This window comes from Cygnus olor, chromosome 1, assembly GCF_009769625.2.
Source record: "Cygnus olor isolate bCygOlo1 chromosome 1, bCygOlo1.pri.v2, whole genome shotgun sequence".
NCBI lineage: Eukaryota > Metazoa > Chordata > Aves > Anseriformes > Anatidae > Cygnus > Cygnus olor.
This window is the reverse complement of record NC_049169.1, coordinates 110,041,092-110,102,039: the sequence shown is the minus strand read 5'-3', so window position 1 is coordinate 110,102,039 and position 60,948 is coordinate 110,041,092. Positions and strand designations below refer to the sequence as shown.

General features: G+C 40.2%; 1 protein-coding gene and 1 long non-coding RNA gene across 2 annotated transcripts; one reads left to right on the top strand and one right to left on the bottom strand.

Annotated features, from left to right (window-relative positions):
* Positions 1 to 15,139: 15,139 nt before the first annotated feature.
* On the bottom strand, positions 15,140 to 20,890 carry LOC121079393. Its single transcript, XR_005825007.1, has 2 exons — positions 20,687 to 20,890; positions 15,140 to 15,374 (listed from the first exon to the last, which is right to left on the bottom strand). It is a non-coding gene; the product is annotated as an uncharacterized LOC121079393 (long non-coding RNA).
* A 33,082-nt stretch (positions 20,891 to 53,972) lies between these two features.
* LOC121079343 (heat shock transcription factor, Y-linked-like) lies at positions 53,973 to 56,613 on the top strand. The gene is made up of 2 exons (XM_040576462.1): positions 53,973 to 55,350; positions 55,818 to 56,613. Exons 1-2 carry the CDS (start codon positions 54,694 to 54,696, stop codon positions 56,493 to 56,495), a joined length of 1,335 nt encoding a protein of 444 aa, XP_040432396.1. The 5' UTR covers positions 53,973 to 54,693; the 3' UTR covers positions 56,496 to 56,613.
* Positions 56,614 to 60,948: the final 4,335 nt, after the last annotated feature.

Genomic DNA, 60,948 nt, shown 5'->3' with positions numbered 1-60,948 from the left:
CAAATGATTGCACAACCTAATTGTTTTTAATCAAGCAAGATCAGTTGAAGTTTTAGAAATTTTATATATATTATATATACACACACACACATACATTCTTTTCAAACAGTTTCAGTTGGTCGCTTGGGTGTCTCAAGGCAAAGATTTCTAAATTGTATGAATATATCCAATTATTGTTAGGATTGCATGTGTTTTTATGTATGAGCAATGGTGTGAGGGATTTGGCTCAGAACAAGTAAATAAATGTCAGTATCACACACGTACTTCATGCAATACTAGTGTTGACATAGACCCTATGGTCTCAGTACATAACGGAGGCAAGTTTGCAGGATTTCGTCACTTTGCCTGGGAGAACAAGTAATTGGATAATAGTTTTCCACACATTTATTCCAGGTCTTACCCTCAGATAAATCTTTCCATAGAATTTAAGCACTGGCTCAGTCCTTTTCCTTAAGCACTACCCAATATTCTGGTACAGTCTGGCTCTACCACTTCCATCAGTTCCACCATTCCCTGACTCTCCTGAGAGTTCAAGTATTCAATAAATTCTTACCCCACTGCATTTGCTCACTTTCTCAAGTCCTGTATCTCCAGCATCTGGCTTGTCCCACATACCAGGAAGTTCTGGCAACTCTGATGGTGAAGAATAATTCACTTTTAAATAGAGAAGAAAAAGTAACTTCTACTATGTTTAGTTCTTCTGTGTATCCATTAGGAGTGATCAGTGTGAAATAACTCACTGTTTCACAGGGTCAGCTGTAACAACTGCTTTAAAATCTGTGTCTGCAGTCTTCAAGAGTAAGAGCTGTGTTTTGGTGGTTAACAATAATGGAGGAAAACTCAACCATTTTTTGGTTGTTTTAATACCATATCTGGTTGCTGAGAGCATATTTATATCCAAGCATTGCTTCAGCTCTACAAAATAGCCACAGCTTTCCAAGCAATTTATATCTCTAGGTAAAAGGAAGCAGGCAATTGTGAAAAGAGCTTGTGACTGAACAGTTGTTGAAGCTTTCTGGTTCTGGTAGTTGGGACATGGTTCCTGACACTCAGAGAATGACGTTTGTGGAGGAGAAACAGCTAAGTAACACATCTTAAGTTAGCCAGAACATTTAAAAAATGTTAACATTTTCTTTAGACTTTAATGGAAGAATTTCAGTTCACTCCTACAAGATCTAAAACAACTTACAGCTGTTACTTTCTGGAGGAAAATGCCTCCGGTATTCCAATTCCTACTACGCACAGGAAATACTCGTATGTTTTCATTCACATCTTAGTTCCAGTACACCAAAACTACCATTATTATTTGTCTCTCCCCGTTTTTTTTTTTTTTTTTTCCTTTTTTTTTTTTTTTTTTTTTTGTGAGGGGGGATTTTAATAGTTCATGATGCTTCCCTGTGTGAAGAAAGTACAGTGACATTTTATTAAGTTTCAGTCTGCCAGAAGGTTTTAGTGTTAACTTGATACACGTGAAATTCAGGCTAAAATGAATCCTTCTAATTTTGTACCAGAAAGAAAATGCTGTGAACTGCAATTTTATGGGCTTAGCAGGTAATCAGAGCACCCTGAGTATTAGGCCTAGGACGTACTAGTTGGGGTGACTACGTTTGTATTCACCTGTGTAGCTAAATGCAGCCTCATTTTCAGGGGGTGTTCAGGCACCTGTAATGAGGTAGACCTGCAAGGGGTCAGGGAAGTGTGAAAGCCTGAACATTTTATGGTGACTGCAGATGCTTATGAAAAATTTGGCAGCGACATTTCATTTTTGGCCTGAGGTGTTTATTTGATTACAATTAATTAGAAACATAGTTTTGTTAAAAAAAATATTTACACAAGTTTTTAAGTAATACCAGTACCTACTTGCAGAATAGAGCTAGCTTTCTGGTCTACTTGTGGCCTTTCCCATTAAATGTATTTTAAAAGGAAGAGTAATCTACTTACCAAGTTTTAACAATCTTGAATAAAATCTCTTAAATTTCTTGTAATATGAGCAAGTGCTAGTGAGACTACATTAACTGCATGATCCTATATTGGCTTGTTATCTTGTTCCATTGTAAATTAAGGCATTTGAATGCAGTAGATGTGGAAATAGGCCACCAAAAGGAGTCACACAATTAGAGGCACAGATATGTCAAAGCAGTTCAGAAAAAAAAAATGAGTAAGGAAATCAGCAGTAGGTAAATTTTGTTGTATGCAGTGAAATCCCACACCCTGAACTGGTGGCCACTGCCAGCTGGAAGAGTGTTGTACTAGTGACTTGCATCATATATGCTGCGGTGATGAATTTGGCCTGGAAATATGTGGTAGACCGTCAGCCTCTTGCCCAAGCTCTCTGTGCCTCTACTACTGGCTATTTTCCCGCTTGCTTACCTTGCTTTCTTTTCTGTTTCTTAGTGAATATGAGAGGAGTAATAAAGCTGTCTTTTCTTGCAACTTCAAAGTAACCTTACAAACCTTGTAAAAGTGACAGAGGAGTCAATGAAGAAGCTATTTCTGGTCTATTTTTTCCCTGAAATTTAAGAACTTCATATTCTTAGAATCAAAATCAAACTTTAGCTTGCCCCAAATTACACTTCTTAAACTGATACTCTTTCCTGTTTGAGTAGCACCATCACAAAATCTATTTCAAGATCACTTATTTAATCAGGAATAGTCTTGCTTTTATAGCTGTCCTTTAAAATGGAGATCAAAGTATCTTAAGTATCTTTTACAGCTGTGTCTCCTGATTGATTACAGTGTTAGCAGCATGACAATTCAAATGGACATGTTCTTTAAAAAAGCCCAAACACTGCAAATATTAAGTGAAATACATGAACTTGTTAATGATCTTTCAGAAGCAAAAAAGAAAATGATATTCTGAAGTCAAGACCTCCAAAAATGATCATCCATTTCAGTGTTGCAGTTTCTGCATATGATCAACTAGAGACAGTTTAAATACAGAGTATTTTCGTGGAGTGTCTAATAAACACTCTTGAAAGTGTCACAATTTGTCCATTCAAACCTGACAACATCTTAGAATCCAGGTTTACTAATGGAATCATGTCTGCATATAATGAAAGAGACTCTATACATTTCTATCATCCTTTTCTTTCTGATTTTCAGAGGGATTTAATTTCAAATAGTAAATGTTACAAAAAACAATTAAATAAAAAATATTAACTTGTTTTTTGGTATTGACATTATTTCATTTGGAAAGGAAGTCTTCAGTATAGAGCTATTTCATGCAATGAAAAAGTATCCTGAGGGGTATTATCCTTTTGCACTGCAGGGTAAAACATTCAAGGCATACTTTCTTTTTATGCAGGGGAAGTTGGTACAGTAATTCTAAGCATTGAAAGTACTTTCATTTTCTTAAGCACTTGCACAGTCTTCATAAATATAGTACTTGACCTCTCCTAGTCTGTAGTGTATAAATGATATCAATTTATTTAGGCAGGGAAAGACTATTGCTCATTTATAATGATAGAGAAATTCAGGCTCAAAGAGATGGACAGCCTTTGTTCAGGTTGCTGAAGGTTGCCTGCTCTGCTGTGACAGAGCAGGGAAATGAAATGACTTCAGATCAAAGATTATGACATAGATGTACTTACTCTCTAAACTCACTGGTTTTGTTTCCTGGTTTGGGCTTCATATGCACTCCTGCTACATATCTCTTACATAAAGAAAGCAATTTACAGAAGAAGACACCAAACACAAAAAATATTGTAGATTTTAAATTACTTTTATGAAAGAACTTTTTAACAATGGAGAAAATGTTACCTACCTTCTTACTGCTGTAAAATAACTGAATTTTCATCAGGCATAGGAATAAAGGAAAAACAAACAAACAAACAAAAAAACCCTGAAAACCTTAGCTCATTAAAGTGAAAACTACAAAAACTACAAAACTATAAAAAGTTCTGATGAAGAACATGAAAGTCATTGCTGCTGACAAATGCAGAATCAGTAACATTTAAAAGGTAACCTACAGTGATTTCATGTTATAGCTACACGGTAAAACATCATTTCCTAAGCAACTTATAGCTAAAGCATCCATTGCTATCAAACAGAAAGCAGTTACATTTTCTTCAATATTGTATTTTTAGGGAGATATTGCCAGCTGTGCTGTGAAAGTAATGAATAGTGCCTTGCCAAAAAACAGAAAGTATCAGCTCATTGAAACCATTGCTCCTTCATGCCTGACATTATTCCTATTTGAATTAACAGGAATAATAGAAGGTCCTGATTTCAGACCCTGTTTTAAGTCTTATGTTTGCAACAGTGTTTAGTTTTAAACACTGAAAATTCAGCTCATCTAAATTAAATAGGATTCTCTATTCAGGTGGTCAGATCAGTCTGTTAAAAATGGCTTTCAACTTCTTAGCTCATCAGTGCAGATCCACCTAATTTTCTGTCCAAGAATCCTCAGTCTAAAGTGGGTTTTTTTTTTTTTTTTTTTTTTTTTTTTTTTTTTTGTCTCCTACAGGAGGTTTTCACAAGGAAAATTCTGTCTCTGGGTCAGGAGACCCAATTCTGTCTCCTGTAAGTTGCAAGAAAGGTGAACGAAACATCAGCTCCATTGTCAGTTTGGCACAGCAGCAGACGTCTCTTTGGGATCACAAAAGAATGCTGCAGCTCTTGAAAGGTGCAGGTCCATTGCCATGGCTAAGGGGGAGGACGCTGTCATGGCAGTTAGACATGACAAAGAGAAACCTAAGAGAGTCTAATGTGCCCTGGGAGAAAAGCTGCCAGCCAAAAGCATGCCTGCTCTGGTTTGTGATGTGTTGAGAGCAGCCGCTTCATTTAATATGCATGCTTTCTTCCCCATCCACTGCTGTCATGCTTATTACTATCCATGCAAAGCCACTTGGAGATGAATCAATGGAAGTGGCAGAGTTTTTGGGGTCGAGTCCTGCTCTGCGGTTTTGAGGGAGGACGAGCCAGTCTGTTAGCATTTATGTTCTAAATGGGATTCTCTATTTACAGCCTACTGCAGTTGTCCTCATTAGCAATGGTATGCGTTACAGACTAAAAAGATGTGCCAACAAGTTTTCATAGAAGATTTTTAATGAAAAGGAAAAAAAACAGAAAGGAAATTTAAAATGATATGATCACATGTCTAGTCAGTTGCTTCTTTACTGGAGCAAAGATCACTACATGGCAATGCAAAAGGATTCCAGATTCTACAGGTATTTCCCCCAAAGAGCTACCGTGTTCTTCTGCATAATGCAGACATTTTCCTTTTAATGTCTCTGGTCTTTAAAATAATGCAGTAACCCACACATCATCAAAGAGCAGCACCAGACACCCTCAGATGCTTGGCTTGGCAAAATGTTCAAACAGAGGAAATATGACAGGTAAAATAATAAATTCACCTGAAAAATTATTCCTGTCTCCTAAACTCATTACAACCCCACTCATTACAAGTATAGACATTACACTAACATCTTACAGTGCTTGAAGTTATGTTCATGCTTAATTTAACATGAGATTATGCAAATGATTCACTTCTGTATGAACACAGCCTCTGCTGCTTTTGATGCAGGATGGGCAGGGACCCGAGCTTCCCCAAGCTCATAGCACAGTTTCCCTTTGTCCTTTCCCACATGTACTGTTTGCACAATTCACTCCTTACATGGCCCTCACAGCCCATCAGCTGTCCCTCTCCCCACAACAGATACCCGTCAGAGGACAGGTCATCATGAATGGAAAATAGCCAGTGTGGTCTTTTTTCTTAGATGGATTTTTGGCAAACGAGCAGGCACTCTGGAGAATACACAAAGTTATGAAGTGCAACTGCCAAGTCACAAGGCATTTTCATTTTCCTGATCAGCTCCTCTCAGCCCACTTTGATACAGAGGTTTCAGGGCAGCTGCCTCATGATGTCTGTGTCCTCTGGAGCCATGTCACTTACACCATCTTTGCTGTGTTGTAGCTGACAGGTTTTGCTTGTGTTTCCAGCATCCTCTTCCTATTTTGGAAAATGTTTTTTCATCTTGGTATCAGAGTGACCAGTGTATTTCTGGTGCTTCAAGTCTGCAGCCTGTTCTAGCAAGAGGGAGGGGAAGGAGCACCAGGCTGAGGTTTAATGAAAATTCATTACCCTTTGTAAACCAAGCACAATGTTTTATATGAACAGACATAATGAATATCACGGTCAGGGGCAGACAGGAGCCAGGAGTGGTGCAGGCATTGTGTAAGTTCCACACACATTGATGTCATAGTCAGATTCTCATCTCCACTGTTGATCTCATATTCAATTTTCTTTTGAATACAACCTGCCAGTCATGCTCTATTGGGCATTGCCTTTGCAGTGTGCAGAATGATCTCTGAGGACTTGGATGATATCTGTAAGATATCTCAGAAACCGGGCATCAGACCTTCCCATCTGGAAGTGCTGGATGTATACTTTAAAGTCCTCTGATGTCTTGTGGAGTTCCAGGTTCACCATATCCCAGATCTCCTTTCCAAACCTTGCTTTAAAGTGGACAGAGCATAAGAAACTTTATTTTTTTGCTGGACATGGGTATGAGTTTATTTCAGGGCTTTGTAATCAGTTAGCTTGTTTCACAGAACACTGCATATGGCATGCAGCAAGTGATTGCAAAACGAATAATAAATTAACTTGTAAAAAATGTGAAGCTTTGGCTCGTGACAGATTTCCAAAGGAAAGTGTTGGAAGTAAGATATTATTTTGATTTCTAACACTCGTGAGAGAAGAACGATGTATTTCTCCACCATGCTTCTAACCTGATGCCACAGTTATATTTTGCTCACATTGCAAACATGCTTATCTAGAGTTTAGGGTTTAACTTCTGATTAAGCTTTCAGGTGTCAATGCGATAACAACAATTTTAAGATGGGTGGTTGTACCTACTACAGTTATTCTGTGCTGCTTCAACAGATTTTTAATTTTCATATTGTGTTTCAGTTTATCATGTCCGCACAAGAAACATTCTTCATGATTGTCTTAAAATCCTATGAGAATGCATGTATGTCCTTTACATATATATGTCCATACAAATACACGTATGTCCATTCAAATAGGAAAGAGATTCTGACAGTACGCAACAAGTGTGGAACCTTTATTACTGACTGGGATGCTAAAGTTTGTGCAAGCGTACTGAGATCCTTTTCCTCATTTCCCTACTCATTTTCATCAAAACAATCAGCTTGTGGAAAACATCATGTAACTACCACATATAATATCTGAATTTAGGACTCCCATGATGCTGCATAGACAGTGAATTAGTGGACTAATCTCTCTGCAAGAATACAGTAGATTTTCGTTTGTAATATATTAAAATATGCTTTTTATTTTAATATATATTTGTTGTCTCACATTCAAACTATTCCCAGAAAAAAGAGCAGAATGTTGTAAATTCTCTTCTGATTTATGGAGCTTTAAATAATTTTCTTCTGTGGAACTTACCCTGTTGGTTGCATGGTCAACACATGTTAAACACTTGCTCTGTAAAAGCACTGTTAAGCTCACTGAACTCAGAAGAAAAATCCAAGAATTTAAAAGAGGCTAAAATAATAAGTTTAAAACAAAGTGAGCCCTTCTCTTTGTCTTAGAAATGATTTGTTAAATCAGAATGGATAACTTAAAAACATGTACTTTTTGGTATATTCTCATTTAATTTTTTAAACTCTGAATTGTAATTACTATAAATTAAAAACTTTCTTGCACACATGCATTTAACTAAATGTGACAAAGCCTTCAGAATCATTCTGTGGTGAATGCGAAGACACCAGGGGAGTCAGAAAAGATGTAGAGCACTGCTCTCTTATGGAGATGGCTTCCCTGTCAAAGTCTCCACCTGAAAAGCAGACCTGAGGATGATTCCCTTCTTCCTGTCCTATCTACCCATGTTGGATGCCTACAGTGCATGATATGAACACCATATTTGACTCACATCCTTCGTTTATGTACATTTTCCTAGTTCAGTCAAAGCATTTGTGAGTGCTGTGAGATTACGCAGGCTCAAAGAGAGACTGGACAGGTTCATGGAGTCTCCATTAAAATAAATACAGTTGCTGTCTGAAGAGGTTTCTGAGAAGCAAATCACAGCAGGCTGGGAATGTCTATCTATCTCTTCAGAGAGAAGAACATCTCTGTGTGCTGCTGTTTTCTTGTGCTTTTTGCTAAACCTCTGGTTTTGCCTGCCATGGGGGACAGGATGCCAGGGCAGAGGAACCCAGCACTGCCACTGTGTCTTTATAAATGCAGGCACTCAGACCTGCTTTTTAGGCGTCATTTAGGAAACATAATTTGCAGTCTTCATGGCCACAGGGACAGTAATCTGAAGATATTTTGGTCTCTTGAAGATATTTTGGTCTCTCCTTGAAACAAAGTCATCAGAGATACTGGGAACTCTATCAGATAAACTTCAGCATGTAATCTGTAATAAACAAGACATGACTTTTTTGGGAGAGACAGAAATGGCATCCACAGTCTTTGAAATCACATTAAATACGTATTGCTGTAAAGACACTTAGGTTTGATATTTCCTTAAGTTTAATACATATTTCTAGGTCCCAAAGAAGTGCATGTAACTCCTGATAGTTGTCACCTATTTATGTGAAAGAATTTGGTGGTGTCACTGGTGTCACTCTAGTCCTTGGGGGACGTCATGTGTTTACGTCATCACCTTCCCCTCATGTCTGTGATCATATGTCACAGTTTTGGGAGATGTCAGATTGGCCGAATAGGCAGCAAATGTTGTGCCAGGGTGTGCTCATGAACTGGGAACCAGTGGAGTTACTGGTCCTTACCCATGGTTATGGTGAGAGCCTTTCTCCCCAAGGGTCTCTGTCACTATCACTAATCTTAAACTGTGGCACAGTCAGGTAAACTCAGCCCAAGGTAAGGATCCAGGCTATTCTGGGTGTCTACTTTGGCTTTTATGGTTCTATTTGAATTTTTGAATTTAAATATTGCTGACTTGTGCATTATAGTTTTCATCTGCAAAATAGAGGTAGAATTATGTTACCTTGCCTGCTCCAGAGGAGATGGTGAAATAATGTTTTCCTTCTTTTTTGGACTAAATGCTTTATTGCCAGGATTGTGCTTGTTATTTTAATTACCGTATTTAGTTAAAGCAGGGACTTTCCTGTCCATGTACAGGCCTTTTTTTCCCCCATAAAACAAATCTATTTATTTTCTCATCTTAAATTCTGTTTAAAAATGCCATTCATGTTTGTTAACCGTTGATTGCTTATCTTGGAAAACAAGCTTCAAAGACATCCAAAACAAATGTTTTTGTGCAACTCTTTAGACTGGTGATACAAAGTGAGTGACTTGTAGTCTTTAATTAATATACAGAAAATCACTATTTATTGAATTACAAATTTAATTGGCAGTGCAGTCAGAATTCCAGAAATAACTGAAGATTTAAATTCCTACAGAAATATGTTACTAAGTTGTCCTGCCTCAAATCAGCAGGAAGAATGCTTTTGTTTATACAGCCTTTACAGTGATTCATCTACATATTTCTAAATAGAGCTGATCTGGGTCTCTGCTGAGAGGAAAGGTTCTCTTCAGACCTTGTCAAAATCTGAACCTTCTCAGTCTATCTCAGTACAGATGCACAGTAGGCAAATCACAGCCTCCTGAAGCAAGCAGAGAAGAACAACTAGTACTGTTCATTTCACTGCAGTGTGAACTTGCCTCCATGAATAGACACAAGGGTGACCATACAACAGAGAGTACTAGCCTTGCTCTAAGAGGGTTTCACACCATGTTCGAGGGATTGTGTCAGTGTACAGTTCAGCCAGCCAAACAAAAGTCAGAAGTGAGCCTCATTTGGGTTGTACTGAACATTAGGTTCTTCAATTTGTTTTTCAACCTAAAATAATTTTGAAAGGGTTTTGTATGAAATTCAGCAGAATTGCAGCAGTGTGTTCCTGTCTGGAACACCTCTAGTAGGAACTAAGGAAACAAAGGAGCTGGCTTGAGGAACTGGTGGAGATGGGCTTGAAGACAATGCTGTCCTCCCATCTGATACCCAGGGCACATGGAGGCTTGGTCCCACCTCTGCCTCACAGGATTTGAACTTAGAACCTCTGCACGAGTAAGGTGATAAGTGTCACAGGCAAACTCTTCTCTGGGTCATGCTGTTTGAGAAATGAATTCCTTAGCAAAACTCAGCTGTCTCACCATCCTTTTTGAGTCCTTAATACCTCACTAAAGGACAGCCTCAGCATCAACTGCTCTGACCTACTGATCTGCTCCTCTGGTGCTGCTTTTCTTGCTAATGGCTGCAATTGCACATGCCCTGTTATTTAGATTGGCCTATGTTTTATTCTAATTAGTTTTTCCCTAAATAGTTCTGCTCCCTTTCTTCTTCGTTTAATTCTTGTCCTCTTTTGCTTTTGTCACTCCACCAAAACAAGGGGACGACATCCTGTGAACAGCAGATCATGAAGTCACAACAGAAATTACACGGACTAGGATTTTCTAACATAAAATACTTCACCCCTGTGCATCCACACTCAGCTAAAAGACTTTTACTTGTTTCTGCTATTTCTTCTGGGAAATACTGAACTTACATTTGGGTTTTTCAGTTATTCCTAGTGCTGTCTTTGAGAAACTGCTTGTTTGTCTCAGCGTTCGTATACTGGGTGTTCTCCTCCTTCCTTCTACCTGCAGGTTGTGCTGCATTTACTCCTACACTGTGTTAGCAGAGCTGTGTCAGATGGAGTGCACCAGTGTATAACAAAAGACAGAGAGCAGTGGGGATGTGGTGAGAAGTCTTAAGATTTCTGAAGACATTTTGAACATGCACTGGAGATGCCTGAAATGGTGTTTTACTCTTGTAGCTGCCCTGTGAGGGTGCTGCAGCACCCAAGGCCCAGTCCAAGATTCAGTGCAAAGAGGCACCAATGGTGTCAGTTGGTTGATAAGCGTAACAAATTTGAAACCAGGTTATGCCTAGGTACCAGTAGAATTTAGTAGTGGCACAGGCAGGAATTTGTGCAGGGATACAAGAAAGCAGCCTATAGAAATATTTCTGATGACAAAGGCAAAAAGTCCAAATCAACTAAATAAACTCCCTAAGCCATTTCCTGTTATTTGCAAAAGTCCTATGACATCAGGTTGAAAATTAAGCACCTGCCAGGAAGTGCCAGTAATAAGATTTTCAGGCCAACCTCAATACCTCTGAATTATGATTCAATTCTGCAAGTATGCTGGTCCCTGTCTCATTTACAGTGCAGACTGCAGAACAATTTTGTATTTGACTCATGTGTATAAAAGAGGATTTGTTTTTGCAAATTAAGTGTTCATCTGACATAGATTAAATGAAAATCATGCAATCCTACAGATGTAATAGAAGAGATTAATAGAGAGATTTTGCCTGCAGTTTATTACAATGTCTCCTGCTGAAGAGACGGTTTATTGCCTGTCCCAGTCTAGTAGCTTTCCCTTGCGTTGCACAAAGGATCCAGTTCAGCAAACACGTTAACCACAGGCATAAATTATTTTACTGATTTGGGGCCTTGGCAGACGATGCCCACCACAGTGTTTTTTCTGTTAAAAATATTTTCTGCTGGTAATTTTGATTTAGAGAGGCCTGAGATTCACATTAAATAGAAGACATCTATAAATTTTAATTAAATCTCTTTCCATACACCATTTTCAATGTTAATTTTTAATATCTTCTCACAGCTCCTTTTCCATTGCATTTAAACTGCACATTTTTAAGGCAAAGTACACCATCCTAAATATTTCCTTGACAACTGCAGCTAGCTGCTCTCAGAGAGAACAGAAGAGATACCCAGCACTGTGCTTAGAAAGCTTGTTTGCACTGACCTGCTAATGATGTGCAAGAAGCATTGCAGCAGGCATTGCTGAAACCCCCAGCTGCAAATCAATGGAAACAGGTATGTGTACCAATAACTGTTAAGATATCCAGTTATGTCTGCTACCAAACAGGTGAAGAGTTTTATCATGGTGTCATATCTAATAGAAACCAAAATAGATTAAATGTCAGGATCCACAAGTGATTAAAATTTATCACATTGTTTCCATGAAACTCTCTTACAGGTGTCTGCTTGATACTTCATCAGGAATGTTAAGATTGAAGATTTTAGTACCATTCCTCACTGTCTGCATCTTATTTCATGGAATTTAATAAAATTCAGATCATCAAGGCAAGATGGCAGAGCTGAATTTGAACCTTGTGCCCAGTTGTGCCAGACACTGCAGACAGACCCAGCTGGTTTGCACCACTAGCTGCAGAAGGGTATTTTATTTTCCCAGAACAGTCATGGCAAAAGTAATAGAGTTATACCAAAGGTGGAGCTGTCTCAGGTTTTCTTCCTGACGGGGCCTAAACCAGATGCCTGGAGAAGAGTAGGAGAGCAGGCTACACACATATGGTACTTTTACCTAATATTTCCCCAGCCTCCAGATTTCTGTATCAAATGCAGTTTCCATGTATTTACAAATCCTTTACTGTGGCTTTCTGTTCTGTGTCTTTGCTGTATCCGCCCTTTGGTTCACGTAAAACTTTAGTATCCGCAGAATTCTGCAGAAAGCATGCACACAGAATGACAAAACATGTCCTTTGGTTTGTCCAGAACTTGGATCCTACAAGGTTCATTAAATACTTTATATTTTCTATACTGGTAGAGGAAGCAACCCCTCCACGTCATAATGTGATTTTGTAGACTTCACTTTCAGACATCTCTTTTCCAGACAGAAGAGTCCCAGCTGACTGTAATGGAAGGTGTTCCTTCCTTTGATCATCCTTACTGTGCTTTTCTGGTCAAGGATGGCCATGTGTGACCCTAAGCCCTATCATCTATGGATGCACTGTTGGCTGTGGAAATTGGCATCCCTAGCCTCTGCAAAACTACTCTAACTTGTTTGGCTCTAGGTTGCAGGAGAGATCCCTTGTTTCCAGTCACAAAACACTGCATTTATCAGCTGTGCTGGTAGGTCTCTAGTCTCTCAGCTGTCTTTACCATAGCTACAGGGTTCAGCTCCTGTGCTGGAAGGAAAAAATTAAACCATATATGCTTAATCTTTATAGGTCACTTATGCGGGCATAAATTATTCAGGGCTGGAATTTGTCCAGAACAGCTGACTTTAGCAGAGCTTGTCTCACAACAACGGTAAAAAAAAAAACAAAACATAATCTTTATCGGCCTTGAGGACTCAAAAACCTATGTCTTTGCTAACTCATGTACCAGAGTGGTGCATCCTAGGACCAAGGTAAGACACACTGAACTTGGCCTGGTGAGTCACCAACACCCAGGAACAGTTTGAGAACTCCAAACGAAATGTTGACAGTGCTTGACCCCATGTAGTTTGTACTAGATGAAATCCTGGTTTTGTGTGGCTAGAACAGATGAGTAACATTCTTCATTAGTTTACTGGCGCCTCCTTGGATTTGGAATTGTGCCCAGATGTATCAAGTCCCTAGAACTATTTGTTCAAATTGGCGAAGGTTTTGTCTTTTTAACCATTAATCACTAAATTGTGAAAAATAAAGAGTGGGAGAAAGAGTGAGACCAGCGTATCGCCACAGACATAATAAATATTTTACCAAGAATATTAGATGAAGTCACATGTATCATTTGATAGTTATTTATCTTTAATGCACACCAGCTAAGAGAGTATTAAAGAATATTTGGTGGCAAGATTTGTCTACCATCAAGAAAACATTTTATAGAGCTACTACAACAGTCCAGATGCTACACTAGGAATAATAATGACAGTGCTAATGCAGTACCTGAAAGAACTCTCAGTCAGACAATGGTTTTAGGTGCGTGGATGGAAAAGATAAAAAATTTGCCACATCAGAAAATGTTTGAAAGCCAATTAAAATATTTCTCTTTTTCAAATAGTTTCAAATTTGGCAGTTAATTTTGTAAATGTACCTTAACGCAAACAAAAATGTTTTCCATAAAAAACAAAACAAAACAAAACATTATTCTTTTGCTCTTTGGTTGCGTAAGATAAAACCAAAACATCAATTTTATTGCTGAAATCTGTTTGAAATTATCTTGTGACTAATTGGACTTTGATTAAAGTACAATAAAGTATTAAGTGTCTGTCAGCTGAGTCCACTGGTTGCTTTTTCTTCTCAAAAGATGACTTTAAAGCCTATATGATCCAATATTTCAGGGTTCTTTAGTCTGAGGAACTACTGATACTGTAAATACTTGCAGCAGCTCTTACAATTTGTAGTTGCTTGCAATGTGTGGCAATCTGTGGTTATGCACAGAAGAAAACCACCACATAATGTACCACTTTGCTGTGATATCTTTATAAAAAATACCATGACTTGATTAGCTCTTAGAAATCTGAACTCTTGGGATGGGAGCAGGGAATTCCATGTCCCCAAGACCGTTTGTGAAGTATTCAAAATGTTTCTTTCTCTGATCACCTGCCATAACATCTTGTGACTAAGCCCCTAATTTATCACTGATGGCAATTTATATTGTGCTTGCAATTACCATGAGCTGAAGCGTGTGTACTCTGGTTTCCTACCATTTGAGTAAGCATCCAAGTGAGCATAAAAGAAAAAGGATATAAATATAATTGACATACTATGTCTGTTAATACAAATAAATATTTATCTGTTCCACCCCTCCCCTGCCCTCAATGACATAAAACTGAAGTGCTCCTAATGGAGGAGCTGGCGTCAGGGTCAATACAGATTTGGGGGTAAAGCTTGTGCTTTATTTTATCATTTTATATATTTTTTAAACATTATGGTTTATTTTCCTGACTGTCTCATGGGTCTGCTGTTGTGCCAGTAGGAAAACTGTACATGACCTATTCAAATGCAGTTGTCACCACCTCTGTCTGCTATTGCTTTCCATCTTTGCTGGGTTTTCAGATGTGCTGCTGTCCTAAAAGCTCAGCCATGCAGAAAAACAAAAACCAAACCAAACCAACCAACCAACCAAACAAAAACTCTGGCCCCAAACTTGCAGCTGTGAAAGTGTGAATGTATCCCGTAACATTGAAAGAACAAATTGAACATTTATATGTGCAATCACAATTTTTCTTACTTTGTTTCTTTACCAGAGGAGAGAGAAAAAATAAAAGTGAATGCAAAATACACACTGGAAGACTTTCTACACTACTGAGGTCATATTCTGAAAAATAACACAGAAAAGATGGCAAGATATGGCCTCGTGTCTATGTAACAGCAGCTTTTATGGAATTTTGTTGAGTTTACAAGGCATATTTGTCCACCTGCCAGCTCAGCAGACTTCTGATGTTCTTGAAATCCAAGCTGAATTCTCCTTGACTTCTTCATTATCACCATAAATTTCCAGCAGCCAAACCATGTCTTGTTTTGCATTTATGCAAGCACACGTTCATCAGTTTCTGTTTCTAGTTAATCTTTTTCACTCTGTCTTCCAGAGGCTGTCTGGAGAGACAGGGGATTATAGGCTTGCATTTGGTATGTATTGATTCATGATACAGAACAGAAAATTGTTAATACATGATGGAGAACAGAAAAACATGTCGATACATGATGCAAAGCAGAATCTAACTCATTCTTTCTTAATAGATGTGGCTTTGCAGCACTTACAAAGGGTAGAAATTAGAATAAGTATCTACTTCAGGAAAAAGAAAAATATCATGACTAAATATAAGTAGAAATATATTCATTTTACAGATTAGCTTTCTAACTCCTGTTATATGCTGGAGGTGACACCATGTGTATTTTAGAGTGTAAGGTAGGATAGTCCAGTGGTTAATGTAGCACTCAAGAAGGTTCAAGGCTCTCCTTTGCTTTAATTTCACTGTAAGCAAATCACTTAAGTTCTTTATGATTCACTTCCCTGTTTCTCAGAAATGTTATGAAAATAAAAACTAGCAATATTTTGAGTAAACACATCTAAAATGGACTGCAATAACTAGGGTTGCTGATCTTCTTATATGGCTATATAATGGCAAATAATCTTTATTCTTTTTAGTTTTCCAGAAGGACCTACTAAAAACATGATGATGATCATCTACAAATTGCTAAACTCATTAATACAGTGTCATGAACTTGTTTGTCCGGGAAGTGTTTTCTTCCAGTTAGCAGTGTTTTCTTCCTGTGTGTCTGTTTTGATTTTTTCTAAACCTGCAGATGTTGCTTCTAAGAAAACACAGATAATTTTGAGGCCATGTGTACAGTTGTTCACTTGGTCATTCATTTAAAATGTGTTCCTAACAGCAAAGGAGATTACACAGTATCTCAAGTGACATGCTTCCTGAAACTTCGTGTTTCTGAAAATACCTCAGAGGTGAACAATTTATGCTGTTCAGTGTTGGTGGAAGTTGCGTGGCTGTTTCAGATGACCTGTTGCACAGCAATAAGGCAGACAGTTAAAAGGAGACGTCTGCCTGGATTTAAGAAACGCTGACTTGCGCTAACTGTGCCATTAAGCCTTCTGCCAACATTGGCAGAAGTTTTTGTAGCACATGTGAAGGTGGATCCTGCAGCTCCTCCTTGAGGGATATGAGTTGTCCTTAGCAGCAGAAACTGAGCAGTCTTGTCAGAAAAATGGGTATGGGATGAGCCTACATCTTGTCAAGCACCTTGCTAACTGTCCCCTGCACTTTGCACTCCCTGTGTTTCAGCACAATGATTTTGGCACAGACCTAGTCCTCTTCAGCCAGAAATCTGAAATCTCTTGATGCAACCATCACTTTTGTAGACTTACAAAAGAAAGTAACTTGTAAAAGTAATTCATTGAACGTCTGTGGTGAAGCATAAAGAGTGGTGTAGTGCCTGTGGCATATGCTGAGACATCACTGTGCAACATTAAATGCAATCTCCCTTTTCCCCTAATTTGCAGCCTGACTTTTCTGCTGGTTCATAGATAGACCTCAGACCTTCCAGGAATTAGGGAAAAAAAAAATAATAACATTTCACACAATTTGAACACTTGCATACATTTCTCAGATAGGATTCCATCCCCCCCCCAACTGCCTTGCTGCTACAGAGGTTTCAGTAAATGGTCCATACTAACCCACACCCATGTATTATCTGCAAGATGCCTTTGGAGGCTGTAAGGTGGTAGGGATGTTTCAGGACCACCATAGATGACGCATTAGGCCTTCATCAGCACATGCTCCAGAAACTTTTCAGCAGCACGATGAGAGCTGCAAGGCTGTTGGCCGCTCAGCTCACAGTGAGTGCAAAGGCTTCAGTTTGCATCTAGTGCTACTTGCTGCTGACTGAAGCTTCACACCCTGACCATCAACTATTCAGCTGCTGTTTCCCAGAGCTGTTTCCCAACCAATGCTGTCATGTTGACTAATACTATGTCTCTGGCACTCTCCATGGAGTCTGTATGTTTCATTTGCCTCTTGGCTTACACTGTCTTATACATGAACAAATTCTTTCAGATAGCAACCATCTCTTGTTCTCTGGGCAATATCTAACCCTGCAGTGTGTTGCTCCATGGCTGAACTTCCTGGGCACTGTGGTGAGGTGAAAAACAATTCATCCATTTCTCAATTATTCCTGTCAGAGGTAAGCCCTGAGTTCATCAGGGAGGAGAACCTAGAGAGATCATTGTTCTTCAAGTGTACTAAGTTATCTACTTTCACCTACTTTCATCTACTGAACATTTCCTATGTCTATTTTATCACCTGCCTGCCTTGGCTTCTAAGCCTCATTCTAAGGAGACATCCAGAATCTGATACGTGTCTGTTCCTTGATGCTTTCACAGAATAGCCTAGACTGGAAGGAATCCCTGGACATCATCTAGACCAACCCTCTTTTGAAAACAGGACCTTAGGTTTGGTTATGAAAGGCCCTGTCAAGCCAAGTCTGGAGCAGTGATTCCACCACTTCTTTGAGCAACCTTTTTTAATGTGCAGTTGTTCTCATAGTGAATATATATATATATATATATATATATATATTTTATCTAGATGGCATTTTTCCTGTAGTAACTTGTTCCCATTGCATCTTGCCTTGTTGTGCATCCATGTGAAGTGCATACTTCTCTGTACCTCTCCCTACCTCTCTAAAATTACCTTTTAGAATCATAGAGTCACAGAATCATCTAGGTTGGAAAAGACCTTCAAGATCATCAAGAACAGCCCTCAACCTGACCTACTGAGTCCCATCACTAAAACAAGTCCCTTAGCACCCATATCTCTAAGCGTCCTTAGGCGTTAGAATACTGTGATTATATTCCCCATGGACTTTAGGCTTGAAAGCACAACTCCTTCAGTCTTTCCTTTTGCATCAAGTTCTCCAGCATTCTAATTATCAGTGATTGTTATCTACCAGGTTGTTTCAGATTTTTCAATGTCTCTTTTGAGAGGGGAGAAAGCAAAACTGGGTGAAGTATTCCAGGTGTGGCCTGATGAATGTCAAACAAGAAGAATAATTGCATCCCTTTGCTTGCTGGATGTACTCTTGCTGATATAGCTTGGGACACAGTTTGCCTTCTTTGCTGAGATTGCAGACTGCAATCTTTGCCTATGCTCAGATTGCAGTCTGCCTGGACCCCCATAGCTTTTTCTACAGAGCTACTCTGCATGCAGCAACTCACCAGCTTGGACTGCTGCTTGGGATTATTTCATCCCAGCTGCAAGACTTCACATTTGTCTTCATTAAACCTCAGGCATTTATCATTTTAACCTCATGTTATACAACAGTCTTGTTGGCTCATTCTTCCAGCCAGTTAAAGTCTCTCTGTGTGGTGGCTCATCTCCTTCCAGCGTATCTACCTCTGTTCTCAGTATGGTGTCATCCACAAACTTGGTGCGTGCACTTAATCCCATCATTCAGATCATTTATAATTGTGTTAAATAACATTGATCCCCACATAAACCCCCAAGGAATGCCATTTGTGACTGGCTGTCAGTCCAGTTTTCAGCCATTAATTAGCCATCATGCTTTGAGCTTGGAATTTTAGCTGGGTTTCCATCCAACTTGTTTTGACCTACCCTTTGGATTTCAAAAGAGATCAATGCTGTCAATACAATTTATGGGCTGCAGAGTCTGCTAGAAAAAGAAGACTGAACTTCCATGTCAGGAAAAGAAATTGTGGAAAAACAATACATTTAGGTGGGACATTTTGAAGTGCTAAGGAAGAGGAATAAAATCTGAATCAATAAAATGGAGGAGTGATAAAAGTGGGAGTTAGGAGCAGCATGCATATGTTGGTCCTGAAGGACAGAAGCTGGCAATTGGCAGAAAAAGTTTTTCAGGTGTGAAGAGCTGAGTGGCAGTAGGTGGCTAAGTTTCCTTTGTAACAGAGAGAGTGGCCTTTGAGAGGCAGCAAACACAAAAGGAAAGTGGTGAGCACAGGAGTATAAAAATGAAGGAAAAAAGGGTGATAAGGCTAGGGAAAGGAAGGAAAGAAATGAACACTAAAGAAATAAACAAAGGGGCTCAGTGGGTGAAACTAAAAGTGATAGGGCAGTACTGAGATTCACCAGATGAAGAGGATTGATGAAATGGTAAAAATAGTATTCCCAAGCTGTAAACTAATGGGGTAGTTTGAGTATTGAATTGCTTTACCACAGCGCAGCATTATCAGCTAATTCTTGAAGTTCAAAACTGTCATATAAACCCACATAACTCTCCTGAGTTGTTCTAAAAACAGTTAGAGATTTTCTTTTTTTTTTTTTTTTTTTTTTTTTGGTATGTCTGAAGATCTTTTTTGGCACCCACCATTTCCATGTTCCAATGACAAATGGAGCAGCTTGCCAAGTAAATACACCTATTTATCATCAACAACTCTGTAAGAGTCCCCTATGTTTCCCATACTGTAATGAGCTAAAATTTTCATCTGGAGCCCACAGTACTGTTAGTATAAAACAAAACAGGGTGTGATCATGGATTTTTGGCTTAATTGAGATCCCACTGAAGTTATTGGAAGATTTGCCATTGACGTCAATGGGAAGAGAATTGGGCCCATGATAGGAGCTGCAGTAGTAATAACAATGCATTTGACTTATATAGCTCGCTCTCTGCTTGCCAGAGGCCTTTGGGCACTGCATGTAAATGAATACAAAACAATAAAAGAGATTAAAATGTCTCTGATTCCTGCAGGATTAGAACAGACAAACAGTGAAAATCAAAGTATGCCTATATATGGGCCATTTCTTATGCAATGGCTCTGACTGTGTCATCACACAGTTTATGGCAGGTCATCACGTACTTGATCTCCACAGTGCTGTTGTGGATTGATCCATGAAACCACTGCCTGCTTAGAATTTTCTTAGCATGCAAATAAGCACAAAAATGGATATTGATAAAAGAGAATATTTTTAGGCTTGCAAATCAGCCAGAATCAGTCAAATTCTTGGCCCCAACCATGTGTTGCTGAGTAGTGTCAGATGCTCACACATACACGAATTGACATTTACAAGGCATGCTGTGCCGAGTGCCAAGTTCAGAAATAAATTGCCTCTTTTGATAGGTTCACCAGAGCCTCCTAAGTACACCAGAGCCTCCTAAGATTCATTTATTGTTTGCTACTGGAGGAACTGGAATGCTGCTGGACACAGAATGAAAATCCATTCAGTGCAGCGTAAGGGAAACTGCACAAACTGAAGTACAATAACTCTGAAGCTGCAGTTTCATAGGGTAATGTTTTCAGCCTGCTGCATGTGGAGGATTAGGTGCTTGGCTGTCATTAACGTCAACGTGGGCTGCATTAATTAACTCCATGTGTATTCAGCTGAAAACCTACTCCAATAAATACCAATGCCACTTACCTGGGGAGCACAGAGGAGGCTGAATCTGACCCCTGGGGCTTTGCTTGTCATGGATACAGCCCTAAAAGGGCTGCACAGAGGTGATGCTGACTGCTGGTGGATCTTCCCAGTAACACTTTGTACTTTGGTGCTGAGGGAAGCTGAAGATCTTCATTTTGCCTCTTCCTTTATCCAGGGCCAATCTGAGCTTAACTTCTGCAAGTCCATGTGAGGGAAAGTCTGTACACATTTATAGTACAAGAAATAGGATATCTTCACTTGGTCAGATGATTCATTGATCAAAAAAAAACAGCATGCTGTCCCTTAGCCTGACCAGTATAATTCATGGTATCTCAAAGGAAACATATAATTATTCCCCTATGCAATACTCTATACAATAATAACATATGACAAGTACTAGATACCACAGCCATGAGCTTACTTCTTAGAGCCTGCAAAGCCTATCTAAACATCTTCATGAGGCTCTAAGAGACAGTGTTTGACAAATTCAGATTTATCAGGCTTTGTTCTCTTCCCCAGACTGTATTACCTCATGGAGGTACAGACACTGACTTTGCTGACAGGACCAGATCTCAACAGCATTGTCATTTCACAGATAAGTACAATATGGGTCTGGACATTTAAAAAATTATGTCCTCTACCATGTGGTGCTGTAATATTTATCAACAGAGCTGAAGGAAAAGCTTTGCCACATAGTGGTCTAGTTAGGTAAGATGGGGACTGTGGTGAAAAGCAAATAGAGCAGAAGCTTTTTTCATAGCAATCATTCTGAAAAAGAGCTTGTGTGTCTCCATCTTGTCTGTTGTTTCAGAGCAGAAGACGACCTTGAATTGTTGTGGTGCTACCACAAACAGTAATCATGTTGCTGTGATGATCTCCCATAAGTGAGAGAAGGTTTCTGTGGAGAAGCATGGTCCTCTGCTAGACTGATGGGAAAAACTGTACACACTTAGGGGCACATAAGTCCCTTTTGGCTCAGAAGAATCTCGGCTAGGTTGCCTCACAACTTACCTGTTTATTCCAGTTTTATCAGTATGTCTAATAAAAGGTATTGCTTCATCCTGAAAACCCTGCTGTAGCTACACCCATAGTTCCTAGCAGCTTCAGTAATATTTCAGAAGAATTTATTCCATTTAAAACTGACCTCTGCAGCTTCAAGCCCTACTATGAAGAAGTGTTGAGTGTGTGACTTGATCTGGGCTTCTGCAGTGACAGTGCTGACAGTTGTGGCTGGCATGGTTGCTCAGATTTTGAGAAGTTTAGGGATCTCAATACAGACCTGTTGCTAAATGTCTCAAGAATTTCTTGCAACCATAGTGAATGATAAGCTGATGCCATCTACCATCATTTGACACCTCTAGATATGGTGAGTGCTGAAGGCCTGCAGGGAGGGTTGCTGTAATCACATACCTGTGTGCCAGTTGCCACTATTGGAACAAAGTGGTCCTGAAATTAGTTATCAGTTACACTGTCACTGCTCATAATTACTCTCTGTGGTTGTTACCAGCCATAAAATGTGTTGACCTGACAAACTGGAAGACTGAGCACTTCGCATCTATGTAGGCGTCTGTATTGCAAACATTGCCTGCTGCCTAGCAATAAAGTCAGGCGAATCTCTCAGTCTTTAGATAATGCGTATATTTTAAGGGACTATCAAGACAAATGGGAAATAAGCAATGGAATGACCTTGCCTTCTTCCCTCTATTATACTTGGTTTTAAAGGTAGGAGAAAACAAGTGCCTAGCAGGCACGGTTTCAGATATGTTATTGAGGTGGCTGCAGAAACTCCAAAAGCAGAGCCGGCAGACCTCACACAGACAAGGTATCCCCTCACCCCAAGACCCTACACCACTGTTTTTAAATAATCTAGTTTTATATAATTCCACTCTTTCAGAATCACCCTGTGGGAAAAAGAAGTATGTTTGCTGAGGGAACATCTTTCCCACCCTTTTTCATGCAAGAGGACTTTGGATGTTTTAGAGTCAGAGGCTGGTGGAAATTTGTTTAAAGTGCAAGGAAGCTTGGAGGAGAGATGGCTTGAGAGCAGCGTGTCGGGGACGATGGGAACAGCCTGAGGCTGGGAGATGTAAACTCCCACTCTTGCCTATTGGTGCCTTAGTAACCATAACCAAATAGTTCCCAGTCCGTTTTTATTAGCAGGCTTTATGTGTTTGGGGATAAATGTTAAACTCTACAATTTGGTGTGAATGTCAGCTGTTGATGAAAAGCAGATCCCATCTGTGACAGAAAGGACATTGCATCCAGCCTGTGTTTGAGGTACATGAGTGGAGCTGTGTGGGAGAGATTCAACTAAGTTTATTGCTCAAGTTCTGCTCGGGCCGCTTCTTCTTTGTAACTTCAGCCGAAGTCATTCGAGCTACTTGGGCACGTGGCTCCATTCTGCCCTCAGAAATACCTCTCTCAGCACAGTGACATTAATTCCTCCCTTTCTATTCTCTCATGTTAAAAATAAATGGGGGGAAAAAAAAGTCCAGCTTTTATTAGCAGAGCATTCTGCTTGTGCTGGTGCCACTTGTCATCGGGGACTACACCCACACTCAGCTCCTGTGTGGGGGAGCCTGCAAGCTCTTCTGAGCACTTTTAGGACATCTATCCTTAACTTCAGGGACTGTCACCCAAGTGTCCTGGGTCAGGAGACAGGTCTCTTGGCTCCTTCTGCATCCTCCAAGGAGAGAGAGGGAGATGACAGTTCTGTCTGTTTCACGGCTTTAGGTATGCTGTTGCTTTGAATTGTTCTCTGGAGGAGCCTTTTCCTAAGGTACAGGGTATTTATTGTATTAGGAATTCTGACAGGGGACATTCAGTGCTGTATCAAGTGTCAGTGTAGAGCTTTAACTCAATGCTGCAGGCCTGAGAGCTGCTTTTTTCTCCATGGAAAACAGGGAGGAGAGGATTACTGGCGTTTCCTATGGCAGGTTTTGTCTTTCTTACTTTCCATTTTTATTTTCACCTTCTTTTATTATTTATGCTTGCTAACTCTTCCTTGCCCTTGAATATTACTGGGCTTGATGCTCAAGACCTGGTGCAATGGCAATGACAGCTTGGAGCAAGCCTGTACAGCTAAGTGGACCATGGTGCAAAGATCACAGAGCTCATCTTGAGCCCTTGTGGCACTGAGTGGCGCAAAGGAGATGGAATAATTCAATGCCCAGAGCTGAGTAGCTGAGCTTCCCAGCCCTGAATTCAGCAGGGGCAGGAGGCTGCACATGCTGCTGACTTGGCTGCTGTTATCTTGAGGATCTGCTGTGCTGGCTACCATGGCACAGTGAAGATGTGTCTTCTGACCCTCTCAGTACACACCCTTTTATCCAGCCTTTCTTGGACAGAACTCCATCCTTGTCCTTCCTTGCACTTGCTCCAACACCATCCTTGAAAAGAAAAATCCTAAAATGCTAAAATTGTCCTAAGAAAAATCTTACGCTCTTGGCAGTCAGAGTGGATTATAAGTGGTATGAGGATGATGTCTCATTAAGACTGTAGAAGTTGAGATCTGTCAGATCTTCCAATTTTATTTGGGCAGAACCATATTCTGTAAGCAGTTACTGCTGGACACTAGAGACTGATGTAAGGGCACCTGTCAGCTGACCAAAAGGGCTGGTTTAGTGTTTCATAAACTTTAATCCTGAAATTAAAAAAGAAAAAAAGGAACAAGGATCCACAGTTACGTGTAATCTTCAAAATGGCATGAGTGCCGAGCCATTTTTACTTCTAGATCCATCTTTTGAGTGACTGACTTTAAATACAGCTCTACCATTAGACTGAGATTTGCAAATGGAGACCAGGTTAACAGAGCAGGTTCTGCTTGCAAAAGCAGAAACTGAAACGAGAGTTAGTTTATCTATCACCTTAAATATTGGAACATCTAATGTCTTGGGGGAGCCATATACTATTCTGCTGAAAAAAAAAATAAATCTCACCGTGCCATAATAACTTACAAGTTAATTCTCAGGTGCATAGTTAAATGTTCTGCACAAGCCACAAGATGTCAGTGTGGCTACATGAAAATTGAGCCACAGCAGGGCACACTGATTCGTATGGTATGATTCTTAACTATAATGTCTCTGGTAACATAATCTCTTCATTTACCTGAGCAATTTGTCTTGCATTTTTTCCATATGCACATTTATGTACATAACCATAAACCTCCTTTCTTTTTGCAATGACTCCTTCAGATAGGGCAATATATTGAAGATAAAAAATGATGTCAGGGAATGTAATTTACCTCTTTTTAAAGCGGTGTTTAATATTGGTGTGTCCTTTATTGGTGTGATCTTTACTTTTTGGCTACTGTTTTGCTGTGCTAACAGTTGCAAGGACACATACTGGCAGCAGGGATTAGATGTACTATTACGTACCATTTCCTTGAAGCAGCCAGTGCAATAAAAACATTATGTATTAGACAAGCCATGGGTCACTTTCTCTCCCCATTTCCCTATTTGATCCCTATGCTAGTGTTTAAATTTTCCAGAGACCTTTGCTCCAACAATTAAATGTATATTTTTTTGTTGCCATTGATACCTGGGGACCTGCAAGTGTTCAAGCTAGGGTTCCTGACCCCATCAGTTGTGCGGCTGGATCCCAGTTTTGCAATCCTTCTTGATGATTTTCTTGATGTGATGTTTTTTTCTGTTCACATGCCTGTGTCAGATATGCCTCTAGGTCAACCCATGCCTTTTAATAGACTCCTGGAACTAGTATTAGGCGCTGTGATTTGACCAGACACCAGAAGAAGCATTTGGCTCTTGAGATAAAGCTGACCCCAGCTGCATCAAGACGGCTATAGCTGCAAGTGTCTGGAAGACAGGATCTGGCCCATACACTGCAAGCGAGACAGTGCTCAATCTTTCAGAAAATGCTAATCATCTTGAATGAGTGTCTTCAAATTATGGATCTTTTCAGGCTCATTCTTTGCTTCAGACCAAAGCCTACCAAGTCCTTATACTGTACTAGAAACACTGAAACAATTTACTTTGAATATTTGCTGTACAGCAGGGGTTAGTGCCAGAAGCAAGAGTCCCCAGGAGGGTGCGTGGGTGGATTTTAAACACGAAGCAGCAGGGCAGAGACAGGAGCATGGTGCTACAGTAGCTCAAGAAAAGCATCTGTACAGGACAGCAGGTCACAGCTCTCTCCCTGCTGCCTTCTGAACACAGCAGGAGCCAAGAGCTGCTGCCTTATGGGGAGGGGTGATACAACTGATTTGGGAAAGGCTGGTCTGGTCAGGCAGCTGTATACCACAGCAGCTTGGTGTTCCCAGCTCTGCTACTCACTTTTCAGAAGCAACAGCTTATCTTGCAGCGGGCACATACACTGTGTTCAGTATCTACAGACTGACTGTCACTTCTGAGCAACAGAGGTACAAGACGTGCAGAAACAAGGTTAAGCCACTCATCAGTCACTCAGTTTCTGGCAGGTATGACTTACACTTGAGCTACAACAGGTCTTAGAGACATTAATGTAAATGGTGCAGCTGAGCTTGAGCTTCTCCCGTCAAGGCAGAACCTGGTGTTCTGAAGTGCCTTATTTGCTCTTTGACAAGCAGTGAATATTCTCCATTTAGTTTATTACTATTATTCTCAGTTTAGTTTATTACTATAAAACAGCCTATTCTTTCCAAAACCACATTTTCATGTCTATTTTCTCTTCTTAACCCTGGACCTTTTCTTTGGCTAGGAAAAGTCATTATGGTTGTCCTAGAGCATTCCTGGTCTAGCCATGATTCTGACCCTGCAAACCCTGTTAATTCTCTGCTTTACAATCTTCAGCCATGATAGATTGACTCTAAATGAGCTGAATGGATTGACCACATGAACTAGTTGCCACGGCTTACTAAATTATTCTCAGTCTGAGGAGATGCAGTGCATGGCCAAAAGGTATTACCTGCAACACACCTGGGTTAGACTCATTTGTTTCAATGACCATTCAGGCAGTGGTTTTACCTCACAGAATGGGAGAAGTTTCATGGAAGATCATGGTTTGTTGTGGTTGCTCACCACTGGTATGTGGTGGCTTGCTAAGCTGACATACCTTTGTACACTCTGTATGTTCTGTACCCTGATGGGTAAATAACTCAATGAAGTTTTAGCTGATATGTTTCCATAACACAGAGCAGAACAAAGTTAGAGATGGGCATCACCACTGAAAAAGTGTATTATAACATGCTTTTAGAGTCCAAGAAACTTTTGCATACAAGAAAAGATGTTTGTATTTTTTTAGTAATAGATATTAAGGGATATTCTATTAGAACTCATTTTCAATGCTGTAACTATAATGACACATAACTATAAAAAAAATCAGCATGTAAAAAAGACACATTCAGTATGTAGCAATTTCTAAACCACTCTTTTTATCAGCATATTAAACATTTTCTGGTGTATCAAATCGCTTTGGGTCCGACATGCATCTTCTATTAGCAAAGACAACAGAGAGGTGAGACAGAAAGCACAATAGGCTGGAAAAAGCATGAACATTAGACTCAAAAGGAGTAATATTTTGATCTTTTTTCTTATGAGATTATTCATGGAAAAGATATCTGATGGCCACAGAACACTCCTAACATTTAAGGGGATCGTGCCTTTACTAAGATACACGTGTCTGCTGGTTTGGAAACCCTACTGTTATCAGAGGACTGTAGATGGCAGTAAAGGACCGTGAATAGCTCTTTAGAGGCTCGATGTAAAAATTAATCTTAGAAATTGCTCGGTTTTAATCCAGTTTGCCGTTTTGCAGGTAAATTATTCTCTCTTCGTTATTTATGGTGAAACTTGGTGCTGTAATCAAGGTTTGTTGCTGCTGTGTGCTCACTCTGTTGACTGAATTGCAGTTAATTTGCCCTCACGTGACCATCCTCCTTCTAAGTTTATTCCAGCAAGCATAACTAGTGATAACAACTGAAAAGAGCGACATAGTTTAGTAGCATTTTGTGATATCACTGATCATACGTCTGTGTTTCTTGTCACCTGTTTCAGTGGAGCTAATACACATTGCTTTAATAGAGCTTGTTGGGAGACTTTGAGAAGAACAAAGGACAGATATGTGCTCAGGTTCTGGCAAACCTTTAGGTTTCCTCCTAAAGCCTTCCGAGATGTGGCTTAGCTGTTCTGAACCTAAATCATACCTTACAAGAATGACTGAAAACAAGCCTAGGCCCTGATCTTGCAGACCTGTGTTTTAGTAGTCTGACTCGAGACACTGCGTAGGATTAGTCCCATGCAGACAGTATTTATGGAGCTGATGCCTATGATGAACTATAAAAATCAGAAGGCCCTACTTCCAAATAATAAAATAAGATGCATAACATTTTTGCCACATAGAATAAATTAATTACAGAGTTATAGTCATTTTGGGATTTGAGCGAGCTGAATTTGAATTCCTGTTCTTTTACAGACTTCCCCCTGTGACCTTTGAACAAGGCAGTTCAGTTGATCTGTAACAGAAAACAAGGCTCTCTGAGGAGGGCTGCAGGAGCTGCAGAAGCCTTGGAATACCTATTATTTGTTTCTAATGAGACGGGCCACAAGAGATAAATTCACTTTTTGTGCAAGAATCTGTGTGTGGTTTCAGATGTTTTGCCACTGCAAGCAGGATGATATACCATAGCTTCCATGCTTGAAATGAAAGACTGAGAAACTACAAAGGAGAACCTACACCCTCTATAAATGCTTTTGTGTCTGTGTGCATGTGTGTCTTCCTCTGTCAGTGAGGTCACATCATTAATACCAGGTGCTCTCCATTTCCTGAGGTGCTTACTGCAAACGCTTAGGAAGACCAGAAACCTTGTGTGCTGAACCAAGCACTGACTGTGCCTCCACCTACAAGAAACCGCATAGTTTTTGACTGTAAATGGTGCTTGGAGAAGACTCGCTTTCACTGGGCTGGAAGATTGTTGTGAAGTGGAAGCCAGTATTGTGTGGTTTGGATGAGGCTCTTCTAAGACTAGCAGCAGATCAGTAGGTTTCTCCTTCGCCTCTTTCTGCTACGAGCAGAAGGAGGAACATCAGCCTGGGATGTAGGAGAGCTGGGCTTACGTCCAGTGCTCCTCCACGTTCTCCTCTCTGAACCTGGGGCAGGGAGCTGGAGTGAGGTGAAGCACTTGGGCTGGGGCATCCTAGGAGCAGGACAGAGGATGAAAATGACGCCCTTGCCCAGGCAGGTTTGCTGTGGGTGTTACAGTAGCATCTTTGCCCACAGACCTCAAAGATGTTTCTCAGTAGAGCTCTGGGCAGGTAGCCGGAGGCAGTTGTGTTCAGCAAAACCCCTTTCAAGTGCCCCATGTCCCCTCCATCACCTCAACTCACGCTCTCAGTTGATTTCCTTGATCATGAGACAGCAAGTCTGGGCTAGCCCATACCACTTTCCTTGAACTGTGCGAGGGGGAAGTTACATGTACAGTTATTTGGGTAGACCCGGGCAGGTGTTAGCTTTTGGCAAGGGGAAAAGGAGAGCAGCTGGGGACAGGAGTACTTTCACCTCACACAGATACAGCCAGGGTGGGACATGTGGAAAAAGCCTCAGGCTAGCTTTTCACAAGCAGAAGGCACTTAACATCCATTTATTTTTGAGTCCCTGTAGGTCCATGTCTTAATTTCTTCCTCTTGATAACGTGCAGATAGAGGAGTCTGCCTGTCTCTCCAGGAGTGGTTGACAGTGTCGATGTAAACTTTACTGAGGCAGTCAAACGGCACATGCATGTGTCCTTGGATGTGTGACAGGCTGAAATGCACGTCTGTTTCGTTATTTTAGTCTAATTCAGAAGCCAAGTCAGAGTCAGAGTTACACTCAGCTCTGGGATAGAGCTGGGAAGGCTGTGCTGTGGGTGGGTCATGGGTGTGCCTTTAAACTCACCCTGATCCATATGCTAGATAACAGAGAGAAGTGTAATGTTTAGACATTAGTCATTGTTAGACAATAGACAAGGTAAAAACAAACAAACAAACAAAAACAAAAACAAAAACAAAAACAAAAAACAAATATTGACATTGACTACTACATCTGAAAAAATGCCTGCTTGTGAGAAGATCCAAACTTAAGTCTGTGAGTGCGAAGTCCGCTGTTTACCCACAGAGCTGGTCCAGCCCAGGCAGCAGCTGAACAAGCTTCTCATGTTTCCCCATCAATGTGCCATCACTTTGTCCTTCAGGGACCACCGGTTAGTGATGCCTAATCAGTGCCTGGCAGGTGGCCACTAATTCATGACACACAGATTTCGACATAGCTACTAGATGGCCTTGGATTACTGCTGCCCATACCTGGACTCAGACCAACGACCGGGCGGGTGAAAAAGATCATGTTTTCCTTCCCACTATTCAGGCTATTCAATCTCCACTTCTCCCAGGGTTGCTGTTTTGAATGTTGGAACAAAAAGCAAACGAGCACCGAATCTTTGCATAGTGTCAGCTTTCCATTGTGAGGAAAGGACAACTTCTTAATTATACCTGTATAGTAATGTGTTGTCTTCAGGATTTTACAGGTTGGAAAGCACACATACAGCTATGCTTACAGACTTACTCAAGATAAACAGCTTTTTTCTTTAAGAAACAGCTCAAGAAAATGTGTTTGGCAAGGCATAGATGGTCTTTATATAAGAGAGAGTTTACAGTAAAAATATACACATAGGGTTAGGAAAGTGAGCTTTTATGTAAATAGTATATATAGTACATGAAAGAAATAGGTAAGATACAAGCAGATGGTCCAAGTGATAAAACACACCAGGAAAAATACTACAAATTTTGGACTGATTACAAGACGCAGATGCCTTTGATTGTCTTTAGCATTGCAAACTAATTAAAAATTTGAACTGAAACTGGAAAGAATCTATGAAAGGTACTCTATTCATTTGGTATAAAGTGGTCTTCTGTTCCCTCTGCCTGTATGGGTTTGAACCAAACATTTTTCCGGTTCCACTCATCTCTTGGAAAACATGGGGTATTGAAATGTAGACTTTAAGCACCTCACCTAATCTCTGGCGAGGCATGTGCATATGTGAATTGTGTGTGGTTTAGCTACTACCCTGCTCCCTTTTCCCAAAATGCTTTTTCTTCCTTGTGCCAGAAGGCTCTTCACTTTCTATCAAAATTGTCACTAAAACTTTTGTGTGTGTGTGTGTCTTGGATAGCAGGTAGTGACTGGCCTTCTTTCTTCTCAGTACGAATGAATGGTACCTGGTTCAGCTCAGATTTTTGAAGCAGTTAGACTGATTTAACAGATTTTAGAAAAGAGGAAAACTCTAACTGATCTGCTTGACCTGAAGCCACTAGTCCCACCACCTTAGGATGGCAGATATGAGCTAGACATGGAGTCCGGTAGTTAACATGAGGAGTCAGGCAAAGTCTGACAGGAATTTGTGTTGGAACTGTTCTATTCAGTCATCACATGCAAACACCTTAAGTCAAATATCAGAAAGCTGTTAAATAAAGAACAGGTCAGGGAACTTGATTTCTCCACTACCAATGCTGTCATTACTCTTTATGCTCAAGTAGAAATAGTGAAATGGCTTTCCAGTGGTGATAACTTCATTAAATTTGTATTCTAAATCACTTTAGAATGGGAACAACTGGTTATGTTTTTCTCCTGGAGTGCTTGGAAACATTTGTAATTAAAATATGATCAGAGGCAATTCCAACAATTATAATGTTATTTTTCAACTCTAATAAGCTACCAGAGTCTCTTTCTGATGCAAATTAAGATACTTCTATAAGGATGTTTGCATTTTTCCACAGAGAATTTATCACAGAATCATTGAATGGCTTGGGTTGGAATGGACCTTAAAGACCATCCCATTCCAACCTCCCTGCTATGGGCAGGGGACACCTCCCACTACACCAGGCTGCCCAAAGCCTCATCCAGCCTGGCCTTGAACACTGTCGTGGATGGGGCATCCATAATTTCTTTGGGCCACCTGTTCCAGTGTCTTGCCACCCTCTGAGTAAAGCATTTTCTACTAACATCTAATCGAAATCTCTCCTCTTTTAGTTTAAAACCATTCCCCCTTGTTCTATCATTATCTGCCTTCATCCTTTTTATAAGCCCCCTTTAAGTATTGAAAAGTTGCAGTGAGGTCTTCCCAGAGTCTTCCCTTCTCCAGGATGAACAATCCCAGCTCTCTCAGCCTGTCTTCATGGGAGAAGTGATCCAGCACTGTGATCACCTTTGTAGCCCTCCTCTGGACCCTCTCTAACAGCTCCACATCCTTCTTGTGCTGGGGGACCCAGAGCTGGATGCAGCACTCCAGGTGGGACCTCACAAAGGCAGAGCAGAGGGGGACAATCACTTCCCTCAACCTGCTGGCCACTTCTCTGTTGATATAGCCTAGGATGCAGTTGGCCTTCTGGGCTGCAAGCATGCACTGCTGGCTCATGTTGAGCTTTTTATCCATCAGAACCCCCGAGTCCTTCTCTACAGGGCTGCTCTCACTGAGTTCTTCTCCCAGTCTGTGCTCATGTCTGGGATTGCCCCGACCCAGCTGCAGCACCTTGCACTTGGACTTGTTGAACCTCATTAGGTTCACACGGGCCCACTTCTCAAGCTTGTCCAGGTATTTAATTACCCTGAGTCACCACTGTTGAACTACCTTCTGTGAGTTCCAGCTGCAGAATAGCATTACACTCCCAGAGTCATGTAACATTTCATAATCTTAATTTCCTCTTTAAATACTGGAGCTGCTCTGATAATAGTATTAAAAGAGATCTCCGCAGACAATTAACAAAAAATCCAAAACCACCCCCAACACTACAAAACAACTTCTGCAAGTACATAATTATGTTAAGCTGGAAAATGATCTGCCGCTCATACAGTTTAACCAACACAAATAACCATATAACCACTACCATCCTCTTTGGCTCAGTACGTATTTACTTGTGCTTTCCTTTTGCCCTTATCCACTACATTGCTCTCTGCAGTCACATGGGTGTACATAATGACTAGCAGCATGGACATCCACAGAGAGGCACAGGCTCCCTTTTGGCACATATGTTAAGGGCATAGGGCACATAGTACATGTGGGAGTGATAAGTGTGTACTTAAGGGTGAAAAAGTGTACTTAAAGTTGAAAAATACTACTTGCTTTAGATTGGAATTTCCTAGCAGTTGTGAGATAGTCTTTTTGAATCATAATATGAAATATTTTGTAACTTTTGTTAAGAGAGGGTGAGAACAACAATCAACTTCACTTTGTAATGACACTAGAACAGTGGTTTAAAATTACCGGGTGTTAACCAAGCTCTCCAAACCTACACATGATCCACTTTCCTATTAAATTTTGTATGAGGATTTAAGTAGTTTTTTTTTTAGTTAGCAGTATAAAATAGGTTCTCCAAGCACAAATTCCATCTGGAGCTGTAAATAAAGAACCTCCTCTGAGAACTTTATGAAGAGAAACCAAGTAGAAATGATTCAGAAAACTCATGGCCATCAAAAGCTAACACCGTGTGAAATTTTCCAGCTAGTGACCACTTGCCTATGACCCTTTCTAAACCTATTTTTGAATGTACCATCTGCTTTGGACTCCTTTCTAGTTACTACCACCATTCAAAATGAAGGAGTCTGTGGCACATGGAAAGCCTCTGCAGGAGCAGGCCCCGGGCCAGAGCTGCAGCCCATGGAGAGGAGCCCACGCAGGAGCAGGGGGTTTGGGGGGAGCTGCCGCTCGTGGGGGATCCGTGCTGGAGCAGTTTTCTCTTGGGGGATGGACCCCGTGGTACGGAGCTGTGTGGGAGCAGTTCTTGAAGAGCTGCTGCCTGTGGGAAGCCCCCGCAGGCTCAGTTCGGGAAGGATGGCATCCCGTGGGAGGGACCCCACGTGGAGCAGGGGCAGAGAGTGACTGTGAAGGGGTGGCGGAGACAAAATGTCATGTTCCCAGAATTTCCTCTGACAAATAATTTTTGGCTGATAATTTTCTTGTGTGGATTTCTCTGCGTGCCTTCCTGATCCTCTGAAAGTGCAGGTGCTGGTCCACTTGCTCAGGGCTTCCACACTTGTGGTACATGTCTCTGCACTGTGTGCATCACTCTGATGACTTAGTTGGGTGGTGCACTGGATGAGCTGTGGAGATTTGGGTTTATTTTCTATCCAGTGAGAAAGGCACAGGGCAACGTGAACAAGCAAAGCACGACAGCACCAGGGCAGCACTTGAAGTGGTCAATGTGTCTCCTCTGCTTGTCTGTCTTTCAAGGGGACTACCACCACCTGCTAGTACAAAAAACAGTGCTTCCATCTGAACAGGGAATGTTCATCACTTTTTTTTTTTTTTTTTGATGTTACTGTTGTTATTCTTATATTCTTGCATTCTTACATATTTGTGTTATTTTTAATTTTTGTGTAATTTTTTATAAAAATCCACTTACCAGGCACTTGTAAAGCACCTTTAACAAAAGTGCCCCAAATGGTCTGATCTTTTGATTGTCTTTGTGATTAGCACCAATAATAGTTTGGGGTCAAGAAAACCATTCTTACTTTACTTCCTTAAGGACTTAACCAATAGGCATCAGGCCAAGATTTTTGCTTGCATTAAACTAAGGGAAATATTTCTTCCAAACTATATTCAGCTGTATATTGAATTGTGACTTGGGCTTTGACAGATGTAACATAATTTTTAATTATACTTGCATAGTATATATGTTGAATATACTTGTATACTACAACAGATTTTTTTCTTTTTCTTAGGCTGTTCATTTGTCTCAGTGACAATATATGGTTTTCATCATGGTTGTGTTTATCTGACAACAAGAAGCACTCGGGGCAGCTCACAGGTATCAGTAATACAATAATATGAGGTCAGTAATGAGCAGGATGCAACTTATCTCCATATTGGAGCAGTCTACCTGTAATTTAAACGACCTTTCATATTTGATGGAAAGGCTTGTTTTGTCTCAATACACAGTAATGTTTTTTGCGACACATTGTATCATCAGTAGCAGAGACTGAATATTTTCACTTTTTTTTTTTTTTAATCTTAGAAAATGCTCAAAAATGAAACTCTTTGTCTAGATATATGCTAATTTTGACAAAGGGTCTGCTGAAAAGTTTTTGGGGCCTGTGATGAAATTCCTTTTTATCCTATGAAGAAACAAGAAAAGTACTTTCACTTTTTGTGCCTAGGAAGTTGTATTTCTTTCTTTTCTTTCTTTTTCTTTTTCTTTCTTTCTTTCTTTCTTTCTTTCTTTCTTTCTTTCTTTCTTTCTTTCTTTCTTTCTTTTTTTCTTCCTTTTTCTTCCTTCCTTCCTTCCTTCCTTCCTTCCTTCCTTCCTTCCTTCCTTCCTTCCTCTCAGTCGAGAGCTACTATGGTGAAAGAATGGAATGCTTTCCTTCTTGTTTTCTCCTGAAAATTCACTGAACAAAATGTAGCATGGCAGTGACAGTTATACTTTCTGTCAGGCTGGCTCCAGCAGCTGCCATTGCATGCTGCTCTTAAAGCCTGGAATACAGCTATACAGGGGGAAATAAGGCATCTTGCAAGATTTGGGAGCTCTTAATATTATTAAGGAAGTAGGAGAACTTCTACAGCACTGACAAAAAGCAGCTAGCAGCTTGTAGCCTGATTTGTGAGGCTAGTCAGCACAGGTACTGTTCATCTCTAAAACAAAGTTACTCTTCCTATGAACTTATCATCATAAGCTTCTTGTGCCAGTAGCTGCCTGGCAGGACCAAATTAAAGGACAAAAAATGCATGAACGAGAGTTTTACATGATGGGCATCTGGAAATTTGTCTTCTCAATGGCTTCATGGCCTCTGTGGTTGTATGTCAGCCATGGAAGGGATAACAGGTTTTTGGAGGCAGGATGTTTCCAGGCTGCTTGCTGCCCCTTTTGAAAGGGGCACATGAAAGCAGAAGGGAGCAAGGACTGGTGGAGCTAGAAATAGACACAGAAAAGAGAAATCTCTCAATGTTTATGTTTGCATTCTGGTAGGAGGGCACATCTCTGTAAAGCTGACCCTGAGTAGTCCTGGAAAAGACAATTCTTTTCTGCCCCCTGACCCCACATCTATGGCTGCTTTCATTATCACCCTGCTTCTTAAACCTCTCTCTGGGCACACCATCTGATTCCTAGAGAATGGCAATGGCTGTAGGCTGAGCCCTGCAGGATCATCTAATTTCAAGTCACTTCTCTGGATGAAGGTGCAGGCACTGACTGCCAGAGGAAGCGATAAGCCCCCAAACCCTGCAACCTTTAAGCTGTGCCTTTAACAATGTTATAAGACATAACAGATCTATCTGTTTTAGGAGCATAGTGTTACTTACAACTGTGGTCTTCAAGAAAAAAGTTGCTTCAGATTTAATCTGATAAAGTAAAAAGAGATCCTGATAAGCCTTTAAGATTTTAGGGTTAAGGAATTAGATGACATCTGATCTCTAAATGTATTGCAGCAAAAATTCTTAACAAAAGCAGTTCTTGTTAGCCAAGCACAGCAGATGAACAACAAATACAAAAAGAAATAATCCCAACAACCTGCATCTGGTTTAAATACAGTCGAATAGTATAATGGTCAGAACAAATTAGCAAGTAAAAGGGAAAATCTCATGTTGCCTAAAAGATGGTAAAATAGATTTGGTGGTGTTCATTACTTGCTTTTGGAGCTGCATGACCAGTATGTTAACGTATCACACCTTTTATGTATTTTCTAGGCAGCAATTTGGTTGATTGAATTGCCCAGCGTCTAAAGGTTTCTTTCATGTTCTATCCCATTCTCCTTTAACGTTTACTTCAAGTAAATAAATTAAAGGTGAAAACAGTGATATAAAGTATAAGAGCTAGTGACTGCAGTTCACAGTTTTTTTTTTTTTTTTTTTTTTTTTTAACTAAAAGTGTTCCTAAGCTAGCTGGACTTGCAAAGGGACTGCTCAGCTGTGTTGCCTGGCTTGGATCAACAGTAGCACTGCCTGTCCAACCCTGCTGCATAGTATGAACAGGTTAATCTGCACTTCTCAGTGTGGGCTTCAGCATGGTCTTTCTCTGGAGTTGGAGGAGCAGGGCACTGATGACTGCTGACAAAAGGCCAGGATCATCGTGGTTAACCGATGTTGTATACCCAGCTATTTCTCCCTCCCTAAGCAGTTGAGGATGGTGATCTGTTTTGATCTCAGTAGCTTAGGTTTGGAAAGAGCTGAATAAATCATGTATATTATTATTAATGGTCCTATTGTATCAGCATCTCCCTCCATTTCACGCAATGTGGAGAGCACTGGGGAAGGCACAGCAGTTCATGTGGGTGTCTTTGGTGCTCCCTTGGGGGGTGAAGAAGATATGTGATGCCCCTGATAGAAATGACCAAATCCTGGAAACACAGTCTGTATGGCTGTGATCCCTTAGAACCATGTCACCCTTAAAGATCAGGGAAGTTTTGGTAAAATGCCTTATCATCCTTTCTGTTGATTTCACATCCACATCAACATGTAGAGACCCAGATCCAGAAGGACATAAAAGGGCAAGTCAATACAGGAGGAGATAGTCCCTTGGGGACTTATGAACATATGATGGACACATGATCTGTTTCCCAGCAGGATGACTGGAATAGCTCTCTACTCAAGTTGGTGGAGGGTTCTTTGGCTTGCCAAAGCAATCCTCTGTGGACAACACAACATCTTTAAAGAATGGAGAAAAATGCTTGGCTAAGGGAGGGAAATGTGTTATTTGTGACATATGTGCTCCTCTGGTTCTTTCTGTGGGCCTATTCTGAGGTTGTTCTTGTTAAGGGTAGGAATGTAACACTTGCCATGGATAAAGCTGTATGCAGTAATGAACCTCCTGAGGCTATTTTTCTTTTAAATGCATGAATTATAGGTAAGTAATTTTAAATTCTTATCATGGGGTGCAGGGATCATTAACATACCAGTAAAGTAAATAAAAGTTCTCTCAGTTCTGAAACTCCCATTTCAATATGAGTCTCTGATTGCTGAACATACAAAATTGGTGAGATCTTGGCTTAGGAGTGCACCCAATGTTTGATTTTCTGTTGAAATCGTGATTTAACACAGCAAAAGTATATATGTATATTTTTAATTTTATATAGTGCTTTTTCACAGTAGTGGCAGTAAAATACAGTTCTGATAAGACAGCAAGCGTGATACACTCAATCATGTTGACTTTCAGCTTTTTTAGGTTAAAAAAACGACATTTGCTGACATCTAGCCTTGCCATATGACTGTTTTCAATGTTTTCCATGACTTTTTTTCCTGGATCTCGTTTGTTTTTAAGTGATGTATTTCCTAGCCAGGAATTTTAGCAGTGCTCTCCATCCAGTTGAGCAGCACATCGTGAGATTCCGTCAGAGCTGCTTCAGCTTTTAGAGAGCTTCTTGGCTGGTTTTCAGTTCAGACACATATGGAGAAGTTATCAGCTGGAGAAATTGTACAGGCCCTCATTTTTTTTTTTTTTTTCACTCAAGACCTGTTTGAAAACTCCCGTCAATTTTGTTTTTAAATGTATTTATGGAAATGGTCTAAATCCTCTACATGTTGATTCAGTTTGCTTTCTGAGACCGCAACAGATCACTTACTGGTTAGTTACACTCTTCAGATTGAGAAACCTGTAAAAAGTCGGTAAAACCTGGAAATCTAATTATTAGTTGCTTACAGCTTCCAAGGGTGAAGCCTTGCTCTTGGGTTCTCAACTACATATGGGTGATCTTAATAATAATTTACTTATGGATACATATATATATATATATGTATGTATGCATATAGTGTGTGTGTCAATAACCAACATCGCTTGATTTGAACAGTTTTATCTGGGGACTGATGCTGGCAAGTGCTTCTGTACTTCAAGAAGATTTAGAGGACTGTCATCTTGCAGCAGCATTATCTACCACACTTGAGGATTGGGCACCCAAGACACAAATGCAGTAGAATTGTTCTGTTAGTGGATTTTTTTTTTTCCTCAGTATTTCAGTTACTCTCCTATGTTGGAAGGGGACCCTCTTGAACATGGTAGTACTGCCACGGGTGGAGCAGTGATTTGTGTTGTGGGACCTAGACAGGCGAAGGAAATGACACATTTTTCATGCAAGTCATCATTTCTTTCAACTCAGTGTACAACCCCTCTCAAGATGATGTATAGATTCCTGTCAGGTATATGCACTAATATCACATATTTAATAATATAGCTTTTGGATATATTCTGATGTCAGCAGGAAATATACCAGCAAGATGTCTACATAACTGGCTCTCAGCAAACAGTTAATGCAAAGTTACAGAGTAAAGGCAGCCTTCTGCTGGCCTCCAATTGCTTTTGCAGTTTACTATCAGTTGGTGCATAATTTAGTAGTAGACAGTTCTGAGATTTGTGTGAGAAAATTCTTCCAAATAATTGATTTTCTGGATATGCACTAGTAACTGGGTAAGATGCCGTTAGTGTTTTGTCTAGGGAGTCAACACCGTTTCTGTAAAGATTTCTCACAGATATGATCCAACATCATTGAATTCAGAAATATCTTGCTTTTTGAATTTGAACTACCTAGAATCAAGCTAAGTGGAAAAATGACTGATAAAATTATTTTTTTCCCCTCCTAATAAAGCTTTATTATTCCAGTCAGTAAATATTTTTATTATTCATAAAAATAAAGTATCCCCTTGCAAAATAATCATTTCCTGAGCATGGTAAATGATGATGATAGCACAGTTATTAAGTAGGAAGCTGGAGTTCTCTTTTAAGCTATCTGAAAGTGCTTGAATAGATTTTTACATTGAGCCAGAGAGAATTTAACAGTCAATGGAAGGTTGTTAAACTTGTTATGCATTTTACACCCACTTGGGGAACACTTTAATTTCAGTCCAAAGATGCTGAAAATGCCTCACTCAGCAGGATAGCTATTACTGATTCCTTGTATTAAAAAAATTAGTTTCAGTATTAATTTATCAGTAGAACAAGGTGCATAAAGATTTATGGGTGAAATTACTCCCTTGCAAGGATCCAGAGCTAGCTCTCAGAACTACTTAAATTTCACTTTACCTCTGCTTGGCAATTTCCAGTGACTTTTAAATGTTGAATAGGCCTCAGACTGGCCTTCATATGGAAGAGTTTCATGGTGGGTGAAAGAAAAAGGACATCTGTCTTTGGAATTTGTTTTCAGCTTAGTGCACACAAATCTAACCACCAGGGAGACGATTTAATCAAGAGAGAATTAGAACTGAGAAGAAATTGCCCACTCAAACAATAAAATTCAAAAAGTGTAATTGCCAACTGTTCAGGAAATATGAAATCGGGATTTCTCTTTTACCTCCTCTGGATTCATAATCATTTACTGACTGGAGATTGAAATGTTCACCTATTCCTGTTTAAAATTAAATGGGCACCTGTTGACAGTAAGAATTCTAAGAGCATGTTTATTACTTACCAAGATTTCAGAAGTACTTTAAGTATTTGTTCTCCTTTCTGATCATTGACGTGGTTCCTGTCTCTGGAGTTAGCTGATTCAAGAATGGAATAAAGATAGAGAAAAGTGATGGAAGACTGCAGCAAAGGGGTCGAGCAGATAATACATATGCTTCCTTTATGTAAAAGTATATTTGTATACATAATATTTATTTTATCCTTTACAGCTGAACTCTATTTTCTATTGAGAACAGATTTAAAATCTCCAGTTATTGCAATCAGTAGACATACTTGTGTAGTGAGATGCTACTCCAAATGAGCAGAGAAAAGTGTGAGAACCTGGATTTAAGTTAATAATGCATAAACATTAGTTCTAACTTATTCATGGTCTATCATGTACACAAGTGTGTCTTTACTATGCTGTAGTGCCTTATTGTCCAGTGTCTCAGTGACCAGGTGTTGGTCAAAAAGGAAGATTGACCCAATAATTATTAAACAGTAATTTCTAAGATAATAGGCAGATGAATCAACACTTTATCTAGCTAATTTACTTTAACACTTTTTGAGCGAGACAAAGATTAGTCTTAGGAAAGAATATGAAGAATAATAGTGAGAATCATGTATTTTCGCACATATTCAGCTTTGAAACCATAAACTCTTCACAAGCCTGCATGAAAGCATGAAGCACTACATTGAAACAATTTATCCTTATGTTTCTTCTGGTTCTTTCATTTGTGACTGTGGCTGTGTTCATTCTTTAGATGTGGAGGTGGGAGTCTTGGATTTATATATTGCAGAAGGCCAAATACTCTTGATTTTTTGTAAAAACAAACAAACAAACAAAAAACTGTAGTGAAATGTAAAGAGAAGTCTTTTTCTATTGCAGGGTATGAGTAACTTCTCCTGAATTAAATGAGAATTATTTATGTGCAGGGCCTTGGCGGGTTTACATAAGTAATAGATGCAATTAGGCACAATTATAGAGAGTTCATGAACAAAAATTACATAGCGTTATATTCAATATATTCAAGGAACTCAATTTATTATAATTAATGCACCATGTATTTTTAAACTGTATTCTGAAGGCACATCCTGAAATATTATTTCTGAAGTAAAATGCAATTATAGGTAGAGAATGTGAGAAATTAATATTTATATTCCTAAGTATTGTGGAAAAACACAGTTGAAAAGAGCTCTTTTATTAAACAAGCCAGGACTGAAAATGAAGGGGAGGATTGCACAATGCACAACTGCACACAATCTTTTAGAGATGAGATCATCAGAGCAGCTAGGAGTTAAGACATGTGGTTTGAATTAGGGGTACCTACTGTCTAGGCACTTAATGTATTTGATCGAAGATGTCTCAGAAGCATATGAAAACAGCTCTAAGGAGAGTAGCATCTTTAGAGATCTTAGAGTACCAATGTACTGCAGATAACTGTATTTTCATACGAGCATCTTTCCCATTCTCAAAAAATAAAAATGTTCTAGGTATAAAGAATAACATGAAAATCCAAACTGGATCTTAATGTATCAGGAGATGCTAGGAGAATATTTGTTTCTTCACATAGACAGTGAAAAAAATAAACAGGTGAGTTTAGAAACATAGCAGCTTAGGTATTCAATACTATTTAAGGCATACAGAATTGTCAGACAGCTGAGCCTCTGAAAGAGAACAAAAAATGCAGAATATCTGTTTCCATGCTCAAAAGTATAATATCATCACACAGATGTCATGGATGTTTAAAGTAATGTTTTTGCAACTGCATACCCTATTTGAACAAGTACCATTGATAATAGGTGTATAATATAATAATTTATGATATTCTTTAGTTCTCTGTATACTTGCACTCAGAAGCACACAGCAAGGAGACTTTTTTGAATGCCAAGGAGGGTAATTTTACCAACAGTAAAATGAACACAGAAGGAGAAAACATTATTTTTTGACTTCACTCAGTAATTTGCTTGGACCAATAAAGTTTAGATTCATGCTGATGTGAGCTCAAGGGTCTAAAAGTGACCAATTTGCCTGCTGCTAACTAAAAAGAAACTAACATAAAACCAAGGATTATTCTAACCTTCCATACTAGAAGCCTGTTCTGCAGGGAGCTAACTTGGGTGCATTCATACTACACTCCTCCAACATGAGCTCTTCAGAAAGTAATGCCTGTCAGTGCCAGACCCTTGTGCATTCAGCAGGGCAATTTTATTCAACCTCAGCAGCCAGCCTGCCTAAATCTTTTTATTGTGGGGCCTGATTCTGCATTGAAGTGAGCTCTTCTGCATTGTAGCCTACTAAGAAATCTCCAATTCCAGTCACCTGAGGGTGTTTTTTTTAATGGTAGCACAACACCTGATGACAATTGGGATTGCCACAAGAGTATTCCCTATCTGGCCACTTCTGAGCTATTTCTGCTTCTGTTAATGTTGATAACATAAATCCAATCAATTTCAGTGAAGGCAAGGTATGCCTGTGACGGCCTGCTCTTATCTGTATGCTTAGACTGAAAAAACCCAGAACTGGTTTTCATCACAAGAAGATGAGAAGGTACACTATAATTATAACTCTAGCAGTGTTCCCTGAAATGATACCACTGTTTTTTCCTCTCACGTTACAAAAATATTGTCGTCCTATTTAGTCTTTCTTCTTATACAGTAAGAGTTTATAGAAATTATTATAGCACACATTTACTACATCTCCACTAAAAAGTTAATATTGCTTGATGAATACATTTATTTATTCATTTATTTTTGCAGAAAAGACAAAGATCCACGAGCTATTGAAAGGCTATGAAATAGTTTCAAACAGAAACAAAAACAACTGCCCCACATAAAACAACTGTAACATACTAGGACATCTATGGTTGTCATAAAACATCTGGATCTCTAGGGAACATTTTGACAGCTTTAATAGTGACCTGATTTTAGTTTTTAATAATATTACTCTTATTACATTTCCAAATGGAATGCGAGTAGGACAAGGCATCAGGTGCACAGGAAAGTAATATGGCATGGCTACCAGACCCTTTGCACGTAGGTCCTGTGGAACAGAGATTACTAAACCAACAGGTGAGATTTGCCAGCTGTCTTGATCAGGTCAGTGGTGCAATAAATCCTGGGCTGCTGACTATTTGTGCTAAGAAAGAGTTGCTTAATAGGCTCTATAGTGCCATCAGGGAAGGAAAGCTCTCAGATGAGAAACTAATTGAACATTTGGTTCTTTCAATGCTACAATGGAACAGATACCTGGGTTTTCCTCTACCAGAAATGTATTTCATCTGGAGTTAGAAGCATCTTTTTTTTTTTTTTTTTTTTTTTTTTTTTTTTTTTTTTTTTTCCCTCTAAACCTGTGCTCTAACTGTGTGCTCTGTTTAGGAAGGGGATTTCATTTCTCTTGTGGTGGTTTTCTCTTGTTTTTCAGTGGTGCCCAGTACCGGGACAACAGGCAATGGGCACAAACTAGAACACAGAAGGCTCTGTCTGAACATCAGGAAACACTTTTTCACTGTACATGTGACTAATCACTGGCACAAGTTGTCCAGAGAGGCAGTGATGTCTCTGTCCTTGGAGATCTCCTAAAGCAACCTGGACATGGTCTTGGGCAACCTGTTGTAGGTGTCCCTGCTTGAGCAGGGGGGTCAAACCAGGTGACCTCCAGAGGTCCCTTCCAACCCTAACTGTGGTGTGGTTTTGTGATTCTCTATTTCTTTTTTGTTGCTGTGCTATGCTGGGCTCACAGACTATTTATTTATGATGTCTGGGTAAAATTATTGTAAGCATTTTGAATGATCTATTCCACAGTGCTTTTGGGGGTCATCACTTATTTTATGTTTTCCAATTTCTCTGTTTCAGACCAGAAATTCTCTCGGTTGTAGTCTCTTCATTTGCTTTGTCCAGTGTCAGAAAATCTGCTGAGCTATACATAAGATACAGAATCATTAGAGTACCCAGAGAAAAAAATTGTAGAGCAATCACTTGCTCCTCCTAGCACTGTGATTATGTTCACATATGTGCAAGAGATTTGCATGCAAATCTGTAATAGAGTCTCTGTAACAGGATGTCTGTAATAGAAATGCAGAAATGTGTAGAAAAGAGGAACTCAGGGAGGAGACTGGGCCTGGCTCAGCTCAGGGGAGATAGTTTATGGATTCTGACACCACTCATTTGATGAGGTTCAAAAATATTATTATTTTAGGACTATTCTGTGCACATTAGAAATAGAAGTACTCTGGATACTTCAAAAGGATTATCTTGCTTGGTTCTCAACCAATAGCGCTGTGTGCTGTGAAGGGGTGCTCAAAGTATAAGTAAAACCTTCATAATTTAGGTGCAAAACTGCCTTTACATCAGCGATAAAACAAGGCAAAGAAGCAACCCTTTTTCCCCAAAGTCTTTAACAGGTATTTAAAGGATTGAGTTGGAAAAAGCCTTTTTTTTTTTTTTTTTTTTTTTTTAACATAGTGGAGTCCACACCATCTGTCGTTCACACCTCCCTTTATTTGCTGTGGCTAAGGCAAACAGCGCAGCATATAAAGAAATAGCATGTCCCATAATTCAGAATAAAGAATATATGTTTTTATTTTCTTATGGAAAGAATAGAAATTTGAAGCAAGACATCTGGGTCAGTTGAGAACAGTGAGATGTTACACAGGGGCAACAACGAGTAGAATAGCTAGTGCCACAGAAAAAAAGCAACCACAACAACAGCTTGCAAGGGTGCACGCTGAAACGCCTGTATATCATTCCTTAGAAGGCATATGGTAACTTGGCTGCCAATGTCATATTTCTCAGGCCTGCACAACATTTTATGGGTCATGATTGCACTGACTCCAGCTCTGGTAGAAAGAATTCGCATTAAGATTTTGCACTGAATTTTCATAATATAGTTGTTCAGTTGGTTTAAAGAAACAAGCAAGGAAAAATGAGAAGGAAAAGAAAAAGGAAAAGGGAAAGAAAAAAAAGAAAAAGAAAAAGAAGAAAAGGGAAAGGAAAAGGAAAAGGAAGAGAAAAGGGGGAAAGAGAAAAAGAAAAAAGAAGGAAGGAAGGAAGGAAAAGCAAGAAAGTAAGAGCAAGAGTAAGAAGAAGAAAGAGAAGAGGACAGTTCTCCCCCACATCCCCTCCAGATGAGTGAAAGGCTAACAAAAGAGTTTTTCAATGCTGTGCTGTAATATCTTATTTTAGGTTCTGATCTGAAATCCTTTGACGTCAGCAAACTTCCATTGATTTTAATACGCTCTGGATCAAGCTTGTCATGTGGATCTCAGATTTAGTGTCTGTGGACTAGCAAGATTCTGCGGATTAGCTTTCCAGAACAAACAAATAACTTCAAAGAGTAGTTAGGCTAGTGTTTTAACATTAGCAGGTAACAATACACGGGTCCCTGTGTAGACGTGTAGCATGGTGTTTTTGAATAGCATGTGATCAAGTCACTTTCTTAACAGTGTGTTTTCTGTTCTGGTTAACAGTATTTAGGGTAATGGAAAACATGCCTGTCTCGTGAAGTATTTCCACCAGAAAAACTGGAGTCTGAACAAATATCTCTTTTTATTCTAAAAAAACATGTGGAGCTGCAGTACTTTGCTCCTTTCCCTTTTATGTATCTACCTGTATAACTGTCTATATCCACGTCAGTATAAAATCTATCATCTACATTAGTTTATAATATGTATTATCTATATTAGCTCACAGTAGACTATTTATATATCAAAATGTAGACATGTCCTGGTTTCAGTTAGGACAGAGTTAATTTTCCTCCTAGTAGCTGGTAGGGTGCTGTTTTGGATTAGGATGAGAAGAGCGCTGATAACATGCTGATGTTTCAATTGTTGCAGAGCAGTGCTTACACCAAGCCAAGGACTTTTCAGCTGCTCTCTCTGTCCTGCCAGCGAGCAGGCTAGGGGTGCAGCAGGAGCTGGGAGGGGACAGACCCAGGACAGCTGACCCAAACTGGCCAAAGGGGTATTCCATACCATCTGACGTCATGCTAAACAATATATAGGGGTGGCTAGCCGGGGTGGGGAGCCGGCTGCCTGGGGATAGGCTGGGCATCGGTCAGCGAGTGGTGAGCAATTGCATTGTGCATCATTTGTTTCGTATACATTATTATTAGTAATACTATTATTATTATTATTATTGTTATGATTATTTTCCTGTCTTAATAAACTGTCTTTATCTCAACTCACAGGCTTTACTTTCCCGTTTCTCTCCCCAACCCCAGAGAGGGAGGGGGGAGGGTGAGCGAACGGCTGTGTGGTGTTTAGCTGCCGGCCGGGTTAAACCACAACACATACTCACCATATATATCTATAATAACAAATACATCTAAAGCTCTAATGTCATATATTATTCTACAGTTATGATTTCTTGACATATATGCACTTTTGGAAGTTCCACAAATTATTAAACAAACAAACAAACAAACAAAAACTTCTCAGCTTTGATATCAATCAATCTTTCCATGCTAACTGATTACTATATTCAAGTATGGTACCTGTACAATGACAATGTGCACTGGTGGTTGGCAGTATGCCAGTACCACAGAACTTTCATGGATTCAGTTAAGAAATGGTAATAGAGTTATTAGACATCCCTCAGCCCTTAGTTGCCCTCAGCCAGCAAATAGCCCTTGGGCTCTTTAGTGGTGCCTGTGGGGCAGTGAGTTCCATCTTCAGGTTCTGGAACTGGATTAAGCAGTAGATTTTACCATCGGCAAGTCCCATGGGAGAAGGGTCCCTGCTCACAGGCAGGGAAAGGAGGAGAAAGATCCAGGATGCCCCATGCCTTCTTCATGTGAAACCCCTGGGACAAGTCTCAGCCCTGAGAAACACCTGATCACCTGGCAGCAATGGCAGCTGAAGAGAGTAGAAGACCCTTTCCCCACATACAGCTCCAGGACCCTCTTCACCACTTCCTTAGAAAGTGTGATACTTACAAATATGTGGTAATATTGGAAATGGTTCAGATTGCATCAACTCTCAGTAACATAAGCTTAACTGAGGCACTTGTTATGTAGCAGAAACATCAGATTAGTACACTAAAATAATTGGTGTGAACAGAAACTGCTAATGAGTCTAAGCAACAATTCAACACCCAAATGAAACTAAAATATCTAATAAGATCTGAAAGTGCTGTGCAGGTCAGAGAAGGTTGAATGCCTGTAAAGGAGCTACCATGCATTTTATGCTTAACTCTTTCTGTTCAGTTGATAATCTGTGTATTTCAGCAAATTCATGTGACCTTTTATTAGAACTGATTTACCATTTGTTATTAAACTATTATTTTCATCTGAAATATGTCCTGTCCCTCAAAATGATGATTTTTAAAATATTAAAATAAAATCTTAACTGAGGATTTTTGTTTCACACACTTTCAGCCATATATTGTTTTTGCTTTAGGGAAGAATTTTCTGATTCAGCAAAGTCATTAAAAAAATTTAAAAATCCCTTTGCTACTCAATGGGTTTATATACAGTACTATTTTATGGAAACTGAGGGGAATGTCTGTCCTTGTGTGCATATTAAGAGGATAAAGATTTTTTTTGTTAGCATACTGGCACTAGTTTTGTATGTCTGATATTCTGTATTATATTTAAGTATGGAACTACCTATTTTAAACCATTTACTAAATTTGTCTGATCAGTGTTCCAAATACAGGCATTTCATGTGGCCATATCATATTATATTGCAATCTCTAAATTGTACACACTTGAAGATTCTGCCAAAATATACAATTTAGTACACAGAAATTAATGGTTGTGGAAAAAATATATGTAGCAGTTAGCATATTCCATATAATTTCTATGGATTTTATATTTGAATATGTTGGCAGAAGCAATTAGAGGGAGACCAAAATGACACCTACTGAGTAGAAATGAATTCTGAAGTCTCTTATGTTGTTATTACATAAGTTATTTATAAAATTCAACAAAACTCATAACACAGCCCTTTGGAAAGGAGGTTGGAAAATCTCAGGGAACGAGACAATAGAATAGTAATTCCGTTAAAGGTAACCCATGTAAATCAGGTTTGCAGCTTCAGGAAAGGGCATGAACAGGCACAGGGATCCATTTGTGATATTCTTTTTGAGGCTGTCTCCCAGAAGCAGAAAAAAAAAAAAGAGTATGATACAGTATGCATCATAGACACATACATACAGTGTGCAAATTGCACTGTACCCACTGATGTATTTTTCCTGTTGTAGACTAGGCTGTTCTAACAGTCCTCTGTTTGCATTGATAAAGCCAGCAACCCACTCATCCTCCTCCCTCAAGCAAGATGGGGCATTCAATGAGTTGACTCCATTCACCCAAGGGAGAGATGAGAGGCAAAGGCAGCACAAGGGAAACAGGATAGTGGAAGGGGAGGTCAGGGCCAGGACATCAGTGGTCTCTGCCCTGCTGGGACCTTGCACCTTCACTGTCCTTCCCCACCTTCCTGGCTGAAATCCTCACGTTGGTCCTAACAGAGGCCAGGCACATGGCAAACCAACAACTTAGCGTTTTCAGAAGGGGTTTCTTTTCTAAGCTATTAACTTCTTTTCCTTTGGAGATTTTGTGCACCTCAGAGCAACTCTATGTGTAGAAAATATATATACTGATGTAGTATTAACTTAGTCCTATTAAAAAAATGTAGCAAAATACAGCAACACAGTTTTTAGACCTGGAGATTTGGAGACAAAAAGTCTCTACCTGGTTCAGACTGGAAACAGGGTTTGTCTATGTCTTAGACATTGTTACTTCTTTTTTTTTGTATTCTTCTTTGTTACACTATGGTCACAAAAAACATACTGAAAGCCCGGGGGCCACTAAGACTCAGTCATGAGCCACATTCTTCTTTCTACATACGCATGCAGTTTGTGGTGTATAATTAAAACAAATTATTATATTTTATTTCAATAGAAGCTAAGCCATATAACAGCATAACACTGACCCATCAGAAAGAACTTGTGTACTGAGGTTGTAAGGGGATAAGGGGTTTGTGTGCTTAAAACAAAGACGTTTTGTCATGTTTGTGCATGCTAGTGCACAAGTGCCAGTAACCACAATTGAAAACTCCTTGTAAGGATGATGAAATAACATTGACTTCACCATGTTATTCTAAGATCTTCTCCTTCAGTCAGAGTTTTCTGTGACTTTTCTTCATCAGAGCTTTACTCCTTGCTAAGTTTTATTGAACAGCGTTGCTATCATTGCCGTGATGATCTTCCAAAGACATTTATGCATTTATGGCTTGGCACCTTTGCCCTTTGAAGCATTGTAGGCTGGACCAAGCTCTAGTTGCTAGGCCCAGGAATGGAATTGAATCCTGTTGTTTTCATTACAGTTTCTAAACTTTTTCTTATTTACAAAAATAGAGAAGCCCAACCCAGGCTCAAAGAAGATAAGATGAGAGAGACAATATACATAAAATACAAATTTATATATATATGTTTGTGAATAAAAATAATAAGTATATACTTATAACTGTATGGGGTGTAAGGTAGACTGCACTGGAATAATTTTAGCCCTAATCAAAACACCACTGAAGACAATAAATTACACTTCCCTAGCAAAGAAGTAAATACAGAACTATTCAGAAGGCAAAGTGGAATTAGTATCCCATTTCTGTGACTAGCTACTTAAGTAAGTCATTCTGGTATATTTATTGCATTCTGGTATATTTATTGCAAAAAATATTAATAAACTTATCCTACTTTTTCTTACTCTTCTTTCAAGATAATGTGAAATGGAAATGGCATATGAAGGCAGATTGTGGAGTCACCTAGTACAAATGTAATTTTTCAAGTGGCAGAGGATAGTTCAGGAATTTCACCATAGTTAAACTGAATCAAAATAGAAGAGCAACCTTTAACCAGAAGTGAGAGATAGCTTCCTAAAATAGGACTAAAATATTATTTTGACTTCAGCTGCCTGCTATTTTTAATGACATAGATTTTTAAAACTAAAAAACTATTTGAATTGGAGAGTAGAAATTCTCTAAAGAAATTTTTTTTTCAAATTCCCTAAATCTGAATATCTACATGCTGTACTTGGAAAATCAGATTAAATGTCCAATGTCACTAATCACTATTCAAATATAAACATGATTTCTGACATAGAGCTGAAACGATCTACCTTTTATACTCAGAAGGTAATGATTTCCCAGGCAAATCTGTTACTGATATGACTTTATCATTGCACTCAAAATTTCAAATTGATTTTAACCTGGCAAAATCTGAGTAAAAATCTTTCAGTAGTTACAAACACTTTCAAAATTGTCTGCAGTATCAAACTGTGTCATAATTTGAATAATTTATTGTGAACATTTTTCTTCAGACATTTTAGGCAATGACTGTGCTTCCTGTCTTCAGTCCTTCTGAGATTAAGATCTTTGTCTTCTTTCTAAAAAGGTGTACTTCCTCTCTGTTGCTATTTCATTGCATTTTATTTTGTGGTTTATTGTATTCGACTTTTCCAATTGAGAAACATGGTTGGAGAAGAAGAAATTATGTGCAAGCAATTGGTATTTCACTGTCATTACAGACTCAACCCGAGAGCTATTACTATTGGCTTGTTTATCAGGATAGAACTCTGGATTTGTGACAGACATGTTGCAATTCACCTCTAATGAAGAAGCATAATTTGTGCTCATGCAGCTCCAATGAAATCAGTAGGATTGCTGAGATCAGTAGGGTTGCTGAGATGAGAATCAGGGAACAGATCATTTTAATTACCAGGCCAGATGTTTACAGCAAAAAAAAGACTGTCAATACTTTGACACCGATGATAATAAAAATCTTATATATATTACTCATATTTTACAAACACTAAGGAATAAGATTTGATCCAATCACTGGTATTAAATAAGCGTAAAGAATGGAGACTAAAAAATTCATAATGACTTTCCTACTTATGCTTAAAGGCAGCAGGTGAAGTTCATCTAAGTTGCAGTAGATTTTTGATATGAAGGTAGACTGTAATGTAACTTTAGAATTCAAGATTAAAAAATAATAACAGAACCCGTAATATATTGCATTTTCCTACAGTGATCTTTCACTACGACAGAATTTTAATGTCTTTTTAATAACATTACAGTGAAATTGTGATGTATGATTTTAAGGGACAAATATTCTGAACAGAGACATCTAACAGTCTTAATATTGCAGGCACTGTACTATACTCAGTACCTATGGTTATTTTCTAGGCTGTTAGTTGCTGCTTAATGTATGAACTTTTGTCCTTTGAAATAAATGAGTATGGATTCTTTACCAAAATCTTTTTAAAAAAGTTTTTCCAGAATCCTTCTTAAGTGTACAAGAAGCTTTTCTGAAGATGAATGAACTAACAGGACAAAAGCCCATTTGGTATTCTAATTTAAGAAAGATTAGTAATTTTCTAAATAAATAGTTCTTCACCAAGCATCAAAATAATGGGTAGAAGTTGTCCCATCTGAAAATATCAGGTACTATAAAATGCTCTATAATTATTTTCTGATGTGCAACATTGCTTTCAAGTCAAAACATTCTTGCTGTATGAAATTCATATAACAAAGTTAATATAATATAAAAACTGAGAGATACTGAGAGGAAGCAAGCAGAAAATCTGTGATCTGTAGCTGAGTAGTTGGGATTGGACATTCAGGCTTCAACTTCCAGTTCTGGGTCCAAGGTGGAGGTGTTTTGGGAATCTGAAGAGGTAAATTGCTAGGCACTGGTGAGGTAGCTACCTAATGGAGTAAAACTTTTCACTTCTGGCTGAAAAACAGAAATAAAATCTCCCTTTCTAGACTCAGTAGACACCTAACAGCCAAAGAGGATTATGACCACTGTGTCTTTTTTTTTTTTTTTTTTTTTTTTTGAACACCATATTTTGGTAGTTGAAGCTTTGGTGACAGAATTTAGTATCTTCAGAACATACAGTCTAATCAAAACACAGCAAAAAGCTATACGAAAGCAAATGCTGATGAAAGAAATTATTTCACACAGGAAAATGATAATGTCATTAGACATGCTTTCTGAGCCCAAAAGAAGAAGAAAGAATGAGAAGAAGAAGAAGAGGAAGAAGAAGAGGAAGAAGAAGAAGAAGAAGAAGAAGAAGAAGAAGAAGAAGGAGTAAAAGCAGGGGAAGAAGAAGAAGAAGATGAAGAAGAAGAAGAAGAAGAAGACAGTATTCCCCACATTTTTAAAGGTAGCCAGTGAAATTTGTATTTAAATTTTGAGCATTTTAGAAACTCTTGTTGGCTGAGGATCTCATCTTTTCTGTTCTTGGTGTCATACAGGAAATAGGGGGAAATGCCAATAACCAAATGTTATTCTGGTTTTGTGAGCTGGAAGATTTCCTCCTTCCTTTTGCTGAGGTTGAGGAGCAGTTCCTCTCCTCATGTAGGGGAATTAAACATTCAAGCTCTCTCAGGAGCAAGAAAATCTTTTGCATCCTTGTTTCTCATGCAAGCCATTGAATTACTGTTATGTGATCCGTGTTAGAGTTTGGGGACTGTCATACTCCTCCAATCTATCAAGTATAAGTAAAATCTGGCTTCAAAACAAAGGTTAATTCCTCTAGATAAGTCAGAATATTGTGAGAACTATTTATTAAGTTAGCTTTTTTGAGGAGGCTGTGGGTGCACCAGGAGGCTCTGACTACCCCGACCATCCCCAGTGGGAGCTTCCACCACACACACTTGCCTGCTCGACCCACAGCTTCATCTCAGCTCTGGACAGGGCTGGAGCCAGGGCCATGGCTCATGCATGGGCTGTGTCGTGCTCATGCTGTGCCCAGCCTCTCACCCTGCTGTGTCTACTGCTCATGACCCATACTGGTGCATGGTGATAGCCAAACTGTGGTCAACCCCATACTGTCCCAGCTCACCTCACTGTGGGTTGCAGGGTAGGGAAGACAACATCACTGCTGCTCACTGATGTTCTTCTATATGAAGTTACTGTACCTGCATGTTGAAAGCTGACTTGTGTGACCACATGACTGACTAGCAAACAGAAGTTGTTTAACGTAATTGCCAATCATGGAGTTCTAGTCAATCAAAAATTTGGGGAATGATTAATCTGGATAGTAGTACATGCTATTAGATGTCAGCAATGCAGTGGTTTTCTGTTATTTTAAGTATTTTTTCCCTTTCAGGTCAAGGGCCCAGTGTCACAATGGCCCATACTGCATCCAGCCATAGAATCATAGACTCATAGAATATCCTGAGTAGGAAAGGACTCACAAAGATCATTGAGTCCAACTCCCGGGTCCCCAAAGGACCACCCCAAAATCAGACCATGTGTCTGAGAGCGTTGTCCAAACGCTTTAACTCTGGAAGGCATGGTGCTGTGACCACTGCCCTGGGGAGCCTGTCCCAGTGCCCAGCCACCCTCTGGGTGCAGAACCTTTCCCTAACTCCAAGCCTGACCCTCCCCTGTCCCAGCTCCATGCCGTTCCCTCAGGTCCTGTTGCTGTCCCCAGACAGCAGAGCTCAGCGCCTGCCCCTCCGCTCCCCTCGTGAGGGAGCTGCAGGCTGCCACGAGGCCCCCCCTCAGCCTGCTCTGCTCTGGACTGAGCAAACCAAGGGACCTCAGCTGCTCCTCATATGTCTTGCCCTCCAGACCTTTTACCATTTTCATAGTTTCCTTTGGACACTCTCTAATAGCTCTGTGTACTTCTTATTTTGTGGCACCCAAAACTGCACACAGTGCTTGAGGTGAAGCCACATCAGTGCAGAGCAGAGCAGGACAATCCTTTCCCTCAACTGGCTAGGAATGCTTTGCCTGATGCACCCCAGGGTACGGGTGGCCCTCCTGGCTGCAGGGTACACTGCTGATATATATTCAACTTGCCACTGACCACAATGCCCAGATCCCTTTCTGCAGGGCTGCTCATCCCCCACTCTGTATGTATAGGCAATGTTGCCCCCACCTAGGTGAAGAATCCATCACTTATTCCTGTTAAATTTTGTACAGCAGTGATTGCCCGGCACTCTAACTTGTCAAGATCTCCCCACAAGGCCTGTCTATACTCAAGGGAGTTAACATCGCCTCATATTTAGTATAATCTGCAAACTTAGTATGCATTCCAGTCCTGCATCCAGACACTACCTCCACATCGAACCTTTCCTTTGCAAAAAGAAACCCGCTTGACCCTGTAGAGAGGGGTGTGATTTAAAAGGCTTGGAGAACATCACTGATTTTGTTGAGTTGCTTCCTAAATTTCTAAAATATCGAATCAAAGCATAGGAACCAAATCAAAGAAACAAGGGGTTGTACATCTACCGTTTTATGTCATTAGCAAAATCTATATAGGTTTTATTCTGGTTGGACCTGCAGAGCAGCCTCTGGGAGACTGCTGGCCTTAAGGAGCATCACCTGGGTACATAGCTACTCCCTTGCAAAAGCAGTGCTATGGAAATCACAGAGCATTTACAGGAAGTGGCAGCAAACTAGGAAGAGATTGCTACATTCTTTAGTTAACATTGCTTGGGAAACTGATTTCCCTCCCCAGATGGAAAACGCAGAGGGACATCAAGGAGGCCAGAAGAGAGCTATCACACAGGGAAGGGGAAGCAAGGTCTAGGTAAGAAGTGATCCCCTTTAAACACAGCTTTATGTGCTTCTTTTGAGTCGAAACACCCATGGTACAGCACCAGCAACAAGTGCTGGACAGCAACATCTGGCTGTTCCACTGTGATGTCACTCTGACGACGTGTGGGTGTCATGGTGATGCTCAAGCATCTCCCACCAGAACGCCCAGGCAGACCAGCTGGGTCTCACTTGCTGACTGGCAGGACGAAGACTAAGCCGGCCACTGAAATGGCTTCAGGCGGAAACTTCAGTGAAAATGAGACAAAAAAAATTAAAAGGGAGCCGCTTCCAGCAGAAACTTCACCTGTTTCTGCTCCAGACAAGCTGGTTGAATCCTCAGAGTCCCCTTCTGCTGAGCCTCTGGGACAGGATAGAGGAACAGCTTGTGATGGTGCTGCAGCATCAATAAAGGAAGAAAAGGATTGCCCAGCTTCCACTGATAACTGTGAGAGCAAACCCTGTAGTTCTTCCGAGGAGAGCGCTGTCAAAGCCAATGTCTTCTCCTTCCTCAGTTTCCCAAAGAAACTGTGGCAACTAGTTGAAAGCAACGAGTTTAAGACCATTTGGTGGGGTTGCTGCGGAAGCTGTATTGTGATTGATGAGGAAATATTTAAAGTGGAAGTGCTGGGAAGGACCGGGCCTCAGAAAATTTTTGAGACTGAGAGCATGAAAAGTTTCATTCGTCAGCTTAACCTGTACGGATTCACCAAAATGCAACAGGACTTCCAAAGATCTGCCTCACTTCCTGAATTCCTGGCAGAAGAAGATGCATTTTCTGCTCACAGGAAGGTACATCACTTGCTCCACACACGAACCAACACTCACAATATTCTAGTGGGAGAGATGGGTGTAGGCCTTGGCAATATAGGAGATGAGGATGACAGTAAATGTTCTAAATTTAATGTCTTTCTCAGGCTGGTGGGGAGGTATTTTTCAGGTGGCGTTGATGAGTGGTAGAAATGTGGATACAATATATTTGGGTTATACTCAATGAGTTTAAATTCATGGAATGGAAAGATAAATAAATCAGGCTATGATGAGTCTACTCAGTTTAACGTATTCGCAAGAAATCTTGCTGTGCCACATCTGAATTCTTTTTTCAACTGTGGGATGCATATTAGCAGTGTAGTGTTACCTACATGTTAATTCTACCCAGAAGCATCTGAAAAGTTATGGTATCTGGGTTTCTTGATCAATTATTTTTTATTGTTTTTGGAAAATGTTAGCAACTAACTTTCCTCCTTTGCATTTTTTAGTTACTCCTCTACCACAACCCCAACTTCAAGAGAGATTCTCCCCACCTGCTCGTCAACTGCAAGCGCCGTGCTGCCCTGAAGAGGAAAGCCACGGCTGCCCCTGCAACGCAGGCGGATCTGTATGGAAACTGCCCCGGCAGCAGCCCAGGCATCCAGCATGGGTGGGGAGCAGATGCCGGGCAGGAGAAGGACGTGATGGCAGCAGCTCCAGCAGAAGACACGCAGACAGCAGCCCCCACAGGGTCCCCACTCCCAAAGCGCCAGGCAAAAGCCACCCCCCAGGCTAGCGGTGCCCATCCAGCCTCGTGCGCGGATGCTCCCTCCCTGCCAGGCCCCGCTGCAGACGCAGCAGGCAGGGACAAGCAACAGCCTCCAGCCTCCTCCCAGCTGCCACCACGCAGCAGCCAGAGCCCATCTGCCTCTCCTACTCCCACACGGTACTACTTTCTGCCTCTCATGGGAGCCGGCTCGGCACCTACGCACCAAAACGCGCCAGCTCCACGGTTTCCCTGGGCCGCCATACCTCCCTTCCGTCCATTTGCAATTCCTGAGCCGGCAGAAGCCTCCGCCACGGCCATGCCGAATCCAGCCGACTGGCAGCCCTCAGCAGCCCCACACTGCCCAACTTGCACCTGCAGCCCAAACAAGGCAGCTGCAGGCGATGGGCTGGAACCCTAGTGCAGGACCCATTGGAGACAGTGGGGAGAGCGGCACCCAGTTACAGGTTCCTAGTTGTTCCTAGTTGTTCCTAGTTATTCATAGTTCATAGGCTGATTGTTTTGAAAATAGTTGTTTGCGTAATAAACCTTTTACAGTTCTCCTGTCTTTTTATTATTATTCCTATATACATTTTTATGGTGTAATCTCAGATTGAGTTTGTAGTTCATTTCTCAGAAGGAAGGAGAAGCAACTGTTCTCACATCAATGTAATGGTTTTCTCTAACAGTCAAGCTCTAGGTACTTAGACATAGAGAGTAAAAGACTGGGTAATGTCGGCATGCTGCATGCACCAAGGATGCTCTTCCTAATGATGACTTCTGAGGGCAAGTTGAGAAAGTCTAAATAACAGCATTTTAATTATAGAAGACTCAGACAGGGAACGTCACCTTCGTAGTAGAATGAATGCTCACAAGGGTAACACTCTACATTGCCAGGCGGTAACAACCTGTGCTGTAATTTCTGAGCTAACATTCATGAGGGTGCTGAGAAATCAAGTGCTTTGGAGAGGCATCCCTGAAAAGCAAGAGAACAGAGTTCAGAAATGATGAAAATATATATATTTAAAATATTTATGTTTATAGAAATGTTGGACCACTTGCTGGGTAAGGAATTGGCTGGATGGTTGCACTCAAAGAATTGCAGTCGATGTAACAGTACTGAGCGGTGTTCCTCAGGGGCCAATATTGGGACCAGTGCTTTTTAACATCTTTGACAGTGTCATAGACAGTGGGATCAAGTGCACCCGCAGTAAGTTTTCTGACGACACCAAGTTGTGTGGTGTGGTCGACACACTGGAGGGAAGGGATGCCGGCCAGGGGAACCTGGCTCAAGAGCTGGGCCTGTGAGAACCTCATGGAGTTCAACAAGGCCAAGTGCAAGGTCCTGCACCTGGGCCAGGGCACTCCCAAGCACAAATATGGACTGGGTGGAGAATGGACTGAGGGCAGCCCTGAGGAGAAGGCCCTGGGGGTGTTGGTTGATGAGAAGCTCAACATGAGCCAGCAATGTGTGCTTAAGGCACAGAAAGCCAACTGTATCCTGGGCTGCATCAAAAGCAGGGTGGCCGGCAGGGCGAGGGAGGTGATTCTCCCCTCTGCTCTGCTCTCGTGAGATCCCACCTGGATCTCCGCATTCAGCCCTGGGGCTCCCAGCACAAGAAGGACACAGAAGTATTACAATGAGTCCAGAGCAGGGCCCCAAGGATGGATCAAGGGGCTGGAGCACCTCTCCTGTGAAGACAGGCTGAGGGAGTTGGCGTTGTTCAGCCTGGAGAAGAGAAGGCTCCAGGGAGACCTTACAGCGGCCTGCCAGTACCTGAAGGGGGCCTACAGGAAAGCTGGGGAGGGACTCTTTGTCAGGGAGTGTAGTGACAGAACAAGGAATAACGGTTTTAAAATAAAAGAGGGTAGAATTAGATTAGATATAAGGAGGAAATTCCTTACCATGAGGGTGGTGAGGCACTGGAACAGGTTGCCCAGAGAAGCTGTGGATGCCCCATCCCTGGACGTGTTCAAGGCCAGGCTGGAAGGGGCTTTGAGCAACCTGGTCTGGTGGGAGGTGTCTCTGCCCATGGCAGGGGGGTTTGTTCATCATTATAAAAGAACTGATATTGTTGTGGCTCGTTTGGAAGTAATAACATTTATTTGTAGCAGGAATGGGAAAATAATTGAATTTTATCTACTGAAACTTGGTAATGCTTCAACTTAAATGAGTAGAGAATAAAATACAACCTAAGTACAAGCTTTTGAAGATTAACTTGTAGAGCTGAGTCATTTATGGACATCTAAGGTTGGCAGTCTTAAAAGACTTGATTTTCCACGGTTCTGTGCTTACAGTTTTCTGAGCATCCTTTTCAAGTGTTATCAAATTGGTCACCATTTTCTAGTCACCATTTCAAAGTTTTGACTATTTTCGTAAGAGTTAAAACATTGATTTTGCCGCTAAACTTTAAAATGTAAGTGCTACGCTGTTGTTTTTTCTTCTCTCCAATGTGAAACGTACCTAAAGTTCATATAAATTGCATTAGGTAAGATCGGAATAGAACTTGATGCCTCCTGAAGTTTTAAGAGATGCACATTTAGATAAATCTGATTCATTAACACTTTGTTAGCCTAGAAAATGTCGTTATTTTTATTAGCTTTCGCAGGTTTGCACTCTAGTAATAGATCCACACAGAGAAGGCTTTCACAACTAGGAAATTGTTTCATGACAAAATACGATCTTGACAATTTGAAGATGTGTAAAGACTTCCAGAAATTGCTTTGGAATGGGTATCAGCGATCCAGGGAAGCAAGCCACTGAAGGTATTGCATTTTATTTGAAGTCCATAACATAACACTAGAATGATTTTATCTCCAACCCTCTCCAGAATAGGGGCAGGGGATGAGAGGGGAAGGATGCTCTCCGTGTTCTCGTTAGCAGAACTGAAATTGGATTTCATGAGCTTGAACAAAACGCTGTTCAGGGAGAACAGCGGACAAACAGAATGAGATCTACACAGGCTTGAAAAGAGTTAGTTGTTAAGAGGGGGTGACAGGAATGTCGGTTAAGAAAGGAAATAGAAGAATCTGGAGAATTCTTATATACTTGAATTTGTATTTAGTCCAGTAATGATAATTATGTTGATTAAATCTCAGTTGTATTTATGGAGAAAGTCTTTACTGAACAGTTTATCTTCGATTGCTGATGTTGCGGGGGAGGGAGGTAGAAGGAGAAGATCATTGAGTTTAGGGACTTTTTTTTATCTCAGCCCACTTTTAATTTTTTTCCATAACATTGTACCTTGTCTGATTGTTAGGATGACGCTAAACTTAATGAGGAGTTTAAAACAAAACAAACAAACAAATAATAATAATAATAAAAAAACTCTTCTAAATGAAATCAACTAGGAAAGATGAGAAGGAAAATGAGGTCACTTTTCCCCTTTTATCTCCTTAGTTTCATCTTATTTTCTATTTTCAGAGTACCATATTGAACTCATGTCTAGGTTCATATAAGAACAAACTTACTGCATGCAATTTGAGATCCTGACCGGAGTGCAGGCGGTTTGAACGCAATAACCAATAACATCTGATTCACTCTTGATTACACATGGATTCAAATGTTGCAGCCTAACTAATTGTGCTGTTTTTACCCTGCTGGGCAGCCGAACTCCAGTACAACTGCTCTCTCACTCCCCCTCCTCATAGAAAGGGGGAGAAGAGAGTACGATGGAAAGGATGGAAAAAAGGGAGGGGTAGAGGGGAGGTAAGGATAATTTAATTAAGGTGAAAAGGAAGAGGAAGAAAACAAGCAAAAGCCACATGGAAGCAACAGGGGAAGAAGGAAAAACAATTATTCTCTAATTCCCACCAAAGAGCGATGCTTGGGCCCATCCTCGGAAACAGGGCCTCAATACATATAGTGGTGGTTTGGGAGGACAGTCGTCTTCATGCAGAGACACCCTCCACCCAACCCATTCTCCTTCCCCACCTATTACTGCAGACTGACACTACATGCTGTGCAATATCCCTTGGGTCGGTTTAGGTCAGCTGCCCTGGTGATGTCCCCTCCCCATCTCTTGCCCGCCCCCTGCCTGCTGGCTCTGGGGAGTTTGGAGGGAGTCTGGATGCTGTGCCAGCCCTGCTCAGAAATTTAAAATAAAATAAATAAATAAAATAATTAAAATAAAATAAAAATAAAAATAAAATAAAATAAAATAAAAATAAAATAAAATAAAATAAAATAAAATAAAATAAAATAAATAAAATATTGGTGTGATAGCTACAAGTTGGCTGTTCTAGCTACAAGTGCAGAGTACAACCCTTATATAGGCCCCTGCAGGGAAAGTTAACTCAATCCCAGCCAGACCCAGTACACTAATGTATATGAAGTATAGAAAAGGTATAAAGGTGCAGAAGGGAAAAATGCAAAACAACAGAGGAAAACAAGCTGAACCCTAGTTCAATGCACTCATAGTCCAAACCTGGGAGAAAAAAAAAAAGAAAAAAAAAAAAAGAATACTGGTTTAAAGCAGCAAAGGCAGGAACAAGGTACAGCAGCCACACTTCTGTAAGAAACTCCATAGGCATGCAAAGAATGTCAGCTCATATTCTGACACCCCAGTTTTGCATACTGCAATCCCAAATATGCTAGGGAAAATAAATAAATAAATAAATAAATACATCATCAAACCAGCCACACACACAAAATGTATGCATTGAGGAGAAGTGGGTAAATGTGTGTCTGATGCTTTGTGAAAAACCTTTCCCTAATATCCAACCTGAATCTCCCCTGACGTGGCCTTATGCCATTCCCTAAGGTCCTATCACTGGTCAGCAGAGAGAAGAGTCTCCCGACACTGTATTTGTAAGATAACGCAATTGACTCGTAGTCAAACTCAGATTCCTTAACATGTTCTTTAACTCCAGTG

Bases quoted from the DNA above. Each gene is read 5' to 3' on its own strand.
- LOC121079343 (XM_040576462.1), top strand. From the start codon at position 54,694: ATGGTGATGCTCAAGCATCTCCCACCAGAACGCCCAGGCAGACCAGCT. The intron at 55,351-55,817 runs GTACATCACTTG...TGCATTTTTTAG, and splicing joins CATTTTCTGCTCACAGGAAG to TTACTCCTCTACCACAACCC.